This window comes from Emys orbicularis, chromosome 21 (genome assembly GCF_028017835.1).
Source record: "Emys orbicularis isolate rEmyOrb1 chromosome 21, rEmyOrb1.hap1, whole genome shotgun sequence".
NCBI lineage: Eukaryota > Metazoa > Chordata > Testudines > Emydidae > Emys > Emys orbicularis.
The window spans coordinates 2,894,096-2,960,802 of record NC_088703.1 but is presented as its reverse complement, the minus strand read 5'-3'; the positions used below and the strand labels follow the sequence as shown (position 1 = coordinate 2,960,802).

At 59.2% G+C, this 66,707-nt stretch overlaps 5 protein-coding genes across 5 annotated transcripts in view; 2 read left to right on the top strand and 3 right to left on the bottom strand.

Annotated features, from left to right (window-relative positions):
- The window catches only part of LOC135893162 (acid phosphatase type 7-like), a 9,315-nt gene extending 2,538 nt beyond the window's left edge, over nucleotides 1-6,777 (bottom strand). Inside the window, exons 1-11 of the mRNA XM_065420956.1 lie at nucleotides 6,681-6,777; nucleotides 5,203-5,403; nucleotides 4,468-4,650; nucleotides 3,890-3,915; nucleotides 3,129-3,226; nucleotides 2,527-2,589; nucleotides 1,989-2,103; nucleotides 1,783-1,896; nucleotides 1,496-1,553; nucleotides 430-497; nucleotides 237-308 (exon numbers count right to left, since the gene is read on the bottom strand). Coding sequence (XP_065277028.1) covers nucleotides 237-308; nucleotides 430-497; nucleotides 1,496-1,553; nucleotides 1,783-1,896; nucleotides 1,989-2,103; nucleotides 2,527-2,589; nucleotides 3,129-3,226; nucleotides 3,890-3,915; nucleotides 4,468-4,650; nucleotides 5,203-5,403; nucleotides 6,681-6,777 — 1,095 coding nt within the window. The remainder of the gene's footprint in view (nucleotides 1-236; nucleotides 309-429; nucleotides 498-1,495; nucleotides 1,554-1,782; nucleotides 1,897-1,988; nucleotides 2,104-2,526; nucleotides 2,590-3,128; nucleotides 3,227-3,889; nucleotides 3,916-4,467; nucleotides 4,651-5,202; nucleotides 5,404-6,680) is intronic.
- Nucleotides 6,778-15,527: 8,750 nt separating this feature from the next.
- LOC135893166 (acid phosphatase type 7-like) lies at nucleotides 15,528-25,006 on the bottom strand. Its single transcript, XM_065420959.1, has 13 exons — nucleotides 24,910-25,006; nucleotides 23,432-23,632; nucleotides 22,693-22,875; nucleotides 21,953-21,978; nucleotides 21,192-21,289; nucleotides 20,590-20,652; nucleotides 20,052-20,166; nucleotides 19,846-19,959; nucleotides 19,559-19,616; nucleotides 18,493-18,560; nucleotides 18,300-18,371; nucleotides 17,485-17,622; nucleotides 15,528-16,042 (listed from the first exon to the last, which is right to left on the bottom strand). Exons 1-13 carry the CDS (start codon nucleotides 25,004-25,006, stop codon nucleotides 15,977-15,979), a joined length of 1,299 nt encoding a protein of 432 aa, XP_065277031.1. The 3' UTR covers nucleotides 15,528-15,976.
- Nucleotides 25,007-33,083: 8,077 nt separating this feature from the next.
- ACP7 (acid phosphatase 7, tartrate resistant (putative)) lies at nucleotides 33,084-42,759 on the bottom strand. Its single transcript, XM_065420784.1, has 13 exons — nucleotides 42,663-42,759; nucleotides 41,496-41,696; nucleotides 40,760-40,942; nucleotides 40,183-40,208; nucleotides 39,422-39,519; nucleotides 38,813-38,875; nucleotides 38,201-38,315; nucleotides 37,995-38,108; nucleotides 37,707-37,764; nucleotides 36,641-36,708; nucleotides 36,448-36,519; nucleotides 35,614-35,751; nucleotides 33,084-34,143 (listed from the first exon to the last, which is right to left on the bottom strand). Exons 1-13 carry the CDS (start codon nucleotides 42,757-42,759, stop codon nucleotides 34,078-34,080), a joined length of 1,299 nt encoding a protein of 432 aa, XP_065276856.1. The 3' UTR covers nucleotides 33,084-34,077.
- A 2,694-nt stretch (nucleotides 42,760-45,453) lies between these two features.
- Nucleotides 45,454-51,111, top strand: LOC135893005 (F-box only protein 17-like). The gene is made up of 5 exons (XM_065420790.1): nucleotides 45,454-45,790; nucleotides 46,342-46,453; nucleotides 48,103-48,198; nucleotides 48,871-49,009; nucleotides 50,680-51,111. Exons 1-5 carry the CDS (start codon nucleotides 45,454-45,456, stop codon nucleotides 50,815-50,817), a joined length of 822 nt encoding a protein of 273 aa, XP_065276862.1. The 3' UTR covers nucleotides 50,818-51,111.
- A 5,282-nt stretch (nucleotides 51,112-56,393) lies between these two features.
- Nucleotides 56,394-65,947, top strand: LOC135893006 (F-box only protein 17-like). Its single transcript, XM_065420791.1, has 5 exons — nucleotides 56,394-56,733; nucleotides 57,222-57,333; nucleotides 59,481-59,576; nucleotides 60,239-60,377; nucleotides 64,033-65,947. Exons 1-5 carry the CDS (start codon nucleotides 56,394-56,396, stop codon nucleotides 64,168-64,170), a joined length of 825 nt encoding a protein of 274 aa, XP_065276863.1. The 3' UTR covers nucleotides 64,171-65,947.
- Nucleotides 65,948-66,707: the final 760 nt, after the last annotated feature.

Below are 66,707 nucleotides of genomic sequence, written 5' to 3'. Positions count from 1 at the left end.
TAAGCCCCAATCCTGGAAGCGCCCACACTGAATTTCAATGGGATCCGAGGGCACTCAGCACCACTTGGGAGGTGTCTGGCGCTTAACAGGATCAGGCCCTTAAACCGCGGGCAGAGACACCCGGCCCCGTGGCGGTCAGCAGTAGGCGTCACCATTGACTCGCAAGGCGAGCAGAGGCTGGCATGGGCGGATGGTGCTGGGTGCGCTACCAGGCTCGGGTCCCAGCTGTCACTTACGGCCGATCCGGTGATGATGTGGACGGGCGCCCGGGGGTTGGTGTAGGGCGATTTGGCACTGCCGTTGTAGACCTGCAGCGGGGGAAGGCAGATGGGGTCGTTTCAGACTCAGATCTCGGACTCAATCCCCTAACCAGGCCGGACAGCGACCCCGGAGAGACCCCCACCCATCCACCCGCCAATCAGGAGTCACCTGGTAGTTGTAGACAGGCCACAGCCTCTCGTAGGAGTGTTCATGGGCCCACAGCTCTAGGTCGACACCTGGTGAAGAGAGGACAGCACCGGCTCAGGACTCTGGCCACTGGATCTTAGACCCATAGCTGGATTGGGGGCCGAGGCGTGCTCTGCCCTGGGGCCCTGTTGCCGGGCGAGCTGGCCCTTTAAGAGATTGGGTGTGGCCCAGGTGAATCGCAGGAGAGCCCGGGCAGGAGATGGGCAAAGAAACACTCATTGCCCCAACACGCCGCTGTCAGAATGTGTGTCTCTACAAGGACATATGGCAGGGATCATATACCAACCGGGGACCCGCTGGGCCTTGTACGGGCAGCGTAGAAAGAATGAGCGAGGTGGGCTGGGAACAGGCGTGGAAAGGAGTTACGCAAGCCAGTACCTAAACCCAGCCGGCCCTAGAGAAAGTAACGTTGGGCCGCCCGCTTTCCTGGGCCTGCGGGGTAAACTGAGCCAGGCCAGACCTCGGAGGGCAATGAAAAAAGTAACCAAAGCCATTCAGCTAAACGAGCGGGTGGGGAGGGGGGCAGGCCGCTTAACCAGCCCGGCTGGGGACGGAGCCTGCGCCCCCAGGAATCCTTCGCGGTGCTGGAAACAGAGACAGTAGATGGTGGGAGATCGAAGCAGAAAAGTCCTTTGGGGCATCCGTCACCCGGGGCCAGAGCTGAGAAAGGTGCCGGGGGGCCGAAGTCCCTGGGGTGTGGGCTCTGTCGCTGCCGTCCGGGAGTGCCCGGGGAGAGGGACTGGGCCGTTGGGGTCTCCCTGCATCAGTACCCAGGCTGGCTCATCCCCACGGCTGCTGGGGGCAGGGCTCTGGGCCAGGGCTGCCGGACACAGAGGCACTCAGGGGGTGACAGAAGCCCGTCCTGGTTGGCGTGAGCCCCCAAAGCGCCTTGGTGTCACCCCTCCCCTCCTCCTGTTGCCCCGGGGCTCCAGCTGACAGCCCCAGCATACGTCCTGCAGGGGGAGCTTCCCAGGTTCCCCCCTAGGGGGCGCCACCGGAGGAGGCTGGAGGAATGGGCAGTGGGTACCGTATTTATAGAACAGGTCCTCCAGGCCGTACAGATGTTGGGGGAGCCCTCGGCGAACCTGAGGGGAAAGACAGTGGGGGGGGATCAGCAGCTGGAGGGGGCCCTGGCGGGTTACCCCACATTCTCTCTCTAAGGCCCTCCAGCGAGGTCCCCCCCACGCCACGTGGAACGGCCTCCCTGGATAAGTCTGCCGGTCCCCACTCGGCTCCCCGCCCGCCTCCCCCTGCCCGCTGGGTGCAAGAGCATCCGCCTCCCTCCTCTGCAGCGCCCCCCCCCGCCCCACTCACGATGCTCTCGTGCTGCGTGCAGTCGTCGAGGTCGTTGTTGGAGCAGTACATGGGCCGGTGCCCCATGGTGATGATCCACGGGTGGCGCCGGCGCCGATCCGGCCGCGTGGCCTCCTGCCGCCAAGGGGGAGAGAGAGAGTCTGTGAGCGAGACAGTCTGGGCGGGCGGGCAGACAGGAGGGCTAGGGGTTGGGGGGGTGGGTCTACCTGTAGGTCTCTCTGTAGCCATTGGTACTGCTCCTGGACGAGGTGGCGGCCATAGTTCAGGTAGAAATACACCTCGGTGGAGAAGGAGATGATGTGGGCAGGGCCGACGTCCCAGCTGGAGGGCAGAGAAGCAGAATCATACGGTGACAAGGGAGGGAGGGCAAAGGATGAGCCCTGTGCTATGCTGGGAGGAAACTGAGGCACGCAATGGGGGAAGCAGCATGCCCCTCAACACACACAGGGAGTTAGTAGCAGCAATAGAACCCGGCTCCCAGTCCTCCCTGCTCCCCTCCCAGGGCTGGGGATAGAACCCAGGAGTCCTGGCTCCCAGCCCCCCTGCTCTAACCACTAGACTCCACTGTCCTCACAGGGCTGGGGATAGAACCCAGGCGTCCCAGCCCCCCGGCCCCCCACTCTAACCAAGCACAGCCAGGCCCAGAGATTCCTGCCCCTGGTGTTCTTATCCCCCTGCACCTCTGCCGGGGTCGGGCGCCTGGGGCTGGAACGCTGCCCCCTGGGGGCCAGGCGGGGTGCTCACCTGTACCACAGGCCCTCCGTGTCACCGGGCATGCTGAATCGGGCACGGTAGTTGGAGAAGTTGCTGGGGGGGGGGGAAAGAACAATTAGGGGCTGCAGTGGGTGTGTGTGAGGGAGGGTGTGGGGGGGTGGATTTAATCCGGCCCCCTCCCAATTCTCAGACTGGCATCTCAAGCATCCGTAATGCACCCCTCACCCTGGCCTCTAGGCTGCCGCTCCTAGTCCCTCTCCGGGAGCAGATGGAGACACCTCCGGCTCCGCCACCTCTTCCCCCACCCCAACCGCAGGCTGAGAGGCTCCCAGGGCAACAAACCCCCCTCCCCCATAATCCCATCAGCCCGTATAGACCCAGAAATCCCCTCTGAGCCCAGGTGCTCTGGCAGTTCCCTGCAGGGGCACGTCTTGCGTGTGTCCGACAGGGGGCGCTGTTCAAGCATGGAGCAAATAAACCCCACCAGAGGTCAGTGGCCAAGGCTGGGAGGGAATCCGCGGGCAGCGTCTGGGGTGGGGAAAGGGGAGAGAGCTGGGGGGTGGCTGAGGTGAGGGAGGAGCAGAGCCAGCCGTCGCGCCCATAGGCACCCCGTGCGAGATCCGCCCACTCACTATTTCTCCTCGTGGTTCCCCGGGCACGTCATATACGGCACCGACGCTGCGACGGGCTCGATCTTGCGCATGAAGGCGTCTCCGACCATGGCGTTACACTACACCCCAGAGAGAGTCGCATCAGCCGAGGCACCTGGGAATGCTGTGCCCTCGGAGCGCATTTACACACCTGGGGGCTGTATGGCCACGTGCATGGAAATGGGTGGGCAGATCCGTGTGCAAATGCAACACGCGTGTGGGTTTGCATACATGGCCACCAGGGCAAGGATGGGGAGTGGGGTGGACGGGCCCAACCCGCCTGCCATTGTTGCTTCAATTCCCATCGTAGGCGACACAGCTCCCTGGCACATCCCAAAGCAGCTCCAATCTCCCATGGGCCTGGGCTCATAATACCGGCCTCCTGGGCAAGTCGCCGTGTACGGGAATCAAACCCACGTGCCAGCCTCTGCCAGCTGGGTTAGCTCCAGGGCTGGAGCAGCTTTGTAAACCTCGCTGAGTCCATGAGACACGCAGGGGAGAGATACCCGACCAGGCCGGGTGGGGACGCACACAGGTGGACGTGCATTCGTGGGGGCCCAGAAACCCTTGGAGCTGAGCACACAGCCCCTTCTCCTGGGGGATCCCTCCCGACGTCGGCCCTGGATCTCCACCGCAGAGACGCCAGCGAGTGGGGCCAGCCCCCCGAACGTGGAGGGGAGCGGGATGGGGCGCAGCCGGAGGAGAAGGGAAGGCGCAGGAGGCAGCGTGGCTACAGAATTTACCTGGTCCATGTCATAGGCAAAATCCCCTGGGAAAGACAAGAGGATCACAGTGAATCGGCTGCTCTGCCCTGGGGGCAGGGGGTGGCCTGGGGGAGATTTTACCCAGATTGGGGGTTACCCCCCCCCATTATTAAGCCAACAGTGCTGGCTTGATGCCCCCTGAATCCTGCCCTAATCTCTGGAGGGAAGAGGGGCGCTCCTTAAACTGAGAGGTGAGTCCAGTCCTGGGCTGAGATCCCCAACGAGGGGGGCAGTTAGTGCCCCTGGCAGTGCTTTGGGGGACGTGGGCCCTGGACACAGACCCAGCGAGTTCATTCCAGGGGGCACCAACGGGTCATGAGATGGGGATGACTGTCGGTCATTCCTGACATGGATGGGATGGGAGCTGGCGCCCCCGAGAGGGAAAAGGCCCCGTGTCCCATTCCCTGCCCCCTGAGCCAGCCAGTCTCCTGCCCTGGGACCAGATCACCAGCGCCCCCTAAAGGGGAAAGGCCCGGTGTCCCATCCCCGCCCCCTGAGCCCATCCCTTCTCCAGCCCCGATCCCAGGAACCTGGGGGGAGCGCGGCGTGACACCGACCTACGTGCAGGATCACGTCGTACATGCCCTGCTGCGTGTCGCGCTGGAGCCTGGGCAGGGACTGGGGGTTGATGTTCCCCATGTCACCGAAGACAGCGAGACGCGGGCTCCAGTTGGTGCCACTCTGCAGAGCCCGGAAGCCGTAGAGCCTGCTCCAGCCCAGCGGGCTCCCGCAGCGATAAGCTACAGGGGAAGAGCAGGGAGAGACTCAGACGCCTGTAGGGTGACCAGACAGCAAGTGTGAAAAATCGGGACAGGGTGTGGGGGGTAATAGGAGCCTATATAAGAAAAAGACCCAAAAATTGGGACTATCCCTTTAAAATCAGGACATCTGGTCACCCTAGACCCCGCCGTGTGTGTGTGGGGGGGGGGGGCTGAGTGCTCGGGGTTGGGGTGTATTTGGGCCCAACGCAGATTTGGACCTGGTGATGGTGGATATTGCTGGGTGACACTGGGCTTGTGTGTGTGCCCCACCTCTCAGTGCGTGCGCATGTGGCTGGGCGTGTGCGTGTGTCGGGGCACGTGTGAGTGTGACGAGGCGTCAGGGAGCGTGGTAGGGTGTCTGGGCGCCCCCCCATCAGTGCGTGTCCCCAGGTCTCCCCTTCCCGTGTGCAGCCCATTCTCCAGCCCTGCCCCCGTGTCTCTGTCCCTCATCTGGCGGATGAAGTCTGCAGTGCGCCGGCCCCCCCCCCCCCCCACTGCCAGGAGAGGAGCCGCAGCCCGGCCCCCACTCACCGTAGCGCTGCCCGGGGGCCAGGCCCCGCAGGGTGACCCGGTGGATGAACATGCTGCGGCGCAACCACCCGCCGTCCACGAACCGGCTGGCGTGGCCCTTGGTGGAGATGGTGAAGGCCTCGCCCGGCTCTGGGCCGAACTCCACGATGGAGCCGGCCGGGTCGAAGGTCGTCCAGGTGACGGTCATGGCGGTGGGGTCGCCTGCCAGGGTTAGAACAGCCCGATGAGCGCTCAGAGCCCGAGTCCTCCCCGGGACGCCGGCCCGCTCCCCACACCGGCTCTGTCTAGGTGCTACGAGGGCCAATTCCACACAGAGCCGGTTCCATCCACTCCTACCCTGCTCCAGCTCCATCCTCTTGCTCCGACCCTCCGGTTGGGCCTATGGCCAGGCCCGGAACCAGACCCTGGTTTCCAAGGAGCTGGATTTGCCTGGGAAACTGATTCAACCTTCCCCCATCTCACCAACACCCTGGAACTGAGACAGGGAAGTGTTTGCAGTTTGCAGGAACTGAGGCACAGAGAGGGGAAGGGACTCACTTGAAGTGAGACAAAGTGGTCACTGCCTGAGCTGGGACAGAACCCAGGACTCCTGGTTCCCAGCCCCCCTGCTCTAACCACTAGTCCCCACTCACCTCCCAGAGCTGGGATAGAACCCAGGAGTCCTGGCTCCCAGCCCCCTTGCTCTAACCACTAGACCCCACTCCCTTCCCAGAGCTGGGGTAGAACCCAGGAGTCCTGGCTCCCAGCCCCCCCCTGCTCTAACCACTAGACCCCACTCCCCTCCCAGAGCTCGGATAGAACCCAGGAATCCTGGCTCCCAGCCCCCTGCTCTAACCACTAGTCCCCACTCACCTCCCAGAGCTGGGATAGAACCCAGGAATCCTGGCTCCCAGCCCCCCTGCTCTAACCACTAGTCCCCACTCACCTCCCAGAGCTGGGATAGAACCCAGGAGTCCTGGCTCCCAGCCCCCTTGCTCTAACCACTAGACCCCACTCCCTTCCCAGAGCTGGGGTAGAACCCAGGAGTCCTGGCTCCCAGCCCCCCCCTGCTCTAACCACTAGACCCCACTCCCCTCCCAGAGCTCGGATAGAACCCAGGAGTCCTGGCTCCCAGCCCCCTGCTCTAACCACTAGACCCCACTCCCCTCCCAGAGCTCAGATAGAACCCAGGAATCTTGGCTCCCAGCCCTCCCCTGCTCTAACCACTAGCCCCCACTCCCCTCCCAGAGCTGGGATAGATCCCAGGAGTCCTGGCTCCCAGCCCCTGCTCTAACCACTAGACCCCACTCCCCTCCCAGAGCTGGGATAGAACCCAGGAGTCCTGGCTCCCAGCCCCTGCTCTAACCACTAGACCCCGCTCCCCTCCCAGAGCTGGGGACCCCAGGCCCAGTGATATAAACATTAATAACCCCGTGGAGCTGGGCTCCCAGCCTCCCCCCAGGTCCCCCAGCCTGGAGACGGGGCCCCGACAGCCTCACCTGGGTAGGAGAGATGCACTTGCTCGGGCTGGGTGCGGCTGGTGCCCTGGCACAGCACCCAGGGGAGCACCAGGCAGAGCCAGCCGTGCAGCCCCATCCTCGTCCTGCTCTTCCCGGCCGTGTGGGAGAGGGACGGGGAAACGAAAGCCGTGGGGCGCTGGCCTGTGAGCGGGTCAGCTCCTCCTGTTGTCCTGAGTCAGCGCCACACAGCTCTGATTTCCACAGCCTGATATGTCAGCAGTGAGGCCAGGCAGCTCCTGCGGGGCAGAGTTCAAATTCACAGAGTTATGGGGGGGCTGGATCTTGGGGGTCTCCTAGTGGGGAGGCTAGGAGGAGGTCCAGGGGGACCCAGCTCTGGGGCTCCCTGATGGGGTGTAGGAGCGGAGTTATTGGGGAGCTGGCTGCAGGGGACAAACACATCCCTTATGGTGGATCCCTGTATAGACAGCCAACACACGCCACCCCAGAGGCAGCAGCATCTCAGCATCGGGCAAAGGATGCCTGGAAAAACAGCCCCCACGCCCTCACAAAGGGGGGCTGAGGGGATACAGTCTGTTGGGGAGGGATCAGGGTGCCCTGGCAGAAGGGGGATGGGGGTCCCTGTGCCATGGGACAGCAACCAAAATTCTCCCTCCCACCTCAAGCCCCAGGCCAACACCGGCTGCCCCTCCCCTGCCAGTTGCTCCTGGCTCTGCCCCAGGGCACTAGGCAGGTGCCCCTCCGCACCACGCTGACCCACCAGGACAGGCAGCCCAGAGTCCCGCTCCTGGGCGAACCCGAGAGCAGAGGCAGACAAACAGGCACGCCCTGTTATCCAAGCTGCCACCCACACCAGCCGTCCCGCCCCCCAACTCTGCCCGGAACCCCAATTAGGGGCTTGGGCGGTGCCAGATGGGCAACCTTGCAAACAGACGACCTGTGCAACCACGGAGCGAGTAGTGCCAGGGAGATACCACTGCCCCCTACCCACATACTGCCCCCTACCCTAGCATTAAAGCCCCAGCTCCCTTAGCCATGGGGTGATGGGAGAACCTAGCGAGGCCCAAGAAATCAGTCATTGGAGAAGCACCGAGGGATGGATCCGCCTCAGGGATTCCACGCGGGAGGGGACGGGGCACAGGCAGGTGGAGACGCCGGCTTGACCTGACTGGCTGGGTTATCCAGTGGCCGGTGTTGCAACATTAGAGCTGGTCACGAGATGGGGGGGGAAATGGGGAAGGAAGATCTAGTGCTTCTTAGGTCAGGGCGCTGTGTTAGCACGTGGGGGGATGTGAGGCAGGACTCCTGGGTTCTCTCCCCAGCTCTGGAAAGGGAGCGGGTTAGAGCAGGAGGAGTGGGCTGGGAATCAGGACTCCTGGGTTCTGTCCCCAGCTCTGGAAGGGGAGTGGGATCTAGTGGTTAGAGCAGGAGGAGTGGGCTGGGAATCAGGACTCCTGGGTTCTCTCCCCAGCTCTGGAAGGGGAGTGGGATCTAGTGGTTAGAGCAGGAGGAGTGGGCTGGGAATCAGGACTCCTGGGTTCTATTTCTCGCTTTGGGAGCTTTCTACCCCCCTATGGCATTCCCACGCAGGGCAGCAGCCGGACTGCAGACGCCTTGGGGCAGGGCCCAGCTCCGTGCCTCTGCTCTGCAATTTGCTGGGCACCAGTTTCGGTGCTGACATGATCAGCTCTTCCCTGGCTGCTCTCAGCCACCCCCCACATACCCCGAGGGAGGTGGTTCAGTGTCATTGACCCAGTTTGTGCAGGTGGGGAAACTGAGGCACAACACGTAGGAAGGGACTTGCCCAAAGTCACGTGGGGAGTCTGAGACAGCAGGGAATAGAACCCAGCCCTGGGAGGTCAATAACACTGACCTAGTCTAACCAATAGACCCCCTTCCCCTCCCAGAGCTAGGATAGAACCCAAGAGTCTGGCTCCAAGCCCTCCCCTGATCTAACCACTCACTCACACACCCCTACCCAGCCAGGGGTCTCCCTAGCCCCGCACTCACTACCTCTGTCCCAGGGCGAGCGTTTTCCTTGCTCCACAGCCCACCGCACGGCCAGGGCTCCCCCGCTGTCCTCCCAGAGCTGAGGCCGGTCAGCTCGATGCACGCACCGGGCTGCCCCGGCTGCTGTTGGCTCCCTCCGCAGCCCAACCAGCCTGGGAGCCAGGACTCCTGGGCTCTCTCCCCAGCTCTAGGAGAGTAGTAGGGTCTTGTCGTTAGAGTAGGGGGGGCTGGGAGCGAGGACTCCTGTGTTCTCTCCCCAGCTCTGGAAGAGCAGTGGGGTCTAGTGGTTAGAGCAGGGCGGGGGCTGGGAGCCAGGACTCCTGGGCTCTCTCCCCAGTTCTAGCAGAGCAGGGGGGCTGGGAGTTTTCCAACAGTGGGCAATGCCCGGTGTTGGGGGGGACCAGATGAGAGAGCGCTGTGCGGGGGAGGGGGCACTGAGGAGTGTGTACAGGGGGAAGGGCACCAGGGGCAGTGGGCTTGGGGGCAATGCTGATTTACAGCAGCAGGTGTTGTTTATTAAAGTGCTGTCCATAGCTACTGTGTACTGAGGACGCTCAGTTCATCCGCTGAAGCCCCTGCCCTTATTAGCCGTAAAATTCTGTGGACTGTTAATTACAGGAGTTAAAAAGGGGCAAAGGGGGCGAATCGGAGCAGGGGGTGGAAATTTACTGGTCTGGGGGTCAAGCAGCTGGAGGCAGGATTAGGGGAGGGGCTAAAGGGCGAAATCAGGAATGGGGGGGGAGGAGGCGGAGTTCAGCCCCGGAGTGAGGCGCTGGCAGAGGGTAAAACCCCCAGGACCTAGGAGGGAAGTAGCAGGTTTTTACAAAAGCTGTTTCTGACAATCGCTCTGTATCACTAACTGCTGCAGGGAGCACATGTCTACACGGAGCAATTTCACATGCACTGTGTGTAGTGCAAGAAACGGCTCCCCTGGATCCGGATCGGTCAGTGCTACCGGTAGCACATTGCTAGGCGGAGCAGTTTAATACACTACACCGGCAGCGGGTCCCCAGGGCGCGGCCGGGACCCAGCTCAGGATCCGCGCCAGCAGCTCGTCCGGGAGCGGGGTCAGGTCCAGCGGGAGACGGGGGCTCCGAGCGCCGCGCCCTGCCCTGCAAATCAGGGGCTCCAAGTCCGACCCCAATTGCCGGTTCCGCTCCTGCTGCCGCATGGCCGGGGGAGCTCGCTCTCTGCCTGCCCATGGGGGGGGGGGGGGGGCTAGCTCGCTCAGGCCCATAGAATCATAGAATATCAGGGTTGGGAGGGACCTCAGGAGGTATCTAGTCCAACCCCCTGCTCAAAGCGGGCTCAATCACCAGACAGATTTTTACCCCCGTTCCCTAAATGGCCCCCTCAAGGATTGAACTCACAACCCTGGGTTTAGCAGGCCAGTGCTCAAACCACTGAGCTATCCCTCCCCGCCCAGCTCCTGCTCCTCTCTGCATCCGCTCAAGTGATCCCCAGAGCCGCCCCGGCCTCGTTTACACGGGAGCAAAGCGAGCACCGGATTCCCCCCCTTGGCCAGAACCGACGCCGCTCTGCGAGCATTGCCCACTCGGGGGAGGGAGGAAGAGAGAGCTCGCGGCGTTCTGCGTCCTGATTGGCTGGAGGAAAGGATGATTGATGGGAGGAGGAAAGGGGGCGTGCCTTCTCTTAAAGGGGACGACGCCCCTTTCTGTGGAGTGTGGATTCAGCCCGGGAAGAGGGTATGGGCATGGAGGCGTGGGGGGTGGCTCCTATTGACCTTTTCCAGACTGCCACGGGGGGAGGGGCAGGGGTCATCTTGTGACAGCAGTGCCACCATTTTGAGCATGTGATGTTGCCATGGCACCCTAATCATGTCCTCAGAGCAACACAGGGTGTCATCATGTTGTGCTTTGATGTCATCACCAAAAGGCATGACATCATCCAGCCACAGGGGGTTGTCATCACGGCGTGCTATGATGTTTTTGCTGAGGTCATTTGATCCCACCCTAACATCGTCTTGGAAATGGGACGTCGTGGCATGATACGACAGCATCACCTGGGGTCCTGAAGTCACTTGGTCCGGCTGAAATGTGACATCATGCTGCAAAATGACATCATGAGTCCAAGCCCCAGCATCGCTCGGTCCCATCATTGCACCATGAGGCGTCGTCATGAGGTGTGAGACCCTGGGGTTGCAAACCCTTGTGGTGTTCTCATGGTATTTGACCAGGAGTCCTGAATCCCAATCACCACCCTCCTCCAGTCAATAGACAACACTCCTTCCCAGTGGCACAAATAGAACCCAGGTGTCCTGCAGTCTAGAGGTTAAAGGAGGGAACTGGGAGTCTGCATGTGTGGCCTTGGTCAAGTCATTTCACCTGCCTATGCCTCAGTTTCCCCTTCTGTAAACTGTGGGGAGAATACCTACTTCCCAGGTGGGTCATGAGGCTGATTGGGCACAGGTAAAATCACGATCCAAAGGGCATTGCCACCTGGGCTGTATTTAGGATCAATGCAGCCGGCACTGCCCCTGAGAACCCAGCCGTTCCCAGCAGCAGTTCCTGCCAGCAATCAGCCCTCACCGACTTGCTATATTAAGCACTTTGACAGTGCGAGGCAAAGAATGAGCCACCCACATGGCAGCTAATAATAGTCATCGGCTTGTCACTGGCGTTAATTCAGTGTCAGTCTGACAGCCCTGACGAGCGACAGCCCCTGCTTAATCACAGAGCAGGTACTGGGCGGCCTGGGTCCTGGAGGGACTCTGTCTAGCAGAGACAGAGAAGATGGGGCTGTATTTGCATCCAGGCAACCTAGCGCAACAGGGTCCTGGATCACAACTGGGGCGCCTAGAGGGTCCCATAATACAAATAAATAATCAAATGATATAGGTGCCTTATACCACTCTAGTCAAAGTAGTACAACCCCCTGGGGTGAATGCAGTTCTACCAGGATAAAGGTGCTTTACAGCTAACCCTGTACAGGAAGGGAAAGAAGCTATACCGGTATAAGGCACCGGTATAACAAACAGTGTCTACACGAGCGGCTGGATTGGTATAACTATATAGGGTATACACCCCCACACCCCCAACTGCTCTAGTTATGTGGTCATGAAATCTGTGCGGAGATCAGGTTACGGAATTTCAGTAGTTCGGAGTCAGTCTGGTATTTGGTGTGTTTTGATTCCTTTTTACCCTTGAAGGGTCAATCAATCCGTTGTGGATTTCCACGGCACATTCCCACAGCTGCTTTTAGCAAGAAAACCCTACAGCAATAGCTGGCTGATTAATAAAATCCCCAGAGCCCCATCCTAATGCCCCCTGCCTGGGGCACGCTGCCCAGGCATCTCTCCTAGGTATGTGTGGGTCATTGCCAATTCTCTGCCAACCTTTGCGCCTTCGCTGCCAGCCAGATTTCAAAGTCCTGGGGCTTTTGCAGATGAATTTCCTGGGCTCGGTAAGGTCGCTCGGAGAAGCTCAGCAGCAGAGAAATTCCGCCCCCATGTGGAGAACCTATCCATAGCTGGCGTTAGTGCTGGTGAAAGTGCCCTGGAGACTGGAGGTCCTGGGTTTAGCCTTAGGACAGGAGACAGCGGTAGCATCATCCATCACATCTTAGCTAGTGATGGAGCGCGCATCGCAGCCCGGATGGGAACAGCACAGAGGAAGTCATTGGGGTCTATACCGGGGTCACTGCATAAAGGCCTGTGTTCTGTAGATCAGTGGGCCCCCAAACTTTTTCATGCCCTTTTGGGTTCACCTCTGTTAATGTGACCCCCCCCCCCAGTCCCACATGGAGCCCTGCTTCCCCCAATCCCCAGGAAGGAGTTGCCACCGCAGCCCAGGGCAGGCAGGCCACAGGGACATCGGCGGCAGTGGCACAGGCTACCCGTCCCCGTGCCGGAGCTCCCTGCCAGGTTGGAGGGTGGGGAGGGGCCTCATTTCAGCACCGCCAGGCCTTGGACATTGCTCCCAGCAGCAGGGACCAGCTTCTCCCAACCAGCTCTGTGCACCTCTGGCAATTCCCACCACGGCTCCTACCCTACTGGGAACAGAGGCTGGCTCAGAGCATGGAGCCACCCCAGCCCAGGCTTCTGCCGCCTCCCAGCTGCTTCAGAGGAAGGTGCAAGAGACCTTTCCCCATCCAGTGGACAATACTGGAGTCACCTGCAGCCTGGGAAAGTCCCCTCCTGGCCCCAATAGTTAGAGGGCAGCTCACGCCCTGAAGCATGAGGGTTTATAGCTCTGGCAAAACCTAACCAAAAGCTCTAGGAATGCTTTACTAATTCGTCCTGTTCATCAGGGCCCCATACAGAACTGCTAACGAGCTCAAACGACCCCGTGGAAAGGCAAAATTGAAAAGGCAGCTCTTGTACTCAACTCTCTATGTAAACCAGCAGCCCAAAGAGTTTCAGGGGCCTTAGCTAGGAAGGTGCCTCTCTTGTATTACCTAAGCAGAGTGTTCGTAGAATCCTAGAATATCAGGGTTGGAAGGGACCTCAGGAGGTATCTAGTCCAATCCCCTGCTCAAAGCAGGACCAATCCCCAGACAGATTTTTACCCTAGTTCCCTAAATGGCCCCCTCAAGGATTGAACTCACAACCCTGGGTTTAGCAGGCCAATGCTCAAACCACTGAGCTATCCCTCCCCCATCTCTCTACCAAATATGGGCAAACCAAGCCCTGGTATTCTGAAGCCCTTGCAGTAATGAATTTGCTTTTATTCTGCCCAGGTATACATACAGCCCTACAACCCTCCCATCTAATTTATTTGATGTTGGAGCCATTCTGTACTCAGCTGCCTCATTCAGAGATGATGAACCAGAAGGGGCCAGTCTAACCTCTTGCATAACCCAGGCACTCAGACTTCCCTGAATTCATTTCTGTTTGAACTAGAGCCTACCTCGGGATCTTTTTTAAACTGTAGCATTAACTACTAGGCTAACGCCGGTGAGCTGGGTTCTCAGTGCCCGCTCGCTCTTTGAATCCTGATAAACTCTTGGCCTCCAGGAGATAATGTGACAGTGAGTTCCACCGGCTAACGGGTGAAAAAGGCATAGGCACTGAGGTTTTCTTTTCCCCGGGGGTACTGCACCCCCGCTCTGTCCCGAGGCCCTGCCCCCACTCCACCCCTCCTCCGAGGCCCTACCCTCACTCCGCCTCTTCCAGCTCCCAATCTACCCCTCTCCCCCAAAGCCCCGCCCTCACCCCGCCTCTTCCCACCCCCTCCCCGAGACCCCCACCCACTTGCTGCTCTCTGCCCTCCCCCAAGCCCCTCCCCCAGCTAATGGGGGGTGCCGCCAAACAGCTGTGACTGGTGGGTGCTGAGCACCCACTATTTTTTCCCCCATTTTTCCCATGTTCCCTCTTATTCATCTCCAAGGTGAGAAGTCCCAGTCTTTCAGTCTCTCTTAATAGGAGCCAATAGCTTAAAACAGTTAACGCAGGCTAGTGACTTTTACACCGTTATCAAAGCCCAGACAGGAAACTGTGCTCCTTCGTCCTCCAGGTTCTGAGCTGCCTTAGCACGGAGGAGCCCCAGTCACGGAGCCGCCCCAGTCACGGAGCCCATCGCGCTAGGCGCTGTACAAACATAGAACAAAAACACAGCCCCTGCTCCAAAACAACTGACAAGCCACGGACAGGAGAAGAGGTGGGAGCGCAGGGAGACAGTCTTGGTCAGCGAGACGGGCAGTACCTCACGGCCGCCAATGTAAGTGTGAGGAAAGAACGAACTCTCACCACGGCTCTCCGCAAAGGGCAGGAGAAATCTGGCCTAGCATTGGCCCACCCCCGACTGTGGCAACGATCTAGGAGGAACCTGGGAGCCAGCAGGCTCTCTCACCGGCCCATGGAGGAGACAGGCTGCAGCAGCGTCTATCTCACGCCCTTGACGCAGGGCAGTGTGTATCCGTAATCAGAAAACTTAGACGACACCCCCCCCCCCGACACACACACACATACACCCCTCGCAGCCAGCGCATGGACCCAGAGACTCCCGGAAATTCTCCCTGTGCCAGCCACCTATCTGGGAGACACCATAAAACCGGACTGCCTGCCTGCCATCCGTCCCCTCAACTGAGCCCTTGCTGGCCAGGTACTCCTCAGGCCATCACCTGACCTCTACCCCCCCCAGCTTCAGCTAGGAGGCAGCTGGTCAGTCCCAGGTGGGGCTGAGCCCGCCTCCCCTTAAAGGGGCCGGTGACAGAGCCGAAGTCTCCTCTCTGTGACTCAAGGATTTGGAGGGGGCGCCTCCTGATTTACACCGGAGAAGAATCTGGCCCTGAAACAGTCAAGGCACCCAAGGCAAATCAAGCGGCGTCTGAAGGAGATGGGCATCGCACACCTTTTGAGCTTGATTTTGTGTCGTTCATTTCCAGAGCATCAATACAAAAGACCCAGTGCGTAGCTCGAAGCATTAAAGATCGTACAGCGAACCTCAGAGATGTACCAGGGGCCACGCTTGATGGCGAAAGGCAAATCTAGCCCCATCCCTTGCCGCCTTGCAGCTCCGTGTGGGGCTTATTGCATTACAGGGACCAGCAGCAGGGGAGAAGGCCTGGGACTAGCGTCAGCTCATGGAGGAAAGAACAAATAAGGAAAGAAAACCATCAGCTCCCGGCACCCCTTCCCCCACACACAGTCTGAGGGCTAGAAAGATTCAAGAGGCGGAGATGCCTCAGGCAGAATCTGGAGACCATTTTAACTCTATGGGGTTTTTTCGGTAAGAGGCAGAATGGGCCAGTGGATTGAACAAAGGACTGGGAGTCAGGAAGCCTGGGTTCTATTCCTGACATCACAGAGGTGAGGGGTGGACCTAGTGGTTATAACAGGGGGGCTGGGAATCAGGATTCCTGGGTTCTGCTCCTGCCGAGGAGAGTGGGGTGTAGTGGTTAGAGCAGGGGGCTGGGAATCAGGACTCCTGGGTTCTATTCCTGACTCTGAGAGGGGAATGGGATCTAGTGATTAGGGCAGGGACGAATGGAAAGCAAGACACCCTACATCTATGATTTTGGTCAAGGTCCTTCCTTGCTCTGTGCCTCAGTTTCCCCGTCTCTAAACTGGGAATACACGGACACAACCCCACCCGTATAAAGTGCTCTGAGACCCAATACGCTCAGTTGCAACAAAGCGCTTGTTCACCATCATAAAGACCCAGCTGCAGGGGCAGGCGTGTCCTTCCAGTGCCATACATCAGGGCCTGCAAGAGCGGCCTTTGGATTTGATCAGATTCGTTTGTAGCCCCGCAGGGAGCTCTGCCTCCAGCCAGATAACGAGGATTTCAGGGGGTCCTGGGGACGCAGTCGCTCTGCTCAACTCAGGGCTGGGGCCTGCTGCCAGGCTAATGCCAAGCTTTGGGGCCGTGCAACTCCTTGATGAGCCAGATCCCATCCACGACTTTCCCGTCCTGAAAGACAAAACCAGGACTCGGGTTCAGGGGTGGCTCCAGGGGACGTTCCCCTACTGGTCAGAACTCAGACGAGCTTCATGGGGAGCCTCAGAACCCAGGGCGGGTCTATGGTAACGTGTCGGGAATGGGGACGGGAGGGATGGATTGGGACCACAAAGGGGGAAAGTTCACACTTGTGGCAGCGGTGGGATTGCAGTCTATCCCCAGGGGCATGAAGATGTGCCTCATCCCCCCAGATCTCTACAGCTATTTCCCCTCCCACATTCTGGATTTTACCAAACCCTTCCCCCGCACCCCCCCTTGATCTGAAGCACCGATTAAGGATTCAAATGAAGTTGATGATCACGTTTCTAACGAAGGAAACATCCACGTTTAGCAAACCACAGCTACCCGGGTTTGGATTTACTCCTAACGCTGGGAGGGGAGTGGGGTCTAGCACTTAGAGCAGGGAAGGCTGGGAATCAAGACCTGAGGGTTTGAACTCAAGGTGAGGCTGCTCTAGAGAGAGGTGGGGAGAACTCTGGGAGGTTCCAATCCGGATTCCATGGCTCAGGCGTGTTTCCAGTGTGAACCCACCAAAACAGCAGGGATCTGCCCGGCTTCCCGCCCGGCTCCCGCCAGACAGGAGCCAGATTCCCAACAGCCTTCGGCACCTACACCCAGCCCCCCTCCCCGCTCTACTCACTAGACCCCACTCCCCTCCCTGCTTTCCCCCTATAGCCGCTTGGAGCTGGACAAGCCCAAATGTTTCCCGTGCCTTTCTCCAGAGCCGCCCAGCTCCAGACTTTGCCCACCCTAGGCTGGAGGAGAGTTCAGGGCTGCTTTACCCCCAGGGTTTCCCTTCTCTGCTACTGCCTCGTGGTGACACCCTGTGGGTGCCGCTAAGATTCAGGGAGAGGTTGCTATGGCGGGAGCTGTCCAGGTGGTGACGCTGGACAGGGTGTGTACAGACAGCTGGGCACAGGTGGGAGCAATCAGAGGGGGGGGGGGGCCCAGTGGGTAGAGCTGGGGGTGGGGGGGTGGGAATCAGGACTCCTGGGTCCTCTCCCCAGTTGCGGGAGGGGAGTGATGTCTAATGGTTAGAGCAGAGGGGTGCTGGGAGTCAGGGCTTCTGGGTTCTATCCTTGGTTCTGGAAGGGGAGTGGGGTCTAGTGGTTAGAGCAGGGGGGCTGGGCGTTAGGACGCCTGGGTTCTATCCAGGACTCTGGGAGGGGAGTGGGGTCCAGTGGTTAGAGCAGGGGGGGCTGGGAGTCAGGACGCCTGGGTTCTATCCAGGACTCTGGGAGGGGAGTGGGGTCTAGTGGTTAATGTTCAGTGCCCAGATACCCCTGCAATGGGTCCACTGCACAGTGCAACGCACATTGAGCCTGCCCAGGCCGCGATCGGACCGGGCAGGACGGGGTGGGAGTTGGGGGGTCCATCCGCCAGCCGTGCCATACCTGGTCGTCGGACACTTGCTCCAGCCAGATGTGGCTGCGGTTGAGGATTTGCAGGCGCGTGTAGCCGTAGTCCTCGATGCGCAGGGCGCTCCACTCCCGTGGGTTGGGGACGAAGCAGGTCAGCCTCTCCTTACAGCCCTGCGGAGGGGAGGGGGGCAGAGCCCATTGCATCACCATGTGGGGGGGGGCGGACCCAGCTCAACTCCTCCTCCCGCTGCCTCAGCCCCACCTCCACTGCACATCAATCCCTCCACCCCCTACCCTTTCAAGGCAGCGCGGCCTAGCAGATAGAGCATTGGATGGAGACCCCGGTGCCCTTGGGCGAATTGCTGCCTTGCCCGTGCCTCAGTTTCCCTCTTCTCAGCCTGCTCCCAGCTTCACGTCTCCTCCCCCGATCCCTCCATCTTCTCATGGAGCCTCTTACACTCACCGCCCCCTCCCCACTCCTCCATCCATCCCCTGGGCAGCTGGGGTCCAATCCTGCCACACCCCCACGCAGCAGGACTGTCCTAGGACAGGATCAGGCTCCGCTCCTCGTACTCTTGCCCTTAAACTAACCCCCCCAACAGGCCTCTAAATTAAGCCCCAATCCTGGAAGCGCCCACACTGAATTTCAATGGGATCCGAGGGCACTCAGCACCACTTGGGAGGTGTCTGGCGCTTAACAGGATCAGGCCCTTAAACCGCGGGCAGAGACACCCGGCCCCGTGGCGGTCAGCAGTAGGCGTCACCATTGACTCGCAAGGCGAGCAGAGGCTGGCATGGGCGGATGGTGCTGGGTGCGCTACCAGGCTCGGGTCCCAGCTGTCACTTACGGCCGATCCGGTGATGATGTGGACGGGCGCCCGGGGGTTGGTGTAGGGCGATTTGGCACTGCCGTTGTAGACCTGCAGCGGGGGAAGGCAGATGGGGTCGTTTCAGACTCAGATCTCGGACTCAATCCCCTAACCAGGCCGGACAGCGACCCCGGAGAGACCCCCACCCATCCACCCGCCAATCAGGAGTCACCTGGTAGTTGTAGACAGGCCACAGCCTCTCGTAGGAGTGTTCATGGGCCCACAGCTCTAGGTCGACACCTGGTGAAGAGAGGACAGCACCGGCTCAGGACTCTGGCCACTGGATCTTAGACCCATAGCTGGATTGGGGGCCGAGGCGTGCTCTGCCCTGGGGCCCTGTTGCCGGGCGAGCTGGCCCTTTAAGAGATTGGGTGTGGCCCAGGTGAATCGCAGGAGAGCCCGGGCAGGAGATGGGCAAAGAAACACTCATTGCCCCAACACGCCGCTGTCAGAATGTGTGTCTCTACAAGGACATATGGCAGGGATCATATACCAACCGGGGACCCGCTGGGCCTTGTACGGGCAGCGTAGAAAGAATGAGCGAGGTGGGCTGGGAACAGGCGTGGAAAGGAGTTACGCAAGCCAGTACCTAAACCCAGCCGGCCCTAGAGAAAGTAACGTTGGGCCGCCCGCTTTCCTGGGCCTGCGGGGTAAACTGAGCCAGGCCAGACCTCGGAGGGCAATGAAAAAAGTAACCAAAGCCATCCAGCTAAACGAGCGGGTGGGGAGGGGGGCAGGCCGCTTAACCAGCCCGGCTGGGGACGGAGCCTGCGCCCCCAGGAATCCTTCGCGGTGCTGGAAACAGAGACAGTAGATGGTGGGAGATCGAAGCAGAAAAGTCCTTTGGGGCATCCGTCACCCGGGGCCAGAGCTGAGAAAGGTGCCGGGGGGCCGAAGTCCCTGGGGTGTGGGCTCTGTCGCTGCCGTCCGGGAGTGCCCGGGGAGAGGGACTGGGCCGTTGGGGTCTCCCTGCATCAGTACCCAGGCTGGCTCATCCCCACGGCTGCTGGGGGCAGGGCTCTGGGCCAGGGCTGCCGGACACAGAGGCACTCAGGGGGTGACAGAAGCCCGTCCTGGTTGGCGTGAGCCCCCAAAGCGCCTTGGTGTCACCCCTCCCCTCCTCCTGTTGCCCCGGGGCTCCAGCTGACAGCCCCAGCATACGTCCTGCAGGGGGAGCTTCCCAGGTTCCCCCCTAGGGGGCGCCACCGGAGGAGGCTGGAGGAATGGGCAGTGGGTACCGTATTTATAGAACAGGTCCTCCAGGCCGTACAGATGTTGGGGGAGCCCTCGGCGAACCTGAGGGGAAAGACAGTGGGGGGGGATCAGCAGCTGGAGGGGGCCCTGGCGGGTTACCCCACATTCTCTCTCTAAGGCCCTCCAGCGAGGTCCCCCCCACGCCACGTGGAACGGCCTCCCTGGATAAGTCTGCCGGTCCCCACTCGGCTCCCCGCCCGCCTCCCCCTGCCCGCTGGGTGCAAGAGCATCCGCCTCCCTCCTCTGCAGCGCCCCCCCCCGCCCCACTCACGATGCTCTCGTGCTGCGTGCAGTCGTCGAGGTCGTTGTTGGAGCAGTACATGGGCCGGTGCCCCATGGTGATGATCCACGGGTGGCGCCGGCGCCGATCCGGCCGCGTGGCCTCCTGCCGCCAAGGGGGAGAGAGAGAGTCTGTGAGCGAGACAGTCTGGGCGGGCGGGCAGACAGGAGGGCTAGGGGTTGGGGGGGTGGGTCTACCTGTAGGTCTCTCTGTAGCCATTGGTACTGCTCCTGGACGAGGTGGCGGCCATAGTTCAGGTAGAAATACACCTCGGTGGAGAAGGAGATGATGTGGGCAGGGCCGACGTCCCAGCTGGAGGGCAGAGAAGCAGAATCATACGGTGACAAGGGAGGGAGGGCAAAGGATGAGCCCTGTGCTATGCTGGGAGGAAACTGAGGCACGCAATGGGGGAAGCAGCATGCCCCTCAACACACACAGGGAGTTAGTAGCAGCAATAGAACCCGGCTCCCAGTCCTCCCTGCTCCCCTCCCAGGGCTGGGGATAGAACCCAGGAGTCCTGGCTCCCAGCCCCCCTGCTCTAACCACTAGACTCCACTGTCCTCACAGGGCTGGGGATAGAACCCAGGCGTCCCAGCCCCCCGGCCCCCCACTCTAACCAAGCACAGCCAGGCCCAGAGATTCCTGCCCCTGGTGTTCTTATCCCCCTGCACCTCTGCCGGGGTCGGGCGCCTGGGGCTGGAACGCTGCCCCCTGGGGGCCAGGCGGGGTGCTCACCTGTACCACAGGCCCTCCGTGTCACCGGGCATGCTGAATCGGGCACGGTAGTTGGAGAAGTTGCTGGGGGGGGGGGAAAGAACAATTAGGGGCTGCAGTGGGTGTGTGTGAGGGAGGGTGTGGGGGGGTGGATTTAATCCGGCCCCCTCCCAATTCTCAGACTGGCATCTCAAGCATCCGTAATGCACCCCTCACCCTGGCCTCTAGGCTGCCGCTCCTAGTCCCTCTCCGGGAGCAGATGGAGACACCTCCGGCTCCGCCACCTCTTCCCCCACCCCAACCGCAGGCTGAGAGGCTCCCAGGGCAACAAACCCCCCTCCCCCATAATCCCATCAGCCCGTATAGACCCAGAAATCCCCTCTGAGCCCAGGTGCTCTGGCAGTTCCCTGCAGGGGCACGTCTTGCGTGTGTCCGACAGGGGGCGCTGTTCAAGCATGGAGCAAATAAACCCCACCAGAGGTCAGTGGCCAAGGCTGGGAGGGAATCCGCGGGCAGCGTCTGGGGTGGGGAAAGGGGAGAGAGCTGGGGGGTGGCTGAGGTGAGGGAGGAGCAGAGCCAGCCGTCGCGCCCATAGGCACCCCGTGCGAGATCCGCCCACTCACTATTTCTCCTCGTGGTTCCCCGGGCACGTCATATACGGCACCGACGCTGCGACGGGCTCGATCTTGCGCATGAAGGCGTCTCCGACCATGGCGTTACACTACACCCCAGAGAGAGTCGCATCAGCCGAGGCACCTGGGAATGCTGTGCCCTCGGAGCGCATTTACACACCTGGGGGCTGTATGGCCACGTGCATGGAAATGGGTGGGCAGATCCGTGTGCAAATGCAACACGCGTGTGGGTTTGCATACATGGCCACCAGGGCAAGGATGGGGAGTGGGGTGGACGGGCCCAACCCGCCTGCCATTGTTGCTTCAATTCCCATCGTAGGCGACACAGCTCCCTGGCACATCCCAAAGCAGCTCCAATCTCCCATGGGCCTGGGCTCATAATACCGGCCTCCTGGGCAAGTCGCCGTGTACGGGAATCAAACCCACGTGCCAGCCTCTGCCAGCTGGGTTAGCTCCAGGGCTGGAGCAGCTTTGTAAACCTCGCTGAGTCCATGAGACACGCAGGGGAGAGATACCCGACCAGGCCGGGTGGGGACGCACACAGGTGGACGTGCATTCGTGGGGGCCCAGAAACCCTTGGAGCTGAGCACACAGCCCCTTCTCCTGGGGGATCCCTCCCGACGTCGGCCCTGGATCTCCACCGCAGAGACGCCAGCGAGTGGGGCCAGCCCCCCGAACGTGGAGGGGAGCGGGATGGGGCGCAGCCGGAGGAGAAGGGAAGGCGCAGGAGGCAGCGTGGCTACAGAATTTACCTGGTCCATGTCATAGGCAAAATCCCCTGGGAAAGACAAGAGGATCACAGTGAATCGGCTGCTCTGCCCTGGGGGCAGGGGATGGCCTGGGGGAGATTTTACCCAGATTGGGGGTTACCCCCCCATTATTAAGCCAACAGTGCTGGCTTGATGCCCCCCGAATCCTGCCCTAATCTCTGGAGGGGAGAGGGGCGCTCCTTAACTGAGAGGTGAGTCCAGTCCTGGGCTGAGATCCCCAAAGAGGGGGGCAGTTAGTGCCCCTGGCAGTGCTTTGGGGGACGTGGGCCCTGGACACAGACCCAGCGAGTTCATTCCAGGGGGCACCAACGGGTCATGAGATGGGGATGACTGTCGGTCATTCCTGACATGGATGGGATGGGAGCTGGCGCCCCCGAGAGGGAAAAGGCCCCGTGTCCCATTCCCTGCCCCCTGAGCCAGCCAGTCTCCTGCCCTGGGACCAGATCACCAGCGCCCCCTAAAGGGGAAAGGCCACATGTCCCATTCCCCGACCCTTGAGCCAGCCAGTCCCTGCCCTGGGGCCAGATCACCAGCGCCCCCTAGAGGGAAAAGGCCACATGTCCCATTCCCCGACCCTTGAGGCAGCCAGTCTCCTGCCCTGGGGCCGGATCACCAGCGCCCCCTAGAGGGAAAAGGCCCCGTGTCCCATCCCCGCCCCCTGAGCCCGTCCCTTCTCCAGCCCCGATCCCAGGAACCTGGGGGGAGCGCGGCGTGACACCGACCTACGTGCAGGATCGCGTCGTACATGTCCTGCTGCGTGTCGCGCTGGAGCCTGGGCAGGGACTGGGGGTTGATGTTCCCCATGTCACCGAAGACAGCGAGACGCGGGCTCCAGTCGGTGCCATTCTGCAGAGCCCGGAAGCCGTAGAGCCTGCTCCAGCCCAGCGGGCTCCCGCAGCGATAAGCTACAGGGGAAGAGCAGGGAGAGACTCAGACGCCTGTAGGGTGACCAGACAGCAAGTGTGAAAAATCGGGACAGGGTGTGGGGGGTAATAGGAGCCTATATAAGAAAAAGACCCAAAAATTGGGACTATCCCTTTAAAATCAGGACATCTGGTCACCCTAGACCCCGCCGTGTGTGTGTGGGGGGGGGGGGGGGCTGAGTGCTCGGGGTTGGGGTGTATTTGGGCCCAACGCAGATTTGGACCTGGTGATGGTGGATATTGCTGGGTGACACTGGGCTTGTGTGTGTGCCCCACCTCTCAGTGCGTGCGCATGTGGCTGGGCGTGTGCGTGTGTCGGGGCACGTGTGAGTGTGACGAGGCGTCAGGGAGCGTGGCAGGGTGTCTGGGCGCCCCCCCATCAGTGCGTGTCCCCAGGTCTCCCCTTCCCGTGTGCAGCCCATTCTCCAGCCCTGCCCCCGTGTCTCTGTCCCTCATCTGGCGGATGAAGTCTGCAGTGCGCCGGGCCCCCCCCCCCCCCCCCTGCCAGGAGAGGAGCCGCAGCCCGGCCCCCACTCACCGTAGCGCTGCCCGGGGGCCAGGCCCCGCAGGGTGACCCGGTGGATGAACATGCTGCGGCGCAACCACCCGCCGTCCACGAACCGGCTGGCGTGGCCCTTGGCGGAGGTGGTGAAGGCCTCGCCCGGCTCTGGGCCGAACTCCACGATGGAGCCGGCCGGGTCGAAGGTCGTCCAGGTGACGGTCATGGCGGTGGGGTCGCCTGCCAGGGTTAGAACAGCCCGATGAGCGCTCAGAGCCCGAGTCCTCCCCGGGACGCCGGCCCGCTCCCCACACCGGCTCTGTCTAGGTGCTACGAGGGCCAATTCCACACAGAGCCGGTTCCATCCACTCCTACCCTGCTCCAGCTCCATCCTCTTGCTCCGACCCTCCGGTTGGGCCTATGGCCAGGCCCGGAACCAGACCCTGGTTTCCAAGGAGCTGGATTTGCCTGGGAAACTGATTCAACCTTCCCCCATCTCACCAACACCCTGGAACTGAGACAGGGAAGTGTTTGCAGTTTGCAGGAACTGAGGCACAGAGAGGGGAAGGGACTCACTTGAAGTGAGACAAAGTGATCACTGCCTGAGCTGGGACAGAACCCAGGACTCCTGGTTCCCAGCCCCCCTGCTCTAACCACTAGTCCCCACTCACCTCCCAGAGCTGGGATAGAACCCAGGAGTCCTGGCTCCCAGCCCCCTTGCTCTAACCACTAGACCCCACTCCCTTCCCAGAGCTGGGGTAGAACCCAGGAGTCCTGGCTCCCAGCCCCCCCCTGCTCTAACCACTAGACCCCACTCCCCTCCCAGAGCTCGGATAGAACCCAGGAATCCTGGCTCCCAGCCCCCTGCTCTAACCACTAGTCCCCACTCACCTCCCAGAGCTGGGATAGAACCCAGGAATCCTGGCTCCCAGCCCCCCTGCTCTAACCACTAGTCCCCACTCACCTCCCAGAGCTGGGATAGAACCCAGGAGTCCTGGCTCCCAGCCCCCTTGCTCTAACCACTAGACCCCACTCCCTTCCCAGAGCTGGGGTAGAACCCAGGAGTCCTGGCTCCCAGCCCCCCCCTGCTCTAACCACTAGACCCCACTCCCCTCCCAGAGCTCGGATAGAACCCAGGAGTCCTGGCTCCCAGCCCCCTGCTCTAACCACTAGACCCCACTCCCCTCCCAGAGCTCAGATAGAACCCAGGAATCTTGGCTCCCAGCCCTCCCCTGCTCTAACCACTAGCCCCCACTCCCCTCCCAGAGCTGGGATAGATCCCAGGAGTCCTGGCTCCCAGCCCCTGCTCTAACCACTAGACCCCACTCCCCTCCCAGAGCTGGGATAGAACCCAGGAGTCCTGGCTCCCAGCCCCTGCTCTAACCACTAGACCCCGCTCCCCTCCCAGAGCTGGGGACCCCAGGCCCAGTGATATAAACATTAATAACCCCGTGGAGCTGGGCTCCCAGCCTCCCCCCAGGTCCCCCAGCCTGGAGACGGGGCCCCGACAGCCTCACCTGGGTAGGAGAGATGCACTTGCTCGGGCTGGGTGCGGCTGGTGCCCTGGCACAGCACCCAGGGGAGCACCAGGCAGAGCCAGCCGTGCAGCCCCATCCTCGTCCTGCTCTTCCCGGCCGTGTGGGAGAGGGACGGGGAAACGAAAGCCGTGGGGCGCTGGCCTGTGAGCGGGTCAGCTCCTCCTGTTGTCCTGAGTCAGCGCCACACAGCTCTGATTTCCACAGCCTGATACGTCAGCAGTGAGGCCAGGCAGCTCCTGCGGGGCAGAGTTCAAATTCACAGAGTTATGGGGGGGCTGGATCTTGGGGGTCTCCTAGTGGGGAGGCTAGGAGGAGGTCCAGGGGGACCCAGCTCTGGGGCTCCCTGATGGGGTGTAGGAGCGGAGTTATTGGGGAGCTGGCTGCAGGGGACAAACACATCCCTTATGGTGGATCCCTGTATAGACAGCCAACACACGCCACCCCAGAGGCAGCAGCATCTCAGCATCGGGCAAAGGATGCCTGGAAAAACAGCCCCCACGCCCTCACAAAGGGGGGCTGAGGGGATACAGTCTGTTGGGGAGGGATCAGGGTGCCCTGGCAGAAGGGGGATGGGGGTCCCTGTGCCATGGGACAGCAACCAAAATTCTCCCTCCCACCTCAAGCCCCAGGCCAACACCGGCTGCCCCTCCCCTGCCAGTTGCTCCTGGCTCTGCCCCAGGGCACTAGGCAGGTGCCCCTCCGCACCACGCTGACCCACCAGGACAGGCAGCCCAGAGTCCCGCTCCTGGGCGAACCCGAGAGCAGAGGCAGACAAACAGGCACGCCCTGTTATCCAAGCTGCCACCCACACCAGCCGTCCCGCCCCCCAACTCTGCCCGGAACCCCAATTAGGGGCTTGGGCGGTGCCAGATGGGCAACCTTGCAAACAGACGACCTGTGCAACCACGGAGCGAGTAGTGCCAGGGAGATACCACTGCCCCCTACCCACATACTGCCCCCTACCCTAGCATTAAAGCCCCAGCTCCCTTAGCCATGGGGTGATGGGAGAACCTAGCGAGGCCCAAGAAATCAGTCATTGGAGAAGCACCGAGGGATGGATCCGCCTCAGGGATTCCACGCGGGAGGGGACGGGGCACAGGCAGGTGGAGACGCCGGCTTGACCTGACTGGCTGGGTTATCCAGTGGCCGGTGTTGCAACATTAGAGCTGGTCACGAGATGGGGGGGAAATGGGGAAGGAAGATCTAGTGCTTCTTAGGTCAGGGCGCTGTGTTAGAGCGTGGGGGGATGTGAGGCAGGACCCCTGGGTTCTCTCCCCAGCTCTGGAAGGGGAGCGAGATCTAGTGGTTAGAGCAGGAGGAGTGGGCTGGGAATCAGGACTCCTGGGTTCTATTTCTCGCTTTGGGAGCTTTCTACCTTCCTATGGCATTCCCACGCAGGGCAGCAGCCGGACTGCAGACGCCTTGGGGCAGGGCCCAGCTCCGTGCCTCTGCTCTGCAATTTGCTGGGCACCAGTTTCGGTACTGACATGATCAGCTCTTCCCTGGCTGCTCTCAGCCACCCCCCACATACCCCGAGGGAGGTGGTTCAGTGTCATTGACCCAGTTTGTGCAGGTGGGGAAACTGAGGCACAACACGTAGGAAGGGACTTGCCCAAAGTCACGTGGGGAGTCTGAGACAGCAGGGAATAGAACCCAGCCCTGGGAGGTCAATAACACTGACCTAGTCTAACCAATAGACCCCCTTCCCCTCCCAGAGCTAGGATAGAACCCAGGAGTCTGGCTCCAAGCCCTCCCCTGATCTAACCACTCACTCACACACCCCTACCCAGCCAGGGGTCTCCCTAGCCCCGCACTCACTACCTCTGTCCCAGGGCGAGCGTTTTCCTTGCTCCACAGCCCACCGCACGGCCAGGGCTCCCCCGCTGTCCTCCCAGAGCTGAGCCCGGACAGCTCGATGCACGCACCGGGCTGCCCCGGCTGCTGTTGGCTCCCTCCGCAGCCCAACCAGCCTGGGAGCCAGGACTCCTGGGCTCTCTCCCCAGCTCTAGGAGAGTAGTAGGGTCTTGTCGTTAGAGTAGGGGGGGCTGGGAGCGAGGACTCCTGTGTTCTCTCCCCAGCTCTGGAAGAGCAGTGGGGTCTAGTGGTTAGAGCAGGGCGGGGGCTGGGAGCCAGGACTCCTGGGCTCTCTCCCCAGTTCTAGCAGAGCAGGGGGGCTGGGAGTTTTCCAACAGTGGGCAATGCCCGGTGTTGGGGGGGACCAGATGAGAGAGCGCTGTGCGGGGGAGGGGGCACTGAGGAGTGTGTACAGGGGGAAGGGCACCAGGGGCAGTGGGCTTGGGGGCAATGCTGATTTACAGCAGCAGGTGTTGTTTATTAAAGTGCTGTCCATAGCTACTGTGTACTGAGGACGCTCAGTTCATCCGCTGAAGCCCCTGCCCTTATTAGCCGTAAAATTCTGTGGACTGTTAATTACAGGAGTTAAAAAGGGGCAAAGGGGGCGAATCGGAGCAGGGGGTGGAAATTTACTGGTCTGGGGGTCAAGCAGCTGGAGGCAGGATTAGGGGAGGGGCTAAAGGGCGAAATCAGGAATGGGGGGGGAGGAGGCGGAGTTCAGCCCCGGAGTGAGGCGCTGGCAGAGGGTAAAACCCCCAGGACCTAGGAGGGAAGTAGCAGGTTTTTACAAAAGCTGTTTCTGACAATCGCTCTGTATCACTAACTGCTGCAGGGAGCACATGTCTACACGGAGCAATTTCACATGCACTGTGTGTAGTGCAAGAAACGGCTCCCCTGGATCCGGATCGGTCAGTGCTACCGGTAGCACATTGCTAGGCGGAGCAGTTTAATACACTACACCGGCAGCGGGTCCCCAGGGCGCGGCCGGGACCCAGCTCAGGATCCGCGCCAGCAGCTCGTCCGGGAGCGGGGTCAGGTCCAGCGGGAGACGGGGGCTCCGAGCGCCGCGCCCTGTCCCGCCCTGCAAATCAGGGGCTCCAAGTCCGACCCCAATTGCCGGTTCCGCTCCTGCTGCCGCATGGCCGGGGGAGCTCGCTCTCTGCCTGCCCATGGGGGGGGGGGGGGGGCTAGCTCGCTCAGGCCCATAGAATCATAGAATATCAGGGTTGGGAGGGACCTCAGGAGGTATCTAGTCCAACCCCCTGCTCAAAGCGGGCTCAATCACCAGACAGATTTTTACCCCCGTTCCCTAAATGGCCCCCTCAAGGATTGAACTCACAACCCTGGGTTTAGCAGGCCAGTGCTCAAACCACTGAGCTATCCCTCCCCGCCCAGCTCCTGCTCCTCTCTGCATCCGCTCAAGTGATCCCCAGAGCCGCCCCGGCCTCGTTTACACGGGAGCAAAGCGAGCACCGGATTCCCCCCCTTGGCCAGAACCGACGCCGCTCTGCGAGCATTGCCCACTCGGGGGAGGGAGGAAGAGAGAGCTCGCGGCGTTCTGCGTCCTGATTGGCTGGAGGAAAGGATGATTGATGGGAGGAGGAAAGGGGGCGTGCCTTCTCTTAAAGGGGACGACGCCCCTTTCTGTGGAGTGTGGATTCAGCCCGGGAAGAGGGTATGGGCATGGAGGCGTGGGGGGTGGCTCCTATTGACCTTTTCCAGACTGCCACGGGGGGAGGGGCAGGGGTCATCTTGTGACAGCAGTGCCACCATTTTGAGCATGTGATGTTGCCATGGCACCCTAATCATGTCCTCAGAGCAACACAGGGTGTCATCATGTTGTGCTTTGATGTCATCACCAAAAGGCATGACATCATCCAGCCACAGGGGGTTGTCATCACGGCGTGCTATGATGTTTTTGCTGAGGTCATTTGATCCCACCCTAACATCGTCTTGGAAATGGGACGTCGTGGCATGATACGACAGCATCACCTGGGGTCCTGAAGTCACTTGGTCCGGCTGAAATGTGACATCATGCTGCAAAATGACATCATGAGTCCAAGCCCCAGCATCGCTCGGTCCCATCATTGCACCATGAGGCGTCGTCATGAGGTGTGAGACCCTGGGGTTGCAAACCCTTGTGGTGTTCTCATGGTATTTGACCAGGAGTCCTGAATCCCAATCACCACCCTCCTCCAGTCAATAGACAACACTCCTTCCCAGTGGCACAAATAGAACCCAGGTGTCCTGCAGTCTAGAGGTTAAAGGAGGGAACTGGGAGTCTGCATGTGTGGCCTTGGTCAAGTCATTTCACCTGCCTATGCCTCAGTTTCCCCTTCTGTAAACTGTGGGGAGAATACCTACTTCCCAGGTGGGTCATGAGGCTGATTGGGCACAGGTAAAATCACGATCCAAAGGGCATTGCCACCTGGGCTGTATTTAGGATCAATGCAGCCGGCACTGCCCCTGAGAACCCAGCCGTTCCCAGCAGCAGTTCCTGCCAGCAATCAGCCCTCACCGACTTGCTATATTAAGCACTTTGACAGTGCGAGGCAAAGAATGAGCCACCCACATGGCAGCTAATAATAGTCATCGGCTTGTCACTGGCGTTAATTCAGTGTCAGTCTGACAGCCCTGACGAGCGACAGCCCCTGCTTAATCACAGAGCAGGTACTGGGCGGCCTGGGTCCTGGAGGGACTCTGTCTAGCAGAGACAGAGAAGATGGGGCTGTATTTGCATCCAGGCAACCTAGCGCAACAGGGTCCTGGATCACAACTGGGGCGCCTAGAGGGTCCCATAATACAAATAAATAATCAAATGATATAGGTGCCTTATACCACTCTAGTCAAAGTAGTACAACCCCCTGGGGTGAATGCAGTTCTACCAGGATAAAGGTGCTTTACAGCTAACCCTGTACAGGAAGGGAAAGAAGCTATACCGGTATAAGGCACCGGTATAACAAACAGTGTCTACACGAGCGGCTGGATTGGTATAACTATATAGGGTATACACCCCCACACCCCCAACTGCTCTAGTTATGTGGTCATGAAATCTGTGCGGAGATCAGGTTACGGAATTTCAGTAGTTCGGAGTCAGTCTGGTATTTGGTGTGTTTTGATTCCTTTTTACCCTTGAAGGGTCAATCAATCCGTTGTGGATTTCCACGGCACATTCCCACAGCTGCTTTTAGCAAGAAAACCCTACAGCAATAGCTGGCTGATTAATAAAATCCCCAGAGCCCCATCCTAATGCCCCCTGCCTGGGGCACGCTGCCCAGGCATCTCTCCTAGGTATGTGTGGGTCATTGCCAATTCTCTGCCAACCTTTGCGCCTTCGCTGCCAGCCAGATTTCAAAGTCCTGGGGCTTTTGCAGATGAATTTCCTGGGCTCGGTAAGGTCGCTCGGAGAAGCTCAGCAGCAGAGAAATTCCGCCCCCATGTGGAGAACCTATCCATAGCTGGCGTTAGTGCTGGTGAAAGTGCCCTGGAGACTGGAGGTCCTGGGTTTAGCCTTAGGACAGGAGACAGCGGTAGCATCATCCATCACATCTTAGCTAGTGATGGAGCGCGCATCGCAGCCCGGATGGGAACAGCACAGAGGAAGTCATTGGGGTCTATACCGGGGTCACTGCATAAAGGCCTGTGTTCTGTAGATCAGTGGGCCCCCAAACTTTTTCATGCCCTTTTGGGTTCACCTCTGTTAATGTGACCCCCCCCCCCAGTCCCACATGGAGCCCTGCTTCCCCCAATCCCCAGGAAGGAGTTGCCACCGCAGCCCAGGGCAGGCAGGCCACAGGGACATCGGCGGCAGTGGCACAGGCTACCCGTCCCCGTGCCGGAGCTCCCTGCCAGGTTGGAGGGTGGGGAGGGGCCTCATTTCAGCACCGCCAGGCCTTGGACATTGCTCCCAGCAGCAGGGACCAGCTTCTCCCAACCAGCTCTGTGCACCTCTGGCAATTCCCACCACGGCTCCTACCCTACTGGGAACAGAGGCTGGCTCAGAGCATGGAGCCACCCCAGCCCAGGCTTCTGCCGCCTCCCAGCTGCTTCAGAGGAAGGTGCAAGAGACCTTTCCCCATCCAGTGGACAATACTGGAGTCACCTGCAGCCTGGGAAAGTCCCCTCCTGGCCCCAATAGTTAGAGGGCAGCTCACGCCCTGAAGCATGAGGGTTTATAGCTCTGGCAAAACCTAACCAAAAGCTCTAGGAATGCTTTACTAATTCGTCCTGTTCATCAGGGCCCCATACAGAACTGCTAACGAGCTCAAACGACCCCGTGGAAAGGCAAAATTGAAAAGGCAGCTCTTGTACTCAACTCTCTATGTAAACCAGCAGCCCAAAGAGTTTCAGGGGCCTTAGCTAGGAAGGTGCCTCTCTTGTATTACCTAAGCAGAGTGTTCGTAGAATCCTAGAATATCAGGGTTGGAAGGGACCTCAGGAGGTATCTAGTCCAATCCCCTGCTCAAAGCAGGACCAATCCCCAGACAGATTTTTACCCTAGTTCCCTAAATGGCCCCCTCAAGGATTGAACTCACAACCCTGGGTTTAGCAGGCCAATGCTCAAACCACTGAGCTATCCCTCCCCCATCTCTCTACCAGATACGGGCAACCCAAGCCCTGGTATTCTGAAGCCCTTGCAGTAATGAATTTGCTTTTATTCTGCCCAGGTATACATACAGCCCTACAACCCTCCCATCTAATTTATTTGATGTTGGAGCCATTCTGTACTCAGCTGCCTCATTCAGAGATGATGAACCAGAAGGGGCCAGTCTAACCTCTTGCATAACCCAGGCACTCAGACTTCCCTGAATTCATTTCTGTTTGAACTAGAGCCTACCTCGGGATCTTTTTTAAACTGTAGCATTAACTACTAGGCTAACGCCGGTGAGCTGGGTTCTCAGTGCCCGCTCGCTCTTTGAATCCTGATAAACTCTTGGCCTCCAGGAGATAATGTGACAGTGAGTTCCACCGGCTAACGGGTGAAAAAGGCATAGGCACTGAGGTTTTCTTTTCCCCGGGGGTACTGCACCCCCGCTCTGTCCCGAGGCCCTGCCCCCACTCCACCCCTCCTCCGAGGCCCTACCCTCACTCCGCCTCTTCCAGCTCCCAATCTACCCCTCTCCCCCAAAGCCCCGCCCTCACCCCGCCTCTTCCCACCCCCTCCCCGAGACCCCCACCCACTTGCTGCTCTCTGCCCTCCCCCAAGCCCCTCCCCCAGCTAATGGGGGGTGCCGCCAAACAGCTGTGACTGGTGGGTGCTGAGCACCCACTATTTTTTCCCCCATTTTTCCCATGTTCCCTCTTATTCATCTCCAAGGTGAGAAGTCCCAGTCTTTCAGTCTCTCTTAATAGGAGCCAATAGCTTAAAACAGTTAACGCAGGCTAGTGACTTTTACACCGTTATCAAAGCCCAGACAGGAAACTGTGCTCCTTCGTCCTCCAGGTTCTGAGCTGCCTTAGCACGGAGGAGCCCCAGTCACGGAGCCGCCCCAGTCACGGAGCCCATCGCGCTAGGCGCTGTACAAACATAGAACAAAAACACAGCCCCTGCTCCAAAACAACTGACAAGCCACGGACAGGAGAAGAGGTGGGAGCGCAGGGAGACAGTCTTGGTCAGCGAGACGGGCAGTACCTCACGGCCGCCAATGTAAGTGTGAGGAAAGAACGAACTCTCACCACGGCTCTCCGCAAAGGGCAGGAGAAATCTGGCCTAGCATTGGCCCACCCCCGACTGTGGCAACGATCTAGGAGGAACCTGGGAGCCAGCAGGCTCTCTCACCGGCCCATGGAGGAGACAGGCTGCAGCAGCGTCTATCTCACGCCCTTGACGCAGGGCAGTGTGTATCCGTAATCAGAAAACTTAGACGACACCCCCCCCCCCGACACACACACACATACACCCCTCGCAGCCAGCGCATGGACCCAGAGACTCCCGGAAATTCTCCCTGTGCCAGCCACCTATCTGGGAGACACCATAAAACCGGACTGCCTGCCTGCCATCCGTCCCCTCAACTGAGCCCTTGCTGGCCAGGTACTCCTCAGGCCATCACCTGACCTCTACCCCCCCCAGCTTCAGCTAGGAGGCAGCTGGTCAGTCCCAGGTGGGGCTGAGCCCGCCTCCCCTTAAAGGGGCCGGTGACAGAGCCGAAGTCTCCTCTCTGTGACTCAAGGATTTGGAGGGGGCGCCTCCTGATTTACACCGGAGAAGAATCTGGCCCTGAAACAGTCAAGGCACCCAAGGCAAATCAAGCGGCGTCTGAAGGAGATGGGCATCGCACACCTTTTGAGCTTGATTTTGTGTCGTTCATTTCCAGAGCATCAATACAAAAGACCCAGTGCGTAGCTCGAAGCATTAAGGATCGTACAGCGAACCTCAGAGATGTACCAGGGGCCACGCTTGATGGCGAAAGGCAAATCTAGCCCCATCCCTTGCCGCCTTGCAGCTCCGTGTGGGGCTTATTGCATTACAGGGACCAGCAGCAGGGGAGAAGGCCTGGGACTAGCGTCAGCTCATGGAGGAAAGAACAAATAAGGAAAGAAAACCATCAGCTCCCGGCACCCCTTCCCCCACACACAGTCTGAGGGCTAGAAAGATTCAAGAGGCGGAGATGCCTCAGGCAGAATCTGGAGACCATTTTAACTCTATGGGGTTTTTTCGGTAAGAGGCAGAATGGGCCAGTGGATTGAACAAAGGACTGGGAGTCAGGAAGCCTGGGTTCTATTCCTGACATCACAGAGGTGAGGGGTGGACCTAGTGGTTATAACAGGGGGGCTGGGAATCAGGATTCCTGGGTTCTGTTCCTGCCGAGGAGAGTGGGGTGTAGTGGTTAGAGCAGGGGGCTGGGAATCAGGACTCCTGGGTTCTATTCCTGACTCTGAGAGGGGAATGGGATCTAGTGATTAGGGCAGGGACGAATGGAAAGCAAGACACCCTACATCTATGATTTTGGTCAAGGTCCTTCCTTGCTCTGTGCCTCAGTTTCCCCGTCTCTAAACTGGGAATACACGGACACAACCCCACCCGTATAAAGTGCTCTGAGACCTAATACGCTCAGTTGCAACAAAGCGCTTGTTCACCGTCATAAAGACCCAGCAGCAGGTTTTCCCCAGCTGCAGGGGCAGGCGTGTCCTTCCAGTGCCAGACCTCAGGGCCTGCAAGAGCGGCCTTTGGATTTGATCAGATTCGTTTGTAGCCCCGCAGGGAGCTCTGCCTCCAGCCAGATAACGAGGATTTCAGGGGGTCCTGGGGACGCAGTCGCTCTGCTCAACTCAGGGCTGGGGCCTGCTGCCAGGCTAATGCCAAGCTTTGGGGCCGTGCAACTCCTTGATGAGCCAGATCCCATCCACGACTTTCCCGTCCTGAAAGACAAAACCAGGACTCGGGTTCAGGGGTGGCTCCAGGGGACATTCCCTTACTGCTCAGAACCCAGACGAGCTTCATGGGGAGCCTCAGAACCCAGGGCGGGTCTATGGCAACGTGTCGGGAATGGGGACGGGAGGGATGGATTGGGACCACAAAGGGGGAAAGTTCACACTTGTGGCAGCGGTGGGATTGCAGTCTATCCCCAGGGGCATGAAGATGTGCCTCATCCCCCCAGATCTCTACAGCTATTTCCCCTCCCACATTCTGGATTTCACCAAACCCTTCCCCCGCACCCCCCCTTGATCTGAAGCACCGATTAAGGATTCAAATGAAGTTGATGATCACGTTTCTAACGAAGGAAACATCCACGTTTAGCAAACCGCAGCTACACGGATTTGGATTTACTCCTAACGCTGGGAGGGGAGTGGGGTCTAGCACTTAGAGCAGGGAAGGCTGGGAATCAAGACCCTGAGGGTTTGAACTCAAGGTGAGGCTGCTCTAGAGAGAGGTGCGGAGAACTCTGGGAGGTTCCAATCTGGATTCCATGGCTCAGGCATGTTTCCAGTGTGAACTCACCAAAAGAGCAGGGATCTGCCCGGCTTCCCTCCCGGCTCCCGCCAGACAGGAGCCAGATTCCCAACAGCCTTCGGCACCTACTCCCAGCCCCCCTCCCCGCTCTACTCACTAGACCCCACTCCCCTCCCTGCTTTCCCCCTATAGCCGCTTGGAGCTGGACAAGCCCAAATGTTTCCCGTGCCTTTCTCCAGAGCCGCCCAGCTCCAGACTTTGCCCACCCTAGGCTGGAGGAGAGTTCAGGGCTGCTTTACCCCCAGGGTTTCCCTTCTCTGCTACTGCCTCGTGGTGACACCCTGTGGGTGCCGCTAAGATTCAGGGAGAGGTTGCTATGGCGGGAGCTGTCCAGGTGGTGACGCTGGACAGGGTGTGTACAGACAGCTGGGCGCAGGTGGGAGCAATCGGGGGGGGGGGCTGGGAATCAGGACTCCTGGGTCCTCTCCCCAGTTGTGGGAGGGGAGTGATGTCTAATGGTTAGAGCAGAGGGGTGCTGGGAGTCAGGGCTTCTGGGTTCTATCCTTGGTTCTGGAAGGGGAGTGGGGTCTAGTGGTTAGAGCAGGAGGGGCTGGGAGTCAGGACTCCTGGCTCTGGGAGGGGAGTGGGCTCCAGTGGTTAGAGCAGGGGGGCTGGGAGTCAGGACGCCTGGGTTCTATCTGGGACTCTGGGAGGGGAGTGGGGTCTAGTGGTTAGAGCGGGGGGAGGGAGGGCTGGGAGTCAGAATGCCTGGGTTCTATCCCTGGCTCTGGGAGGGGAGTGGGGTCTAGTGGTTAATGTTCAGTGCCCAGATATCCCTGCAATGCACAGTGCAACGCACATTGAGCCTGCCCAGGCCGCGATCAGACCGGGCAGGACGGGGTGGGCGTTGGGGGGTCCATCCGCCAGCCGTGCCATACCTGGTCATCGGACACTTGCTCCAGCCAGATGTGGCTGCGGTTGAGGATTTGCAGGCGCGTGTAGCCGTAGTCCTCGATGCGCAGGGCGCTCCACTCCCGTGGGTTGGGGACGAAGGGGTCCAGCCTCTCCTTACAGCCCTGCGGAGGGAGGGGGGCAGAGCCCATTGCATGACCGGGGGGGGGGGGGGGGGGCTACTTCTTAGCTTCCTTCCCAGCTAAACTCCTCCTCCCGCTGCCTCAGCCCCACCTCCACTGCACATCAGTCCCGCCACCCCCTACCCCTTTCAAGGCAGCGCGGCCTAGCAGATAGAGCATTGGATGGTGACCCCGGTGCCCTTGGGCGAATCGCTGCCTTGCCCGTGCCTCAGTTTCCCTCTTCTCAGCCTGCTCCCAGCTTCACGTCTCCTCCCCCGATCCCTCCATCTTCTCATGGAGCCTCTTACACTCACCGCCCCCTCCCCACTCCTCCATCCATCCCCTGGGCAGCTGGGGCCCAATCCTGCCCCACCCCCACGCAGCAGGACTGTCCTAGGACAGGATCAGGCTCCGCTCCTCGTACTCTTGCCCTTAAACTAACCCCCCCAACAGGCCTCTAAATTAAGCCCCAATCCTGGAAGCGCCCACACTGAATTTCAATGGGATCCGAGGGCACTCAGCACCACTTGGGAGGTGTCTGGCGCTTAACAGGATCAGGCTCTTAAACCGCGGGCAGAGACATCCGGCCCCGTGGTGGTCAGCGGTAGGCGTCACCATTGACTCGCAAGGCGAGCAGAGGCTGGCATGGGCGGATGGTGCTGGGTGCGCTACCAGGCTCGGGTCCCAGCTGTCACTTACGGCCGATCCGGTGATGATGTGGACGGGCGCCCGGGGGTTGGTGTAGGGCGATTTGGCACTGCCGTTGTAGACCTGCAGCGGGGGAAGGCAGACGGGGTCGTTTCAGACTCAGATCTCGGACTCAATCCCCTAACCAGGCCGGACAGCGACCCCGGAGAGACCCCCACCCATCCACCCGCCAATCAGGAGTCACCTGGTAGTTGTAGACAGGCCACAGCCTCTCGTAGGAGTGTTCATGGGCCCACAGCTCTAGGTCGACACCTGGTGAAGAGAGGACAGCACCGGCTCAGGACTCTGGCCACTGGATCTTAGACCCATAGCTGGATTGGGGGCCGAGGCGTGCTCTGCCCTGGGGCCCTGTCGCCGGGCGAGCCAGCCCTTTAAGAGATTGGGTGTGGCCCAGGTGAATCGCAGGAGAGCCCAGGCAGGAGATGGGCAAAGAAACACTCATTGCCCCAACACGCCGCTGTCAGAATGTGTGTCTCTACAAGGACATATGGCAGGGATCATATACCAACCGGGGACCCGCTGGGCCTTGTACAGGCAGCGTAGAAAGAATGAGTGAGGTGGGCTGGGAACAGGCGCGGAAAGGAGTTACGCAAGCCAGTACCTAAACCCAGCCGGCCCTAGAGAAAATAACGCTGGGCTGCCCGCTTTCCTGGGCCTGCGGGGTAAACTGAGCCAGGCCAGACCTTGGAGGGCAATGAAAAAAGTAACCAAAGCCATCCAGCTAAACGAGCGGGTGGGGAGGGGGGCAGGCCGCTTAACCAGCCCGGCTGGGGACGGAGCCTGCGCCCCCAGGAATCCTTCGCGGCGCTGGAAACAGAGACAGTAGATGGTGGGAGATCGAAGCAGAAAAGTCCTTTGGGGCATCCGTCACCCGGGGCCAGAGCTGAGAAAGGTGCCGGGGGGCCGAAGTCCCTGGGGTGTGGGCTCTGTCGCTGCCGTCCGGGAGTGTCCGGGGAGAGGGACTGGGCCGTTGGGGTCTCCCTGCATCAGTACCCAGGCTGGCTCATCCCCACGGCTGCTGGGGGCAGGGCTCTGGGCCAGGGCTGCCGGACACAGAGGCACTCAGGGGGTGACAGAAGCCCGTCCTGGTCGGCGTGAGCCCCCAAAGCGCCTTGGTGTCACCCCTCCCCTCCTCCTGTTGCTCCGGGGCTCCAGCTGACAGCCCCAGCATACGTCCTGCAGGGGGAGCTTCCCAGGTTCCCCCGTAGGGGGCGCCGCCGGAGGAGGCTGGAGGGATGGGCAGCGGGTACCGTATTTATAGAACAGGTCCTCCAGGCCGTACAGATGTTGGGGGAGCCCTCGGCGAACCTGAGGGGAAAGACAGCGGGGGGGGATCAGCAGCTGGAGGGGGCCCTGGCGGGTTACCCCACATTCTCTCTCTAAGGCCCTCCAGCGAGGTCCCCCCCCCGTCACGTGGAACGGCCTCCCTGGATCAGTCTGCTGGTCCCCACTCGGCTCCCCGCCCGCCTCCTCCTGCCCGCTGGGTGCAAGAGCATCCGCCTCCCTCCTCTGCAGCGCCCCCCCCCCGCCCCACTCACGATGCTCTCGTGCTGCGTGCAGTCGTCGAGGTCGTTGTTGGAGCAGTACATGGGCCGGTGCCCCATGGTGATGATCCACGGGTGGCGCCGGCGCCGATCCGGCCGCGTGGCCTCCTGCCGCCAAGGGGGAGAGAGAGAGTCTGTGAGCGAGACAGTCTGGGCGGGTGGGCAGCCAGGAGGGCTAGGGACTGGGGGCGTGGGTCTACCTGTAGGTCTCTCTGTAGCCATTGGTACTGCTCCTGGACGAGGTGGCGGCCATAGTTCAGGTAGAAATACACCTCGGTGGAGAAGGAGATGATGTGGGCAGGGCCGACGTCCCAGCTGGGGGGCAGAGAAGCAGAATCATACGGTGACAAGGGAGGGAGGGCAAAGGATGAGCCCTGTGCTATGCTGGGGGGAAACTGAGGCACACGATGGGGGAAGCAGCATGCCCCTCAACACACACAGGGAGTTAGTAGCAGCAATAGAACCCGGCTCCCAGGCCTCCCTGCTCCCCTCCCAGGGCTGGGGATAGAACCCAGGAGTCCCGGCTCCCAGCACCCCTGCTCTAACCACTAGACTCCACTGTCCTCACAGGGCTGGGGATACAACTCAGGCGTCCCGACTCCCAGCCTCCCTGCTCTAACCACTAGACCCCACTCCCCTCCCAGAACTGGGGATAGAACCCAGGCGTCCCAGCCCCCCGGCCCCCCACTCTAACCAAGCACAGCCAGGCCCAGAGAGTCCTGCCCCTGGTGTTCTTATCCCCCTGCACCTCTGCCGGGGTCGGGTGCCTGGGGCTGGAACGCTGCCCCCTGGGGGCCAGGCGGGGTGCTCACCTGTACCACAGGCCCTCCGTGTCACCGGGCATGCTGAATCGGGCACGGTAGTTGGAGAAGTTGCTGGGGGGTGGGGGGGGAAAAAGAACAATTAGGGGCTGCAGCGGGTGTGTGTGAGGGAGGGTGTGGGGGGGTGGATTTAATCCTGCCCCCTCCCAATTCCCAGACTGGCATCTCAAGCATCCGTAATGCACCCCTCACCCTGGCCTCTAGGCTGCCGCTCCTAGTCCCTCTCCCGGGAGCAGATGGAGACACCTCCGGCTCCGCCACCTCTTCCCCCACCCCAACCGCAGGCTGAGAGGCTCCCAGGGCAACAAACCCCCCTCCCCCATAATCCCATCAGCCCGTATAGACCCAGAAATCCCCTCTGAGCCCAGGTGCTCTGGCAGTTCCCTGCAGGGGCACGTCTTGCGTGTGTCCGACAGGGGGCGCTGTTCAAGCATGGAGCAAATAAACCCCACCAGAGGTCAGTGGCCAAGGCTGGGAGGGAATCCGCGGGCAGCGTCTGGGGTGGGGAAAGGGGAGAGAGCTGGGGGGTGGCTGAGGTGAGGGAGGAGCAGAGCCAGCCGTCGCGCCCATAGGCACCCCGTGCGAGATCCGCCCACTCACTATTTCTCCTCGTGGTTCCCCGGGCACGTCATATACGGCACCGACGCTGCGACGGGCTCGATCTTGCGCATGAAGGCGTCTCCGACCCTGGCGTTACACTACACCCCAGAGAGAGTCGCATCAGCCGAGGCACCTGGGAATGCTGTGCCCTCGGAGCGCATTTACACACCTGGGGGCTGTATGGCCACGTGCATGGAAATGGGTGGGCAGATCCGTGTGCAAATGCAACACGCGTGTGGGTTTGCATACATGGCCACCAGGGCAAGGATGGGGAGTGGGGTGGACGGGCCCAACCCGCCTGCCATTGTTGCTTCAATTCCCATCGTAGGCGACACAGCTCCCTGGCACATCCCAAAGCAGCTCCAATCTCCCATGGGCCTGGGCTCATAATACCGGCCTCCTGGGCAAGTCGCCGTGTACGGGAATCAAACCCACGTGCCAGCCTCTGCCAGCTGGGTTAGCTCCAGGGCTGGAGCAGCTTTGTAAACCTCGCTGAGTCCATGAGACACGCAGGGGAGAGATACCCGACCAGGCCGGGTGGGGACGCACACAGGTGGACGTGCATTCGTGGGGGCCCAGAAACCCTTGGAGCTGAGCACACAGCCCCTTCTCCTGGGGGATCCCTCCCGACGTCGGCCCTGGATCTCCACCGCAGAGACGCCAGCGAGTGGGGCCAGCCCCCCGAACGTGGAGGGGAGCGGGATGGGGCGCAGCCGGAGGAGAAGGGAAGGCGCAGGAGGCAGCGTGGCTACAGAATTTACCTGGTCCATGTCATAGGCAAAATCCCCTGGGAAAGACAAGAGGATCACAGTGAATCGGCTGCTCTGCCCTGGGGGCAGGGGGTGGCCTGGGGGAGATTTTACCCAGATTGGGGGTTACCCCCCCCCATTATTAAGCCAACAGTGCTGGCTTGATGCCCCCTGAATCCTGCCCTAATCTCTGGAGGGAAGAGGGGCGCTCCTTAACTGAGAGGTGAGTCCAGTCCTGGGCTGAGATCCCCAAAGAGGGGGGCAGTTAGTGCCCCTGGCGGTGCTTTGCGGGACGTGGGCCCTGGACACAGACCCAGCGAGTTCAATCCAGGGGGCACCAACGGGTCATGAGATGGGGATGACTGTCGGTCATTCCTGACATGGATGGGATGGGAGCTGGCGCCCCCGAGAGGGAAAAGGCCCCGTGTCCCATTCCCTGCCCCCTTGAGCCAGCCAGTCCCTGCCCTGGGGCCGGATCACCAGCGCCCCCTAAAGGGGAAAGGCCCGGTGTCCCATCCCCGCCCCCTGAGCCCGTCCCTTCTCCAGCCCCAATCCCAGGAACCTGGGGGGAGCGCGGCGTGACACCGACCTACGTGCAGGATCGCGTCGTACATGTCCTGCTGCGTGTCGCGCTGGAGCCTGGGCAGGGACTGGGGGTTGATGTTCCCCATGTCACCGAAGACAGCGAGACGCGGGCTCCAGTCGGTGCCATTCTGCAGAGCCCGGAAGCCGTAGAGCCTGCTCCAGCCCAGCGGGCTCCCGCAGCGATAAGCTACAGGGGAAGAGCAGGGAGAGACTCAGACGCCTGTAGGGTGACCAGACAGCAAGTGTGAAAAATCGGGACGGGGGTGGGGGGTAATAGGAGCCTATATAAGAAAAAGACCCAAAAATTGGGACTATCCCTTTAAAATCAGGACATCTGGTCACCCTAGACCCCGCCGTGTGTGTGTGGGGGGGGGGGGGGCTGAGTGCTCGGGGTTGGGGTGTATTTGGGCCCAACGCAGATTTGGACCTGGTGATGGTGGATATTGCTGGGTGACACTGGGCTTGTGTGTGTGCCCCACCTCTCAGTGCGTGCGCACGTGGCTGGGCGTGTGCGTGTGTCGGGGCACGTGTGAGTGTGACGAGGCGTCAGGGAGCGTGGCAGGGTGTCTGGGCGCCCCCCCATCAGTGCGTGTCCCCAGGTCTCCCCTTCCCGTGTGCAGCCCATTCTCCAGCCCTGCCCCCGTGTCTCTGTCCCTCATCTGGCGGATGAAGTCTGCAGTGCGCCGGCCCCCCCCCCCCCCCACTGCCAGGAGAGGAGCCGCAGCCCGGCCCCCACTCACCGTAGCGCTGCCCGGGGGCCAGGCCCCGCAGGGTGACCCGGTGGATGAACATGCTGCGGCGCAACCACCCGCCGTCCACGAACCGGCTGGCGTGGCCCTTGGCGGAGGTGGTGAAGGCCTCGCCTGGCTCTGGGCCGAACTCCACGATGGAGCCGGCCGGGTCGAAGGTCGTCCAGGTGACGGTCATGGCGGTGGGATCGCCTGCCAGGGTTAGAACAGCCCGGTGAGCGCTCAGAGCCCGAGTCCTCCCCGGGACGCCGGCCCGCTCCCCACACCGGCTCTGTCTAGGTGCTACGAGGGCCAATTCCACACAGAGCCGGTTCCATCCACTCCTACCCTGCTCCAGCTCCATCCTCTTGCTCCGACCCTCCGGTTGGGCCTATGGCCAGGCCCGGAACCAGACCCTGGTTTCCAAGGAGCTGGATCTGCCTGGGAAACTGATTCAACCTTCCCCCATCTCACCAACACCCTGGAACTGAGACAGGAAAGTGTTTGCAGTTTGCAGGAACTGAGGCACAGAGAGGGGAAGGGACTCACTTGAAGCGAGACAAAGTGGTCACTGCCTGAGCTGGGACAGAACCCAGGAGTCCTGTCTCCCAGCCCCCCCTGCTCTAACCACTAGACACCACTCCCCTCCCAGAGCTGGATAGAACCCAAGAGTCCTGGCTCCCAGCCCCCCTGCTCTAACCACTAGACACCACTCCCCTCCCAGAGCTGGGATAGAACCCAGGAGTCCTGGCTCCCAGCCCCCCTGCTCTAACCACTAGTCCCCACTCCCCTCCCAGAGCTGGGATAGATCCCAGGAGTCCTGGCTCCCAGCCCCCCTGCTCTAACCACTAGACACCACTCCCCTCCCAAAGCTGGGATAGATCCCAGGAGTCCTGGCTCCCAGCCCCCCTTGCTCTAACCACTAGACCCCACTCCCCTCCCAGAGCTCAGATAGAACCCAGGAATCTTGGCTCCCAGCCCTCCCCTGCTCTAACCACTAGACCCCACTCCCCTCGCAGAGCTGGGATAGAACCCAGGAATCTTGGCTCCCAGCCCCCGCTCTAACCACTAGACCCCACTCCCCTCCCAAGCTGGGGACCCCAGGCCCAGTGATATAAACATTAATAACCCCGTGGGCCCAGGTCCCCCAGCCTGGAGACGGGGCCCCGACAGCCTCACCTGGGTAGGAGAGATGCACTTGCTCGGGCTGGGTGCGGCTGGTGCCCTGGCACAGCACCCAGGGGAGCACCAGGCAGAGCCAGCCGTGCAGCCCCATCCTCGTCCTGCTCTTCCCGGCCGTGTGGGAGAGGGACGGGGAAACGAAAGCCGTGGGGCGCTGGCCTGTGAGCGGGTCAGCTCCTCCTGTTGTCCTGAGTCAGCGCCACACAGCTCTGATTTCCACAGCCTGATACGTCAGCAGTGAGGCCAGGCAGCTCCTGCGGGGCAGAGTTCAAATTCACAGAGTTATGGGGGGGCTGGATCTTGGGGGTCTCCTAGTGGGGAGGCTAGGAGGAGGTCCTGGGGGACCCAGCTCTGGGGCTCCCTGATGGGGTGTAGGAGCGGAGTTATTGGGGAGCTGGCTGCAGGGGACAAACACGTCCCTTATGGTGGATCCCTGTATAGACAGCCAACACACGCCACCCCAGAGGCAGCTGCATCTCAGCATCGGGCAAGGGATGCCTGGAAAAACAGCCCCCACGCCCTCACAAAGGGGGGCTGAGGGGATACAGTCTGTTGGGGAGGGATCAGGGTGCCCTGGCAGAAGGGGGATGGGGGTCCCTGTGCCATGGGACAGCAACCAAAATTCTCCCTCCCACCTCAAGCCCCAGGCCAACACCGGCTGCCCCTCCCCTGCCAGTTGCTCCTGGCTCTACCCCAGGGCACTAGGCAGGTGCCCCTCCGCACCACGCTGACCCACCAGGACAGGCAGCCCAGAGTCCCGCTCCTGGGCGAACCCGAGAGCAGAGGCAGACAAACAGGCACGCCCTGTTATCCAAGCTGCCACCCACACCAGCCGTCCCGCCCCCCAACTCTGCCCAGAACCCCAATTAGGGGCTCAGGCGGTGCCAGATGGGCAACCTTGCAAACGGACGACCTGTGCAACCACGGAGCGAGTAGTGCCAGGGAGATACCACCGCCCCCCCCATACTGCCCCCTACCCTAGCATTAAAGCCCCAGCTCCCTTAGCCATGGGGTGATGGGATAACCTAGCGAGGCCCAAGAAATCAGTCATTGGAGAAGCACCAAGGGATGGATCCGCCTCAGGGACTCCACGCGGGCAGGCGGAGACGCCGGCTTGACCTAACCGGCTGGGTTATCCGATGGTCGGTGTTGCAACATTAGAGCAAGTCAGGAGATGGGGGGGGGGGGAATGGGGAAGGAAGATCTAGTGCTTCTTAGGTCAGGGCGCTGTGTTAGCGCGTGGGGGGATGTGAGGCAGGACTCCTGGGTTCTCTCCCAGGCTCTGGAAGGGGTGGGATCTAGTGGTTAGAGCAGGAGGAGTGGGCTGGGAATCAGGACTCCTGGGTTCTCTCCCCAGCTCTGGAAGGGGAGTGGGATCTAGTGGTTAGAGCAGGAGGAGTGGGCTGGGAATCAGGACTCCTGGGTTCTCTCCCCAGCTCTGGAAGGGGAGTGGGATCTAGTGGTTAGAGCAGGAGGAGTGGGCTGGGAATCAGGACTCCTGGGTTCCATTTCTCGCTTTGGGAGCTTTCTACCCCCCTATGGCATTCCCACGCAGGGCAGCAGCCGGACTGCAGACGCCGTGGGGCAGGGCCCAGCTCCATGCCTCTGCTCTGCAAGTTGTTGGGCACCAGTTTCGGTGCTGACATGGTCAGTCCTTCCCTGGCTGCTCTCAGCCACCCCCCACATACCCCGAGAGAGGTGGTTCAGTGTCATTGACCCAGTTTGTGCAGGTGGGGAAACTGAGGCACAGCATGTAGGCAGGGACTTTCCCAAAGTCACGTGGGGAGTCTGAGACAGCAGGGAATAGAACCCAGCCCTGGGAGGTCAATAACACTGACCTACTTTAATCACTATAACCCCCCTTCCCTCCCAGAGCTGGGGAAAGAACCCAGGAGTCCTGGCTCCCAGACCCCCTGCTCCCCTCCCAGAGCTGGGGAAAGAACCCAGGAGTCCTGGCTCCCAGCCCCCCCAACCACTCGCTCACACTCCCCTGCCCGGCTAGGGGTCTCCCTAGCCCCGCACTCGCGTTTACCTCGCTCCGCAGCCCCCCGCATGGCCGGGACTCCCCCGCTGTCCTCCCAGGGCTGAGGCCGGACAGCTCGATGCACGCACCAGGCTGCCCCGGCTGTTGTCGGCTCCCTCCGCAGCCCAACCAGCTGGTGTTGCAGGGCAGGGGCGGAAGGACGTCAGCCCGCAGGAAGCACCGAGCAGCGGGCTGGTGGCAGCCGGCCAGCCCGGGGCTGGGGAGGGAGGCAGGGGCGGGTAGAGCTACACTCCCTGGACAGGGCATGTGCCCGCCCCACACCGGAAAAGAAGCTGGGAGATGGGGGGGGCTCAGGACTCCTGGGTTCTCTCCCCAGCTCCAGGAGAGCAGTGGGGTCTAGTAGTTAGAGGGGGGCGCTGGGAGTTTTCTGAGAGAGGCCAATGCCGGGGGTGAGGAGAGGAGAGGGGAGGGGACCGGGTGGGGGAGTGCTGTGCGGGGGAGGGGGGCACAGAGGAGTGGGGGGGGGCACCAGGGACAGCGGGGTTGGGGGTGACTCCGATTTACACCAGCCGGCGACCAGAGCCGGTGTCGGACCCCGCAGCGGGGCTGAGCGGGGAACCCGGAGCTCGGGGCGTTTCCCGCAGCCTGTTCCAGGCGCCCCCTGGCGGGCAAGGGGGGAATCCGGTGCTCGCTTTGCACCCGTGTAAACGAGGCCGGGGCGGCTCCAAGGCGGGGCCGGGATCACATGAGCGGATGCAGAGGGGAAAGTAACTGGGCCTGAGCGAGCCAGGCCGCCCCCCGGCCATGGGGCAGTCCGAGAGCCTGTCGCCCGAGGCCATTCGGCAGTGGGCGAGCCGGGCTGTCCCGGCCCCGCTGGATCTGAACCCGCTCCCGGACGAGCTGCTGGCGCTGATCCTGAGCTGGGTCCCGGGCCGCGTCCTGGTGACCCGCTGCCGGCTGGTGTGTCGCCGCTGGCGAGACCTCATCGACGGGCCCACGGTCTGGCGGCTGCAGGGCGAGAGGCGCCCGGGCTTGCGGGCCACCCTGGCGGCCGCCCGCCTCTGCCTCCCGCCGCAGTGGAGCCGGATCTGCCTCCTGGAGCCCTTCGGGCGCAACCTGCTCCGGAACCCCTGCGGGCAGGGTGGGTGCCGGACCGGGGGGGCACCATAAGATCGGCCACAGTGGATCAGACCCATGGTCCATCTCCCCCACTGTCCTGTCTTCCGACAGTGGCCAATGCCAGGTGTCACCGGGGGGGGGGGGAGAGGGCATTGGAGGAGGGGGGACCAGGTGGGAGAGCAGGAGGTGAATGGGGAGCACTGAGGAGTGTGTATATGGGGAGGGGCATCAGGGACAGTGTGGGTTGTGTTGGGGGGGCAAAGGAGAGGGAGCACCAGAGTGGGGGAAGGGGAAAAAATTAGCACTGGTGGGGGAGGCGGGGATGAGAGTGCACTGGGGCAAAAAGGTACCTGGGGGACTGAGATGGGTGTCAGGAAAGGGGGGGAGTCTCCCTCCTCCCCTGCAACCCCCCCCCCGATATTTAGTTCTCTCTCTGTTTATTTTCGAGAGCCACATTAACCCACTCCTCCCCCTCCCCTGGAGATGGGTGCCCACACGGGCATCGTCCCCCACCCCATCAAACCAGCTCCCACCACACCTCATACCCCTTCTTGACACAGCCTCTTCCCGCAGATCAGTTCAGTCACTGGCAGGTGGATCATGGGGGCCATGGCTGGAAGGTGGAAGAGAACCGCTGCCCGGTCGAGGGCGCCCCGGCCCAGACCTGCTTTGTCTCATCCTTTCAGTGAGTCTGTCCCCTGGGCCTTCCCGTTTGCCCCCCACCTTCCTCATGGGGCAGAGAGCTACCCGTTCTCCAAAAGCCAGACCTGTCCTGATCTGGCGTGTGCCCCTATGAATCCAGAGTCGCTCTGGATCAACCCAGCATAAAGGAGACCCAGAGGTGCCAGGCCTGAGTCTGCCCTGCACCTTTTACTGTCGTCCCAAATATTTGTACACACCAGTAAATCCGGAGTGGCTCTGGATTTAGGCCAGGGCTACACTACAGATTTCTGCCGGCACAGATCTGTCGGTCAGGCGTTGGGAAGAGAGCTGTGCTAGCCGGTGTGGATTCAGTGATACAGCACGGTGCACTGTTACTAGGAGAGTTTGTGTCGCTCAGGGAGGATGGTTTTATCTGCCAACAGGGTATCCTGGGATTCTTATACTGGCAAAGTTCTCCTACTGTGGACATGGTCTAAGGGTGTGTCTACACTGGCAAGTTTCTGCGCCACAAGTTACACCACTTTTATTAAAGCGCTGGAATTAAACCGCTGTTGTGTGTCCACACTGTGCTCCTTGTGACACTGGAGCACATCCACATTAGCAGCTCTTGCAAGGGCAAAGACAGCAGTGCTTTGTGGGAGCTTCCCACTGTGCACCTGGCCAGCAGGCTGCTTGGGGAAGGGTTTGCAATGCCTCATGGGCAGGCACAGCGTCACATGATGCAGGTTTTCCAATCCCACTGTTCCATGGGCATCCTAGGACATTGCCAGCTGCTTTTCAACTGAAGTGTGTGGGGGGGGTGGGGGGGAGAGAGACAGTGTGCTTTGGGGGACAGAGAGGGTGTCAGATGCTGTCTGAGTTCAGACAGTGGCAGGATGCAACCAGTCCTGAGGCAGGGAACGGGGGAAATGCTGGGATGTCACTTGAGGGATTATGGGACCGCTCCGGAAGCCAATTACAGCGCAATAGCAATCAAGTGTCTACACTGGCAATGAGCGCTGGAGCCTCTGTGCAAACAGCCTTACGACTCGGCGAGGTGGCTTTTTGGGGGAATTTCTGCGCACAAAGTGGCTCGGCAGTGTGTACACGTCTGCAGTTTGAGCGCAAAAAGCTGCTTCACTGCGCAGAAACTTGCCAGTGTTGACAAGCCCTAAGTAAATCTGGAGTCACTTGCAGCAGTATAATCAAGATCAGATGCAGGCCCTGACTCTGTGCTGCCCTTGTGTCATCATGACACACAAACACACACACTCTACCCAGGTGTTGGTATCGACCCAAGGTGTCTGGCAGGCGAGAACTGGGAACGGTGTCACTCCAGATTTACGAGGATTTCTCTGCACTGCTGATTTGCCCCGATTCCAGCCCCGGGCGTAGCTGCCCCGTCAAACTCCTATAGCAGATATTATTTGCACTGGGGGAGCTGACCCCATGAGTTGAAGTCATAGTTTATGGCAGCTTTGCCTGTCTACACAGGGAGCTATACTGGGGCAGTGCCCGGAGGCTTGAACACCTGAACTCTGTTTCTGGCTCTGCTGTGTGACCTTGAGCAAAAACGACTTCCTCTGTCTGTTCCTTGGTTTCCCCTCTGCGCAGCGCCCAGCACAATGTGGCCCTGATCTCAGTTAGGTGCTCTTGCAATATCTCATTAGGGTTTCCTTTCCCCCTCTGTAGGTGGTGCATCAAATCGCAGCTCGTAGATCTTCTAAAGGAGGGGTTGTGGGACGAACTGCTGGATACCTACCAACCGGAAATCTACATCTCCGATTGGTAAGTTTCACCCTCTTCTCCCTAGAGGCCTTAATGGTGACCTGCTGAAAGAAATGGGATTGTGTCTTTGCTGCTGATTTCTGATGACTAAAATAAGACCTCTGAGGTTTCCTTCATTTCTAGTTGTGGGGGCCACCTGTGCCTCAAAATCAAAGGGCTTGGGTTTGTTTGGGGGTTGTTACTTTTTTAAGCCTTAAAAATATCAAGCCTGTTGCACCTTGTTTGATCTGCTTTTTAGCTGGAGGTCCCCTCGAAGGACCCAGAGATGTGGGTTGGGAGCCCTGTTAGCCCTCAATTAAAGCAGTGAGAAGGGTTGAATTTTTAACAGCGAGTTTCTCCCGCCCAACTCTTGGTCAGGGGCTTGCGTCAAATGCACGTCGCAGGTCACGTCTGTTCTCGGACTTGCTGGCTAGGATTGTAGTCGGGCTTCCCTGAAGTTGCTGGGCTAGACAAGACCAGCGGGTGAGCATGTTACAGTGCTTGGAGCTAAGATGCTGGTGCAATCCCCTGATTGATGGGGACCAAAAAGCCGGTGGTGCTGCGTGTGTTGGATTCGTCTGTGTGTGTTCCCAGGATTCCTCTTACGTTCTACATTTGGGGGGCTGTGTCCTGTCTCCCTCCTGCTGCCCCCTGAGGTTCCTTGTTCCCCATCGTCTGTTCCCCGTCCCACAGGTGGGGCGCCCGGGAAGACTGTGGCTGTGAATACTCCATCTGCGTCAGGCTCCTGGCTGCCAACAGAAGTACTGTAATTGCTGAATTCCAAGCCAACCCCGATCCCATACAACAGTGGAACGACGCGCAGTATCACCAGGTGAGCCGGCTCCGTTGCCAGCTCTCTGGGAACATTTAGGGACTGGGAGTCAGGACACCTGGGTTCTAGAACCGACTCAGCCACTGGGTTGACTTTGGGCAAGTCACTTCCCCTCCCTGTGCCTCCGTTTCCTTGTGAAAGGGGGATAACGATACCAAGTAGGGTGACCAGATGTCCCGATTTTATAGGGACAGTCCCGATATTTGGGGCTTTGTCTTATATAGGCTCCTATTACCCCTCACCCCCGTCCCGATTTTTCCACTTGCTATCTGGTCACCCTAATACCAAGCTCTACTGTAAAGCGCTTTGAGATCTACCATTGAAAAGCGGTAGGGATGAAGTGGGCGTAATTTGTAAAATTATGTATGTTTTAACACGGAGGAGCGGGTGGCGGAGGCAGAGAAAGGAATAGAACACGGGTCTCCTGACATCCAGTCCTCTATCCACTAGCCCACCACAGGCGGCAGATGACATGGGCTAGTGGATGCTTAGCGCTCCCCCCCCCCCCCCCCCCCCCCCCCCCGAAACTATTCCTGTCTGCCCCACTCGGCCGGAAAAGTTCTGCTTCCAGCTGCACCAGGGCCAGGAAGGAGGCAGGAATGGCCCCACCTGTGCACGGACACTCGTGTTACGTGACGCTCTAGCGGGCTGCTCCAAATTCTGCAAGGGCTGGAGCTGGGCCCAGACCTGTGGGATGGGAGTCACCACCAGAGCTCCCTCTAATTTTTCCCACCCACGTGCAGAATGAATTTTGTTATGTGCAGGGTGGATTTGATTTAAATCGCATTGATTTAAATCATGATTTAAATCACTAGTCAGGAAGACTCAATTTAATCATGGATTTCTACATAAAAGTACATTCTTGTTGGTTGGTATAATCTTAATACATATTCCTCACAACTCAGATAGATGAGACCCAAATTGGGTCTCTTTTATGGCCTGCTGCCATTATAGGTTTTCCCTTCTAGTGAGAGAATGGTATGGTAGATCTCCAATCAATGAAGGCTACACTCAGAAAGACCTCAAGACTTCTGGAATATGCTGCTCAAACAGTTTCACTTTTGTTTCTACTGCCTGTCCCTCCCTTTCCACATTTATCTCCAGACTTTGGCTGGGGGTGCGGGCTCTGAGGTGGGGCCGGGGATGAGGGGTTTGGGGTGCAGGAGGGTGCTCTGGGGCTCCCCCCAGCTCTCTCTCCCCGCAGCAGCACTTGGGGCTGTGGGATAGGCGCCCATCACCGGCCACAGGAGGTTCGGGCCGGGGCTGGGATGCCTCTCTCCCTGGCCGAGGCAGGGCCTGGATGGGGCTGGGTTGAGAACGCCCCTCTCACGACCGCGGCAGGTCCGGGGTTGAGTTGGGGGGAGGGGCGCCCTGGCTGCAGCAGGTCCCGGCCGGGCGGGTTCCCTGAGCCCCTGCACAGCGCTAAATAGTCTGCTGTGCGGCCAAGCGCCTTACAGGGAACTTAGGCCACCACTCTGGGGGGAGTGTGGGGCAGGCACCTGCTCTCCGACCCCCCCTGTCACTGCACAGCAGCTATTCCGTTTTGCCCAGCCCCTGCCCTGCAAGAATATCTTCCCCAGTCTCTGTAGCCCCTACCTCCTCTCTCTGGAGCACACGGATTTGTGACAGGGTCCAGAGATCAATTTGGGTTCCTTTTCCTTCCCTCCCAGGTGTCCTACCGGTTCAGGCAGTACGGGCGCGGCGTCCGGTATGTGCATTTCCTCCACAGAGGGAAGGACACTCATTTCTGGGCAGGACACTACGGCGCACGGATCACCAACTCCACAGTCATGGTGAAGCTCAGCTGAGAGCCCGGAGCGGGTCTCCACGAATCTCTCACGCGAGCCGGAATGATGATCCCCATTTGCCTCTGCGAGCTCCTCTCCCGTCCGAGAACAAATCAGGGGGATGCGTCTCCTTGAAATTAATACGCCCCTTTGCCTGAGGAGCGTCTTCGCTCCGTTCTTTCTGGCCAGCCTCGTCCTGCGCAGGACCAAAGAGCACCGTGGAGAATCTTTAGGTTCCTAGTGCCTGACTTCGGTCAGTGTGACCCTGCCCCTGCACGGCAGAAGCAACAAGACATTAAAGATGGAAACGACTGGGCTTGTGCCTCTATTTGGGGGGCTTTGGGATTGTGTCATCAGAGAGTGAAGGGGTTAAAAAAATAGTTGTTTGGGGTGTTGTTGTTTTTAACCACTACGATGAGGAATTTTCAGATTGTCCCTGCCACATTTCCGTTAGGAAGCTGCAGAGAGGTGGGTTCTGTTAATGGAAGAGTTTTTTCTGCCAGCTGATGCCTGTCTGATGTGAATCCAGATTCACAGGTGAGCAAAATATACCCCCCTATCCCCGGTGCTAATTAGATTGCATGGTTCTGGGGAAGGGGGGTTAGAACCCAGCTCCTGCAAGCTTCGGGTAGTGCAGTGCTCACGAGAATACCATACCGGGGCAGCCCCATGACAAATGGAAATAGCCGCTTGTTGATTATCCAGGAGTTTATGGGGAACATAACCTTCAGGTCTGTTCTCACTGCACTCGGAGCCCAGCAAAGCCAGTGGGCGTGGTAGACACTCAGGCCTTTTGCTGACACAAACCAAGGGTCAGCTTCTGAAGTAACTGATGGGTGTGTAAATCTGGAAAGACTCCAGTGGAGTGACTCCAGATTCACCCAGGTCTACATGAGACCAGAACTGGGGCCTAGCAGTGCTTTGGTGCAGTTCCCTCCCCATTTTGGGGGGGCGATGCAGGCATAAGGCAAAGTCCACTCTTGTACTAACGCATGATCACGGGGCATGGGCACAGGGCTATAGGCGGAGCCGCAGAGCCCACTCCCACCAGGGGTTGATGGGCAAGATATTTCTAGGGGACTGGGGTGTAATTTCTGCCACGTGGCCCAGCGACGGCCTTCAGTGCATCGGCTGGTCCCATGTGCAGTCAGCGGGATGGGCCTTAGCCCTGCTAGTAAAGACAGGCCAGAACTGATTGAGTCAAGAATGAGGCCTGCTGACTCCAATGGACTTAGGCCTGATTTACACCGGAGAGAACGAGAAGGGAACTAGGGTAGCTATTCAGTCCTAGCGCTGAGCAACCTCCCAGCCCATTCCCTTGGTGCGGAGAGAGCCGGGGTAGATGGTGGCCCTTTGGGCCAGGCTGTTATTGTTTAAAATGATCCCACGGGCCTGGGCTGAAATCCCTGGTAGGTTAGTTACTGAGGAGCTAACGCGTTTCCTGTTGGCCTGAATTGTTTTTATTAATAAAAGGGCCTGGAAGTTTCGAGCTGGTCCCCCACCAGAAAAGAGGGGCCAGGTGACACCAGACACCTCTGTGTTCTTGGGGAACCAGGGTGCAGTATCCAGCCTGACTCATGAAAGACACCCCCCCCCCCACCCCCCCAGCCTGTGCTTAAACCAAAACCCATCAGAGGAAAAAACTTGCAGAGAGCAGTGAAGGGCGTTGGGAGACACACCTAGACCCCTCCTGACAAGGGTGACAAGATGAAGACATCTCCATTAGCACACAGAATGGAGAGCAGAGACAACTCCCCCAGCCTCATCTGCATGAAAGATGAGACAGGGAGACATCTCAATTGACATACAGAATGGAGAACAGAGAACCGCACTGAATTCTGGGACCAGAAAAAGCAGGGAAGCACTGCATCATGGGAATCTCTGCTCCAGATGCTAATGAACCTATGCCTGCACACACCCAGCTCAGCAGTTATCAGACCAATTCTAGTAATGAATCCTTGATTGATATCTAAATACTGAAGCAGCCTAGTTGCATTGGGAGCTCCCTGGAAGAAAACCCCACCCATAGCCAAGAGTGATCAGCTCCTATTGTCTAGTCTAAAGAAAACCCTTGAGTCATCAGCTTACCTAGAAACAAATCTAGTGTTCTCCCTTCAACCAGTGTAATTTCTCTACAAAAATCCCTACTCACCCTCTTGTCAGGGTTCTGATGCTTAGATCCAAACTATGCATCAGTTCCACTGGAACTCCATCTTCTCCTGACTGATCGTGCTGGGGGCTCTGCCTGTCTCCAGCACTCAGAACCCTCAGCTACCATCATCTGGGAACCCTGACCAGTTCAAGCCTCATGGAGTGGGTGAGATCCCCCCCTCTTTCTCTCTCTCTGTTTTCCTTTCTACCTTAGGTATTAGCCTTTAATCATGTATGTTAGGTTGGTTTAGTCCTCCTTGTGTAGTTATCACTGTTATTCAGTAAATAACTTCTATGGTTACGTTAGTTGCTTCTCTCTCTCTCGCTGAACTTTACTCATTTGTGTTTTTAGCTTCCCCCATTCACTCTACAGCAATGCTTCTTTTACCTAAGTTAAAGATCCCTGCAGCACCCAAAATACTGTGAGGTTTGCTCATCAAGTAGGTTACTGCCAGTACAATTGTGTTGGGGGAGTGGGGATAGGGATGTGCTGAATTTGGGACACATAAGGGTAACAGCTTGAAAGTGCTGCTTGACCCAGTCCATGGAGCCCAGGGGCATATAAGGAGAGAGAGCGTGAAAGTGCTGCTTCCTCCAGCCCAGTGAGTCCAGAGACATATAAGGGGTCAGCCAGACAGTGCTGATTGACCCGGTCTGCTCAGACTTGCTCTGTTAATGGATGTGTGTGTGTTCATCCGGTTCTGGGGCTGGAGTAACCCAGCCCTAGGGACTCTAGGTCCTGCAGGATAGCTCCACTGGGAGGGGACGTGCAGAAGGGAGAAGTAGCGCTCCATATGAAAACACACGTGACACAAGCAACAGAGGGTCCTGTGGCACCTTTAAAACTAACAGAAGTCTGTTAGTCTTAAAGGTGCCACAGGACCCTCTGTTGCTTTTTACAGATTCAGACTAACACGGCTACCCCCCGATACGTGACACAAGCAGTACATTGACAGGATTACAGAACCCCTTTCCCCAGAGGAGTAACCCGAATAAATGAGCATACCCCAAAGTAATGGGCACATCTGGTAACACAGGGAATGTATTCGCTGGTCAGTTTCACAGGGCTCTGTCCCGAAATGGAGTCGCTGAAGATGATACAACCAGCTGTGCGGCTTGTTAATGAAGATTAAAGTGCTTTTCTGACCAGCGTGTGGTGTGGGTGCTTTCACAGCTTAGCTGGCTTGAAAGTGAGACAGGCCCAAGCTGAATGGCCCAGTTCTTCTCCCTTCAATGAGAGGAGTTTGTGCTGGGCGGCCTGGCCCAGGAGAGGCAGGCAGTTGTGCCCCCCGAGTTCCCTGAGCAGCAGGTTGCAAGCTGCCGAGAAACCATCCGAGGAGATGCTGCTGCTCAACGCAGTGAGATCCAGCTGCTGCCCGGCATGCTCAGAGAGGGGGCGAAGCTCAGGATTGTGAAACAGCGTGTGAAGCCTGAGACAGCTCTGCAGGGACACGTTCCTCCCGGGGAAGCTGGCAACGAAAGGCCGAACCAGTGGGAGGTGGTTCAGTGTCATTGACCCCATTTGTGCAGGTGGGGAAACTGAGGCACAGCATGTAGGAAGGGACTTGCCCAAAGTCACATGGGGAGTATGTGAGACAGCAAGGACTAGAACCCACCCCGGGAGGTCAATAACAATGACCTACTCTAACCAATAGACTCCCCCCCCCCCCCCCCGAGCTGGGGAGAGAACCCAGGAGTCCTGGCTCCCAGCCATCCCCTGCTCTAATCACTCGCTCCCACAGCCCTGCACGGCCAGGGCTCCCCCGCTGTCCTCCCAGGGCTGAGGCCGGTCAGCTCGATGCAGGCACCGGGCTGCCCCGGCTGCTGTTGGCTCCCTGCACAGCCCAACCAGCCGGTGCTGCAGGGCAGGGGCAGGACGTCAGCCCGCAGGAAGCACCGAGCAGCGGGCTGGTGGCAGCCGGCCAGCCCGGAGCTGGGGAAGGAGGCAGCGGCGGGTGGGCAGAGCCGCACTCCCTGGACAGGGCATGTGCCTAGGCTGCCAGCCGGCAAAGGCCACACACTGGAAAAGAAGCTGGGATACAGCGGGGGGGGGGGTGAAAAGTAAGGGGGGGCCTCAGGACTCCTGGGTTCTATTGCCAGCTCTAGAAGGCCAGTGGGGTCTAGTGATTAGAGCGGGGTGGCCAACCTGAGCCTGAGAAGGAGCCAGAATTTACCAATGTACATTGCCAAAGAGCCCCAGGAATACCTTAGCAGCCCCCCCATCAGCTCCCCCCCTCCCAGCCCCCAGAGCCTCCCACCCACCTGCAGCCCTGCTGATCAGCCCTCTCCCTCCCTCCCTCCCTCCCCTGGTGTGCAGCAGGCTCTGGGGTGGGGGAAGAGCGAGGGCATGGCAGGCTCAGAGGAGAGGGCAGGAAGGGGTGGAGTGGGGGCAGGGCCTGTGGGAGAGCCAGGGGTTGAGCACTCCCTGGCACACTGGAAAGTTGGCGCCTGTAGCTCCAGACGCAGAGTCGGTGCCTATACAAGGAGCCGCCTGCTGTTCCTGAGCCACAGTTTGGCCACCCCTGGGTTAGAGCCAGAGGGGCTGGGCGCCAGGACTCCTGGGTTCTCTCCTGGCTTGGGGAGGGGAGTGGGGTCTAGTGGTTAGAGCAGGGGGACTGGGAGACAGGACTCCTGGGTTCTCTCCCTGGCCCTGGGAGGGGAGTGGGGTGGGATGTAGTGGTTAGAGCAGGGGGGGCTGGGAGCCAGGACTCCTGGGTTCTCTCCCGGCTCTGGGAGGGGAGTGGGGGCTAGTGGTTAGAGCAGGGGGGCTGGGAGCCAGGACTCCTGGGTTCTCTCCCGGCTCTGGGAGGGGAGTGGGGGCTAGTGGTTAGAGCAGGGGGGCTGGGAGCCAGGACTCCTGGGTTCTCTCCCGGCTCTGGGAGGGGAGTGGGGTCTAGTGGTTAGAGCAGGGGGCTGGGAGCTAGGGCTCCTGGGTTCTCTCCCAGCTCTGGGAGGGGAGTGGGGGCTAGTGGTTAGAGCAGGGGGGCTGGGAGCCAGGACTCCTGGGTTCTCTCCCGAGCTCTAGGAGAGCGGGGGGGGGGGGGGGGTGGGAGTTTTCCCACAGTGGCCAATGCCAGGTGCCGGAGGGACCAAGAAGACATTGGAGGGGGGGGGGGACCAGGTGGGGGAGCGCTGTGCGGGGGAAGGGGACAGGAGGTGGAGGGGGGCACCAGGCACAGGGGCGTTGGGGGCTACGCCGATTTACACCAGCCGGCGACCAGAGCCAGTGTCAGACCCTGCGGTGCTGAGCGGGGAACCCGGAGCCGGGAGCGTTTCTCTGAGCCTGTTTCAGGCGCCCCCTGGCTGGCAATGGGGGAATCCGGTGCTCGCTTTGCACCGTGTAAACGAGGCCAGGGGCGGCTCCAAGGCAGGGCCGGGATCACATGAGCGGATGCGGAGAGGAGCGGTAGCAGCTGGGCCCGAGCGAGCCAGGCCGCCCCCCGGCCATGGGGCAGTCGGAGAGCCGGGCTCCCCCGGTCGTGCTGGTGCAGTGGGCGCCCCCGTCTCTCCCGGCCCCGCTGGACCTGACCCCGCTCCCGGACGAGCTGCTGGTGCGGATCCTGAGCTGGGTCCCGGGCCGCGTCCTGGTGACCCGCTGCCGGCTGGTGTGTCGCCACTGGCGGGACCTCATCGACGGGCCCACGGTCTGGCGGCTGCAGGGCGAGAGGTGGCCGCGCTTGGGGGCCACCCTGGCGGCCGCCCGCCTCTGCCTCCCGCCGCAGTGGAGCCGGATCTGTCTCCTGGAGCCCTTCGGGCGCAACCTGCTCCGGAACCCCTGCGGGCAGGGTGGGTGCCGGACCGGGGGGGCACCATAAGATCGCCCACAGTGGATCAGACCCACGGTCCATCTCCCCCACTGTCCTGTCTTCCGACAGTGGCCAATGCCAGGTGCCACGGGGGGGTGGGGAGAGGGCATTGGAGGAGGGGGGCCCAGGTGGGAGAGCAGGAGGTGAGTGGGGAGCACTGAGGAGTGTGTATATGGGGAGGGGGCAAAGGAGAGGGAGCACCAGAGTGGGGGAGGGGGGTGATGAGAGAGCACCGGGGCAAAAAGGTACCTGGGGGTCTGGGAGGGGTGTCAGGAAAGGGGGGGTCTCCCTCCTCCCCAGCAACCCCCCCCCGATATTTATTTCTCTCCCTGTTTATTTGCGAGAACCACATTAACCCACTCCTCCCCTGGGAACGGGTGCCCACCAGGGTGTCGTCCCCCGTCCCATCAAACCAGCTCCCACTGCACCTCGCCCCGTCCTCCCCCTTGATGCAGCTTCATCCCACAGATCAGTTCAGTCACTGGCAGGTGGAGCGTGGGGGCGATGGCTGGAAGGTGGACGAGAACCGCTGCCCGGTCGAGTGCGCCCCGGCCCAGACCTGCTTCACCACATCCTTTGAGTGAGTCTGTCCCGTGGGCCTTCCTGTTTGTCCACCACCTTCCCTGTGCGGCAGAAAGCTACCCGTTCTCCAAAGGCCAGACCGATCCTGATCTGGCATGTGCCCCTATGAATCCAGAGTCACTCTGGATCGACCCAGCATAAATGAGACCCAGAGGTGCCAGGCCTGAGTCTGCCCTGCACCTTGTACCATCATGTCCCAAATATACACCTCTACCTCGATATAACGCTGTCCTCAGGAGCCAAAAAATCTTACCGTGTTATAGGTGAAACCGCGTTATATCGAACTTGCTTTGATCCGCCGGAGTGCGCAGCCCCGTCCCCCCGGAGCACTGCTTTACCACATTATATCAGAATTTGTGTTATTTCGGGTCACGTTATATCGGGGTAGAGGTGTATGTACACACCAGTAAATCCAGAGTGGCTCTGGATTTAGGCCAGGGCTACGCTACAGATGTCTGCCGGTACAGATCTGTCGGTCAGGCGTTGGGAAGAGAGCTGTGCTAGCCAGTGTGGATTCAGTGATACAGCACGGTGCACTGTTACTAGGAGAGTTTGTGTCGCTCAGGGAGGGTGGTTTTATCTGCCAACAGGGTGTCCTGGGATTCTTATACCGGCAGAGTGCTCCTACTGTGGACATGGTCTAAGGGTGTGTCTGCACTGGCAAGTTTCTGCGCCACAAGTTATACCACTTTTATTAAAGCGCTGGAATTAAACCGCTGTTGTGTGTCCACACTGTGCTCCTTGTGATGCATTAGCAGCCCTTGCAAGGGCAAAGACAGCAGTGCATTGTGGGAGCTTCCCACTGTGCAATTGGCCGCAGGGTGCTTTGGGAAGGGTTTGCAATGCCTCATGGGCAGGCACAGTGTCACATGATGCAGGTTTTCCAATCCCACTGTTCCATGGGCATCCTAGGACATTGCCGGCTGCTTTTCAACTGAAGTGTGTGGGGGGGAGAGAGACAGTGTGCTTTGGGGGACAGAGAGGGTGTCAGATGCTGTCTGAGTTCAGACAGTGGCAGGATGCAACCAGTCCTGAGGCAGGGAACGGGGGAAACCCTGGGATGTCACTTGAGGGATTATGGGACAGCTCCGGACAGCGCAATAGCAATCAAGTGTGTACACTGGCAATGAGCGCTGGAGCCTCTGCGCAAACAGCCTTACGACTCGGCGAGGTGGTGTTTTTGCAGCGCTGCAGCTGCGGAGTTTCTGCCACAAAGTGGCTCGGCAGTGTGTACACGTCTGCAGTTTGAGCGCAAAAAGCTGCTTCACTGCGCAGAAACTTGCCTGTGCCCTAAGTAAATCTGGAGTCACTCCAGATTTGCAGCGGTATAACCAAGATCAGATGCAGACCCAGACTCTGTGCTGCCCTTGTGTCATCATGACACACACACTCTACCCAGGTGTTGGTATTGACCCATGGTGTCTGGCAGGCGAGAACTGGGAACAGTGTCACTCCAGATTTAGAATATCAGGGTTGGAAGGTGGGTCATGTAGTCCAACCCCCTGCTCAAGGCAGGACCAATCCCCAGACAGATTTTTACCCCAGTTCCCTAAATGGCCCCCTCAAGGATTGAACTCACAACCGTGGGCTTAGCAGGCCAATGCTCAAACCACTGAGCTATCCCTCCCAAGGCCTTCTCTGCACTGCTGATTTGCCCCGATTCCAGCCCCAGGCGTAGCTGCCCCAGCAAACTCCTATAACAGACATTATTTGCACTGCGGGAGTTGACCCCATGAGTTCAAATCATGGCTTATGGCAGCTTTGCCTGTCTACACAGGGAGTTGTACTGGGGCAGTGCCCAGAGGCGTGAACACCTGAGCTCTGTTCCTGGCTCTGCTGGGTGACCTTGAGCAAAAACGACTTCCTCTGTCTGGGCCTCGGTTTCCCCTCCCACCCTTTGCCCACCATGACCGCACCGTGAACTCTGTGGGATAATGATTGTCTCTTCCTAGAGTTCATCTTGACCTGCCAACACGTTAAAACCACAACTGCCTTATCTACAGTAGGATTTCAACACCTGTCCACTAAAACCCTTTTTTCCCCCTAGAGTCCACAGAGTCTGTTCAGCGTCCAACACAATGTGGCTGTGATCTCAGTTAGGTGCTAGTGCAATATCTCATTAGGGTTTCCCTTTCCCCTCTGTAGCTGGTGTGTCAAATCGCAGCTCGTAGATCTTCTAGAGGAGGGGTTGTGGGAAGAACTGCTGGATACCTACCAACCGGAAATCTACATCTCCGATTGGTAAGTTTCACTCTCTTCTCCTTAGAGGCCTTAATTGTGACCTGCTGAAAGAAATGGGATTGTGTCTTTGCTGCTGATTTCTGATGACTGAAATAAGACCTCTGAGGTTTCTTTCATTTCTAGTTACAGGGGCCACCTGTGCCTCAGAATCAAAGGGTTTGGGTTTGTTTTGGGATTGTTGTTTTTTTAAGCCTTAAAAATATCAAGCCTGTTGCACCTTGTTTGATCTCTTTTTTTGCTGGAGGTCCCCTTGGAGGACCCAGAGATTTGGGTTGGGAGCCCTGTTAGCCCTTAAAAATCCAACCCTTCTCACTGCTTTAATTAACAGTGAGTTTCTCCCGCCCAACTGTTGGTCTGTGGCTTGAGTCAAATGCATGTTGCAGGTCGCGTCTGTTCTCGGACTTGCTGGCTAGGATTGTAGACGGGCTTCCCTGAAGTTGCTGGGCTAGACAAGACCAGCAGGTGAGGATGTTACAGTGCTTGGAGCTAAGATGCTGGTGCAATCCCCTGATTGATGGGGACCAAAAAGCCGGTGGTGCTGCGTGTGTTGAATTCAGCTGTGTGTTTTCCTGTTATGTTCTACATTCGGGGGGCTGTGTCCTGTCTCCCTCTTGCTGCCCTCCGAGGTTCCTTGTTCCCCAACGTCTGTTCCCGTCCTGCAGGTGGGGCACCCAGCGAAATGGTGGCTGTGAATACTCCATCTGCGTCAAGCTCCTGGCTGCCAACAGAAGAACTGTAATCGCTGAATTCCAGGCCAACTCTGATGCCATACAACAGTGGAACGACGCGCAGTATCACCAAGTGAGCCAGCTCCATTGCCAGCTCTCTGGGAACATTAAGGGACTGGGAGTCAGGACACCTGGGTTCTAGAACCAACTCAGCCACTGGGTTGGTATTGTGCAAGTCACTTCCCCTCCCTGTGCCTCAGTTTCCCTGTGAAAGGGGATAACGAAACCAAGCTCTACTGTAACACGCTTTCAGATCCGCCATTGAAAAGCGGTAGGGACGAACTATTAGTGGGCGTAATTTGTAAAATTATGTATGTTTAAAACAAACAAAAAACCCAAAGTGCCAAGAGTTAAAAATTGTGAATCCCAGACAGAGAGAGCTCTCGCCCTGTCTTGGCGCTGTCATCATCACTTCACGCCAACTCATCACCCGCTCTAGGCTGCAGCATGACCATCCCAGAATCTCATCGCATAGACTGGGATGAAGGGGGATGAAATCAAGTGTGAAAGGGGAAACTTGGGGGAGGGTGGTTCTCTTCCCAGCTCCACCCACAAAATAAACTCCGCCCATGGGTCTTGCCCAAATGAAACCCCTCTAGTGTTCACAGCTGGAGCACTTCAGTGTAGGAGCTACCAGCGCCGACAGGAGGGGTTCTTCCGTCACTGCGGTTAATCCACCTCCCCTAAAGGGGGTAGCTAGGTCCGTGGCAGAATTCTTCCAGACAGGAGTTCGATCTGTGGTGGTGTGTACCCTTGGGGTTCCACTGCAGTCCCCCTTCGTGGGCCTGGACTGTGTCTGTGCGTCTGATTCAGGCCACAGGCTGAAGGACAAAGAAATACTGAGCAGCTCCCCATTCGGGGTACGTCTGCACTGTGAAAAAACCCCAACAACCTGGGGCAGTGAGTCTCAGCGCCCCGGTTTACAGACTCGGCCTACGGCGCTAAAAACAGCAGCGTAGACGTTACCACTCAGGCTGGCGCTCTGGGTCAGAAACCAGCTCCCTCCCCGGGTTTCAGAGCCGTCGACACGGGTATTTGCAATGCCAGCCCGAGTCTATAGAGCCGCGCTCGGAGATGCTCTGCCGCGGGTGGTATTGTCACCGCGTAGACATGCCGTCCTGCCCTGAATGGGGCTGGGGTCCTGCGGGGACGGTGTAATTAATGACTGGTTTCTAATGCACACGCGCAAGGGGGCTGAATGAAGCGTGCACGGGCAGCCTGAATTCGGGCGGTTCCTAACGCTGGAGGGCTTGACCCTGCACCTCAATGTTCTTTTAAGGTCTCTCCTAGGGTTATCCTGTGTGTGAATAGTTGAGGTGCCCATAGGTGGCAGGCAAAGATTGTGCAGCATAGATCATGGGATCTGTGCAGGACTGATGGCTCCCTCTGGTGCCTCTTTACGCTGGGAGGTATCTGTAGAGTCACTGCGCGGCTCTGGATTTTATGAGGTGTGTTACGGTCGCACCTAGAGCCCGTTGTGCCGGGTGTGGGCACAGCGTGAGAGACAGAGCGCAGCCTAAAGGGACACAGGCTCCTTTATTGCGGACGCGCAGGTGGTGGTGGCAGAGAGAGGAATAGAACACGGATCTCCTGACACCGAGTCCTCTATCCACTAGCCCACCACAGGTAGCAGATGGCTAGGGCTAGTGGGCTATCAGCCCCCGCCCCATCTATTCCTGCCTGCCCCACTCGGCAGGCGAAGTTCTGCATCCAGTCCCACCCGTGCACGGACACTCGTGTTATGTGATGCTCTAGCGGGCTCCTCCAAATTCTGTGAGCGGCTGGAGCCGGGCCCAGACCTGGGGGATGGGAGTCACTGGCAGAGCTCCCTCTAATTTTTCCCACCCATGTGCGGAATGAATTTTGTTATGTGCAGGGTGGATTTGATTTAAATCAAATTGATTTAAATCATGATTTAAATCACTAGTCAGGAAGACTCGATTTAATCATGGATTTCCTCATAAAAGTGCATTCTTGTTGGTTGTTATAACCTTAATCCATATTCTTCACAACTCAGAGACAGATGAGACCCAAACTGGGTCTCTTTTACAGCCTGCTGCCATTATAGGTTTTCCCTTGTAGTGAGAGAATGGTATGGTACATCTCAAATCAATGAAGGCTACACTCAGAAAGACCTCAAGACTTCTGGAATATGTTGCTCAAACAGTTTCACTGTTGTTTCTACTGCCTGTCCCTCCCTTCTCCCATTTATCTCCAGACTTCTTCTCCTTGTCCAGATCTATTCCACCCCCAACAATCTTCTATTCACTGAACTTTTTGAAACTTTGCCCTTTTAGAGAGAGGTTAGGGACTGACTGTGCGTACATACATTTGCAGAGGGACAATAGAGTTGAGGTCTGTTATTGCTCACCTCTGTATATTTATTTATTTAAAAACATTTTTGCTGTTAACAAGCATTTATCTCTGGAGACACAAATCCACAGTTTGAGAACTGCAAAACTAAGCATCTCTGATGGTATCTTCTAGACTGAGTCCCATTGGGTAGATAGAAAGATTAACCTAAATAATCTCACAGAAGCCCCTGGAACCCCGTAAGATTGGATCCCTCATCCATGAACTATTGGAACTCATTTACAAAACTTTTCTTCAACATGACATGAATATATTGTCTCATACTATAGAATTAGAATTTATAATCCCTATTCCATGATAGGACGTATTTGAGCTATAATGTATCTTAATTAAAGCTATCTTTAGATAGGTGTTTTCCTCAAGAACCATTTTATCAAAAAAATCCTATTTTTTTTATTTTTATTTTAATAATTGATTATTATCCACCCTAGTTATGTGCACCAATATGGACATGATGTGTGGGAGGGGGCTCAGGGCTGGGGCAGAGGATTGCGGTTCAGGGGGTGAGGGCTCTGGCTCGGGGTGCGTGTTCAGGGTTGGGGCCAGGGATGAGGGGCTCAGGGCTGGAACAGAAGGTTGGGGTGCAGGGGGTGAGGGGCTCAGGGCTCGAACAGAAGGTTGGGGTGCAGGGGGTGAGGTCTCTGGCTGGGGGTGTGGGCTCTGGGTTGGGGCCGGGGATGAGGGGCTCAGGGTTGGGGTGTGTGTGGGGGAGTGAGGGCTCCAACAAGGGGTGCAAGGTCTGGGGTGGGACTGGGGATGAGGGGTTTGGGGTGCAGGAGGGTGCTCCGGGACAACGGCTGGGGGAGAGGGCTCCCCCCAGCTCTCTCTCCCGGCAGCAGCATGTGGGCTGGGGGAAGAGGCGCATCTCCCCGCCGCGGCAGCTCCGGGGCTGGAGCCATGGGATAGGCACCATTCCCCGGCCACGGGAGGTCTGGGCCAGTACTGGGGCGCCTCTCTCCCTGGCTGAGGCAGGTCCGGGCCATGGCTCAGTTCAGGCCGCCCCTCCCCCAACGGTGGCAGGTCCGGGGCTGAGTTGGGGGGGGGGGGGAGGCTGCCCCGCCTGCGGCAGGTCCCAGCTGGGCAGGTTCCCTGAGCCCCTGCACAGCACTAAATAGGCTGCTGCTCGGCCAAGCACTTTACAGGGAACTTAGGCCACCACTCCGGGGGGAGTGTGGGGCAGGCGCCTGCTCTCAGACCCCCCCCGTCACTGCACAGGAGCTATTCCGTTTTGCCCAGCCCCTGCCCTGCAAGAATATCTTCCCCAGTCTCTGTAGCCCCTACCTCCTCTCTCTGGAGCACATGGATTTGTGACAGGGTCCAGAGATCAATTTGGGTTCCTTTTCCTTCCCTCCCAGGTGTCCTACCGGTTCAGGCAGTACGGGCGCGGCGTCCGGTATGTGCATTTCCTCCACAGAGGCAAGGAAACTCATTTCAGGCCGGGACACTACGGTGCATGGATCACCAACTCCACAGTCATGGTGAAGCTCAGCTGAGAGCCAGGAGCGGGTCTCCACGAATCTCTCACGCGAGCCGGAATGATGATCCCCATTTGCCTCTGCGAGCTCCTCTCCCGTCCGAGAACAAATCCGAGGGATGCGTCTCCTTGAAATTAATACGCCCCTTTGCCTGAGGAGCGTCTTCGGTCCGTTCTTTCTGGCCAGCCTCGTCCTGCGCAGGACCAAAGAGCACTGTGGAGAATCCTTAGGTTCCTAGTGCCTGACTTCGGTCAGTGTGACCCTGCCCCTGCACGGCAGAAGCAACAAGACTTTTTAAAGATGGAAACGACTGGGCTTGTGCCTCTATTTGGGGGGCTTTGGGATTGTGTCATCAGAGCGTGAAGGGGTTAAAAAAATAGTTGTTTGAGGTGGTTTTTTACCAGCATGAGGAGGAATTTTCAGCTCTTCTCGGCCACGTTTCCGTTCGGAAGCTGCAGAGAGGTGGGTTGGGAGCTCGCTGTGTGTTCTGTTAACAGAAGAGTTTTTTCTGTCAGCTGATGCCTGTGGTGCCTGTCTGATGTGAATCCAGATTCACAGGTGGGTGAGCAAAATACACCTCCTCTCGTGCTAATTAGATTGCATGGTTCTAGGGAAGGGGGATTAGAACCCAGCTGCTGCAAGCTTCGGGTAGTGCAGTGCTCACGAGAATACCATACCGGGCAGCCCTTAGACAAACGTAAAATGCTGCTTGTTGATTGTCCAGGAGTTGATGGGGAACATAATCTTCAGGTCTCACTGCGCTCGCATCCCAGCAAAGCCAGTGGGTGTGGTAGACGCTCAGGCATTTTGCTGACATAAACCAAGGGTCAGTTTCTGAAGTGTAAATCTGGAAAGACTCCAGTTTCACACAGGTCTACGTCAGACCAGAACCGGGGCCTAGCAGTGCTTTGGTGCAGTTCCCTCCCCATTTTGGGGGGTGATGTCGGCGTAAGGCAAAGTCCACACTTGTACTAACGCATGATCACAGGGCATGGGCAGAGGGTTATAGGTGGAGCCGCAGAGCCCACTCCCAGCAGGGGTTGACGGGCAAGATATTTCTAGGGGACTGGGGTCTAATTTCTGCCACATGGTCCAGCGACGGCGTTCAGTGCATCAGCTGGGCTTGGGTGCGGTCAGCGGGATGCGTTTTAGCCCTGCTAGTAAAGACAGGCCAGAACGTCCGCTGGTATAAACCAATGTCCTGCCAGTGGTGTCTTTGCTCTTACACCAGCAGGGGACACCGTCCCGTTGATTGGAGGCGTGATGCTGGGGGATCTGGTGCTCTGTGTTACCTCTCTCAAAAAATGCCCAAATTCTGCCCCCATTGAAGTCCGAGGATCTAATTCTCCTACTGTTTAAATGATTGAGTGAAGAATGAGGCCTGCTGACTCCACTGGACTCAGGCCTGGTTAACACCGGAGAGAACGAGAAGGGAACTAGGGTAGCTATTCAGTCCTAGCGCTGAGCAACCTCCCAGCCCGTTCCCTTGGTGCGCAGAGAGGCGGGATGGATGGTGGCCCTTTTGGCCAAGGTGTTATTGTTTAAAATGATCCCACGGGCCTGGGCTGAAATCCCCAGTAGGTTAGTTACTGAGGAGCCAACGGGTTTCCTGTTGGCCTGAATTGTTTATATTAATAAAAGGGCCTGGAAGGTTTGAGCTGGTCCCCCACCGGAAAAGAGGGGCCAGGGAATGTATTCGCTGGTCAGTTTCACAGGGCTCTGTCCCGAAATGGAGTCGCTGAAGATGATACAACCAGCTGTGCGGCTTGTTAATGAAGATTAAAGTGCTTTTCTGAACAGTGTGTGGTGTGGGTGCTTTCACAGCTTAGCTGGCTTGAAGGTGAGACAGGCCCAAGCTGAATGGCCCAGTTCTTCTCCCTTCAATGAGAGGAAGAAACTTGGGGACCAGGCACAGCTGAGAGAGAGCAGGAGGCAGCGGACAGGAGTTTGCAGTGGGGTGTGGTGGTAATGAAATGATGCAGTGTGGGGGGCTGTAGGGGAAGATCAGCTGTGCCCCCAGTGTTCCCTGAGCAGCAGGTTGCAAGCTGCCGAGAAGCCATCCGAGGAGATGCTGCTGCTCAGCGCAGTGAGATCCAGCTGCTGCCCGGCATGCTCAGAGAGGGGGCGAAGCTCAGGATCGTGCGGGTCGGGGTGTCGTGAAACAGCGTGTGAAGCCTGAGACAGCTCTGCAGGGACACGTTGCTCCCAAGGAAGCTCTCAAGGGCAACGAAAGGCCGAACCATCGCTGGGGGGCGGCTTGGCGAGAGGCGGCTGCCTCAGTATCGCCCACTGGGACGGCAGGGCCCCTGACAGCCAGTAACGGGGTGTGTGCGCTGGGTGTGGCTAGTGCCCCAAGGCTCCCCAAAGCCTTCCCCAGGCAGCGAGCGACCCAGCCCCACTGCCCCCTGGCTGCTCCCCTCCCTCCCGCTCTGCAGTGGGACAAGCTCTGGCCAGGAGAGGGGAAGAGGATGTGGCCTGAGGCTCACAGAGGGACTCAGCAGCAAATCTCGTTTTGTCCCCAGAGGCGGGAAAAAGAAGGCGCCAAAGCTGTGGCG

What these genes read in the sequence shown, in the direction of transcription:
- LOC135893166 (XM_065420959.1), bottom strand. Translation starts at nt 25,006, where the DNA reads ATGGGGCTGCACGGCTGGCTCTGCCTGGTGCTCCCCTGGGTGCTGTGC. An exon ending in TTGCCTATGACATGGACCAG is followed by an intron (nt 21,290 to 21,952) that starts GTAAATTCTGTA and finishes TCTGGGGTGTAG; the next exon opens with TGTAACGCCATGGTCGGAGA. An exon ending in ACATCATCACCGGATCGGCC is followed by an intron (nt 17,623 to 18,299) that starts GTAAGTGACAGC and finishes TCCCCTCCGCAG; the next exon opens with GGCTGTAAGGAGAGGCTGAC.
- ACP7 (XM_065420784.1), bottom strand. Translation starts at nt 42,759, where the DNA reads ATGGGGCTGCACGGCTGGCTCTGCCTGGTGCTCCCCTGGGTGCTGTGC. An exon ending in CGACGCGATCCTGCACGTAG is followed by an intron (nt 40,209 to 40,759) that starts GTCGGTGTCACG and finishes TGTCTTTCCCAG; the next exon opens with GGGATTTTGCCTATGACATG. An exon ending in AGCAAGTGTCCGATGACCAG is followed by an intron (nt 34,144 to 35,613) that starts GTATGGCACGGC and finishes TTTGTCTTTCAG; the next exon opens with GACGGGAAAGTCGTGGATGG.
- LOC135893005 (XM_065420790.1), top strand. Translation starts at nt 45,454, where the DNA reads ATGGGGCAGTCCGAGAGCCTGTCGCCCGAGGCCATTCGGCAGTGGGCG. An exon ending in CCGGAACCCCTGCGGGCAGG is followed by an intron (nt 45,791 to 46,341) that starts GTGGGTGCCGGA and finishes CTCTTCCCGCAG; the next exon opens with ATCAGTTCAGTCACTGGCAG. An exon ending in GAAATCTACATCTCCGATTG is followed by an intron (nt 48,199 to 48,870) that starts GTAAGTTTCACC and finishes CCCGTCCCACAG; the next exon opens with GTGGGGCGCCCGGGAAGACT.
- LOC135893006 (XM_065420791.1), top strand. Translation starts at nt 56,394, where the DNA reads ATGGGGCAGTCGGAGAGCCGGGCTCCCCCGGTCGTGCTGGTGCAGTGG. An exon ending in CCGGAACCCCTGCGGGCAGG is followed by an intron (nt 56,734 to 57,221) that starts GTGGGTGCCGGA and finishes TTCATCCCACAG; the next exon opens with ATCAGTTCAGTCACTGGCAG. An exon ending in GAAATCTACATCTCCGATTG is followed by an intron (nt 59,577 to 60,238) that starts GTAAGTTTCACT and finishes CCCGTCCTGCAG; the next exon opens with GTGGGGCACCCAGCGAAATG.